This window comes from Cervus elaphus, chromosome 4 (assembly GCF_910594005.1).
Source record: "Cervus elaphus chromosome 4, mCerEla1.1, whole genome shotgun sequence".
NCBI lineage: Eukaryota > Metazoa > Chordata > Mammalia > Artiodactyla > Cervidae > Cervus > Cervus elaphus.
Genome location: NC_057818.1, coordinates 57492823 through 57550946, shown reverse-complemented (window position 1 = coordinate 57550946; position 58124 = coordinate 57492823). Strand labels below are relative to the sequence as shown.

Sequence of the window (58124 nt, the reverse complement as noted above, 5' to 3'; positions counted from 1 at the left end):
TTCAGCCCATAGGAAACATAGAGTTAAAAGCTACCTGGATGGAATTAACATCTGAAGGAAGATCAGAATATCCTTTAAAATAACCTGAAGCTGATTGTGATAGTCATAAATGTAAGGCAAGTGCAGAGAAAAAGAGAGTGAGCCAGGCAGTCAGGCAAGAAAAGGGACATTTATTAGAGGGAAACGAGAGGGTGAGTGGCTCCTAAGGAGAACCAGCATCCTCCCTTTCTGATGGAGTCCTTCTTATACCCCACCAATGAAAAATTCCCTGAAGGGATGGTCACGTAGCCAGAGGTCTGGAATCTGGTGGTCTCGCAGCTTTGAGACAATAGGCTCCAGTGAGATAACAGGATGCCATTTGGGCAATTTCAGTCTCACAGATCACTGTGCTTTATTTTTTGTTTGTGAGGTCAACATAATGAGCCATCTTATCAGTGAGACCCCATGTGGGCCCTGTCAATAAACAGGTTCATCAGATTTTTGTGTGCAAGCCTGAATTTTGTCCAATCAACGGGCTTTGGGAAAACCCTAGGAATCACATGAAGTGGCCCAGTGATTTCCCAAGCCTGACCACATATTAAATTAGCAGGCTGGCCTCCTCACAGTAATCCTAGAGACCTCTCAGGCTTTGCCCAATTAGTGGCTTTCACCCATTGGTGGAGTCACTGGCAAGCCTTCACTTATAAGCATATGAACTAACTGATGAGTGGGTGAAACCAGGGTGGTAAGTTAGGCTGACTGTATTGAAGGGTGTCCACTTAAAGCAAAACACAGGGCATCTAAGTCTTATTCAGGGTCTCCTTGAGGACTGTAGCCTGGGAGACAGCTCTGAGGAACTGCTCCAAAGAGGAAGGGGAGGAGCCAGCGTGTATTTGAATTTGGGGGTTGGGAGAGATGTGTCATCAAGCATACATCTTAGTAACTGATCATTGCTTATCACAAAGAACAGATATACCAAGTTCATGATTTTAGAGTTTTTTTTTTTCTTTTTTAGTATGACTGATGCTGGAGTCTGGGATCATTGAAATCCTTTCTGAGCTATGCATCTTGGGGCCTGATTATCCAAAGCACAGAGTACCTCATCCTGAATTCCTCTCAGGGTGCACTGTTGGTGGGAGCCTGCAGCAGGTAGTGACTGAAAACCCTTGAACAACTAGGTGATGAGTGACGCTGTTTGTTCTCCTTTTGGTCAAGGTGGTCCAATTCTGTTTTAAGAAAAGTAGGTTGGGATATCAAAAATTCCACAAAATGGTCACTGATATTTTAATTGCCACATGTCCAGGGTCCTTTCTTGTGGGTATCAAGTCCTAAAGATAATCGCCCACTCAGAAGAATGTCTCCTCCCCAGCCCCTCCCACCTTGCAGTACAGAGTCCATCCCTGAGCAGGAAGGGGATGGAGACCACAGCTCAGGGCCTGAGATGACGCAGGTCTATAACAGGACACAGGAAGCGGCCGGGTCCCTGGAGAGATCCCTCCAGCAGGAGGACCTGAGTGACTGATGGACCTTTCCAGACCCAGGTGCAGACTCTGGAGAAAACTAGTCCTCGTGGGTAAGAGAGTCGGGCTAGCGTGATGGGGGGCGGGGGGCATGGGGAGAAGGGAGGGACCCAGGGCCCTCAGTAGAACTTTCATGAACTCACACACCTGGGCACGGCTTGACCAAGACACACACACACACACACACACACACACACAGATAGCATTCACCTCTACCCACCACAAAGCGTGATGAAATTAAACCCCAGCACACAGCTCCCAGCAATCGCTTCCTCTGGATTCACCTCCTCCGCTCTGATCCCCTCCACCACCTCTCTGGCAGGACCCTTCCCAACCCCTCACTTTCCCCCAAACACTCTGCTTCCTCCTGATACTGACCACTCTTGTGTTTCCCTGGTGGCCATGTACACTGTCCTCCAAAACCTCTAGGGTCCACACCTGGATCTCTAGCGGGCGGGGTCTTTGCTGTCTTTGCCTCCTCCATGGGGGGAGGTTCCCAGAGCAGCAGACGCCTGCCAAGATAACAGATTCCCCAGCACCATTCATTTCATGCCACTGAACCTATATGGTAAATCAAAGACAGTGCAAATCCTCTTGGGGGAGTTTAATCCACCCAGATAACCATTCTCAGCCCTCCTGCTGGGTTCCACCCTGACCTCCAGGGAGCTGGGACACAGAAGTGGGTCAACAAGGAAGATGGACATGGGGAGGAGAGAGCTAGGGTGCCAGGGACATAGAAATGGGGAAGAGCATGTGCAAAAACCCAAGTCAGAAGACAGTGAAGTTGGTCAAGAGAGATCTGTATGTGTGACTGGGACACACAGTCTTCAGATGAATGAATGAATACATGAGTGAATGAATGAAGGTGGTAAAGTAGGGTAGATGTGACTCAAAAAGAGCCTACATTGGGTCCTAGAGACCAGTTCGCTCTCTAAGAGTGTGACGGCATTGGGGAGCCATGGAAGATACATAAGCAGAGGGAGAGCAGGGTCACCTGTGGGGCTTCATAAGGATCCCCAAAACTGACCTTTGAGGATGGACTGGAGGCTGAGTATCCAGGGAGGAGGCCAGCCTGGAAACGGATGATAAAAGAATGGACCAGGGCAGGGGCTGAGGTGATGGAGAGAAGGAGACAGGGTGGAGGGGGGCGGTCCTTCAGAGCTAGAAACCCATGGCCTGTTCACCAGTGTCTCTGTGGATCATCGCCTGTGGGTATAAACCTGTGTATGTGTGTCTTTTTCTGTTTGTCTTCCTCAGCCAGTCTGCTGGCCTGTGGGATCACCCAGGCCTCCAGCCAAATGTACATCAGCCCAGACCCATTCACAGGCTTCAAGGGATTCCGGAGCCTCCTGACTGTCAACAATGCCCCTAAAGATGTTCAGGAAATATAGCTGGCACCGGGGTGCAAATGACACTGAGGAAAATCTGATTATCAGCTACAATACCACATCTCACTCCCAGCAGAATGGGCCCATGTACAGTGGCCGGGAAACAGTGTCCCATACAGGTGCCCTGCTGATCAAGGATTCTCAATTAAATGACACGGGGAACTACACCGTGCTGGTGGCTGCCGTCAATGACACCCAGAGAGCAACTGTCTGGCTCAAGGTTCGAGGTGAGTGGGCAGCTGCCCCGCTGCCTGACTGCACTGAGTTGAATATGGAGGTTTGGGGAGTGGTGGTCCTTGGAGCTCACAGTGTCTAGTCTCCACCTGCCCTCAGATGACACTGGGAGTCTTGGTGCATGGTCGTCTAGCTTCTCCCCAGAGACAGGACCCTCACCATGTTCGAGGGCTCCAGGTCCCCTCTCAGTGTACTAGTTATCTCCTGCTGCATGACAAATAGGACCAATAACCTCAAGCTTAGTAGCTTAAAAGAACATTCATTTCTGTGAGTCAGAAGCCCTGGCGTGGCTCAGCCATTTCCAGTGCTGAGACTCACAAAGTGTCAGCCGGGGCTAGGTTCTTGTGGGTGGCTTTGTCCATAGGATTTCACATCATGGCTCTTTGTCTCTTCAAGGTCAAAAACAGTATCTCTCTCTAGACTGCTGAGAAGGAACCTTATATAACAATGGGTAAAGAATACACCTGCAATCCAGGAAACTCAGGAGATGTGGGTTCAATCCCTGGGTCAGGAACATGGATGAGGGCATGGCAACCTACTCCAGTATTCTTGCCTGGGAAGTCCCGTGGACAGAGGACCCTGGCGGGCTAGAGCCGGACACGATTCAGAGGCTGAGCACTCACAGACACACAATGATGGGAGTGACATCCCATCACCTTCGCCATCTTCTATAGGCTACAAGAAAGTCACAAGTTCTACCGGCATTGTGGGGATGGGATTATACAGGGCTTACACTAAGGAGTGGAGATCGTGGCGTCATCTTGGAATTCTGTATCCTCCCCTGAGCTCCAGGGGGTTCCACAGGGCTAGGGCAGGACAGTGTGGATTTTGAAGACTGAAAGACTTTTGTTTACCTCTGAATCTGTATATACCAAATCGCCTTAGTCTTCCCTCTCTGATCCTCTTGTCAGTAGAATCAGAGACAGTGTGGTCGGTTGTAAGGTTAGAGGAAGTATTTGTGAAGGGAAATGGAACTCAGATAGTAGGAGGAATTGTTATGGAGAGCACAGACCATTTCTCAGTCCATACAACCCGTGGTTCCATGGATGGAGGATCCAAATTTTATAGAAATAACCACATGACAACATGCCTATGGGAAGAACTCACCATTATTGCAATGAACCGCTAGAGGGATGGCTCGGCCCTTAAGACCACAAGCTCAGGGGATCGCCTGCATCTCGAATACCTCGTGCCCACTCCTTGCCTCCCTGTCTGCCTCAGCCCTAGATCCTAGATCCCATCTTACAATTCTGGGCTTCTTCCCAGCCTGCTCTGAAAGCCCCTATGGAGAGGAACAGAGCTTGGAGAGGCACATCCAACCCCTAATCTTCTCCTTCCTGCTTCACCCAGTGTTTGAAACCCCAGGCATCTCAGTCAACACCAGCTACGCAGTACTGAATGTGGACTCCGTGGCTGCCATCTGCCAGACCAATGACACAAATGTCCAGTGGTATGTAGGCTACACACAGGTGTCCAGCTACGAACGCATGACCATCTCTCCAGACACTAAGACCCTCATCATCAAAAGGGTCAGGAGCAGCGACTCACCCCTGCAGTGTGGGATCCAAGTCTTCTCAGAGATTATTAAGAAAAGCGAACCAGTCTATCTGACGGTGACCTGTGAGTGTCATGGGAGGGAAGGGTGGTCACTCACAGGTCAGATTCGGGAGGGTGATGTTCACTCACAGGGTGACCTGTGTGTCCCATGGGTCATGGGAGGGAAGCCAAGCTGGTCTCAGGGTCTCCCAGGGTCATCATGATAAAACAAGCAGAGAGTGTGGCATGAGACACCGTGAAGACAGCTGTCCTGGCTTCAGATCCCAGCTCTGTCTGTTTTAAGCTTTGGACTTCAGAATTATCCTCACTGCTCACAACCCCGGTCCACTCAGTTTAAACTGAGGGCCCTAATCCCTACTTCTCAGACAAGAAATATTATGAATGCATGCACATCTAGCTTTTGTGTAAAGAAGGGACTGAGTGCATGCTCAGTCACATCACATTCTTTGAGACCCCATGGAATCCATGGGATTCTCCAGGCAAGACTACTGGAGGGGGTTATCATTCCCTTCAGGGGATCTTCCCAACCCAGGGATCGAACCTGGGTCTCCTGCATTGCAGGTGGATTCTTTACATTCTGAACCACCAGAGAAGTCTGTCTGCTCCTACTCTACACCAATTTTATTGTGACATGAAGGGCAGACAGACTGCTGGCCTGTAGTAAGTCTCCATAACAGAAGACACTGTGATAACTCTCCTTGTTGTTGGCCCAGCTGCCTTCATTGGGTGGGTCTGATGATCCACTTGGGACAAAGAGTGGGGACACCCTTGGTAGGAGGGAGACTTCCTGTGAATTGAGAGGAGACAGGACCCCCAGCAGTCAGAAGCATAGTCCGGGTGGCCTGCCCTGTCTCTGCAGATGGACGCTCCTATGCAACAATCTTCAGCATGTCCATTAACTACCAGGGCATCCTGCCTGCTGAGATTGGCTCCCAAGTGAAGATGGAGTGTTTTTCTGATGGCAGACTGCAAGTCAAGTACCACTGGATCCACAACTTCTCTGTCCTGAGCTTCTCAGAGAAGAACATCACCCTCCCGAGTCTGACCTGGGACCAGATGGGCAGATACAGGTGCATCGCGGAGAACCCCGCCACCCACGAGGTCTTGTACGATGAAGTCCAGGTCCAGACCCACGTGCCCAGTGAGTGCAGCAGCTGCCCCTTGCTCTCTCCAAATCCCGCCACTCTTATGCCTCTGCCTAGGCAGTACTTGTCATCAGAAATGCCCTCTTCACTGTGTGTTGCCATCCTCACGATGGTCAGAAGTCCTCCCAGACTCCCAGGTCCAAGTCCAAACTGCCTCCTTTATGAAGCCCCTGGAGTCCTCAGGTCAGAGCTGGAGTGAATTCCAGGGATGCAGGATCAGCCAACACTGTCCGAGCACTTACTCTGTGCCAGCAGCCACCATTCTAACCTGGGTGACCCTCCAGTCTCCCTACAGAGTAAGTGACCTTTATCAGCATCACCTCCACTCTACAGGTGAGCAAATGGAGCCACAGAGAGTTTGGGTGCTTTGTTCAAGGCTCCAGTTCTAATGGGCAGAGGAGGCAAGATACGAACCCTGGCCATCTGACCTCATACCCTCTGCCCTCCACAGATCCTCGGGGCTGCTCTGAGATGAGGAAGAGCAAACATGCCAGGGGGAGGTGATGCAGGGGAGGTGGGGAGCTGTCCATGGTGTGGCCTCTGAAGCTGGTTAGGAAGGAGTCTGCACGTGGGGGAGGCACCTATTCAGGGACCCCACGTCTGATCCTCTACACCACGGAGAGAGATGGACGGGCTTGGGAGAGAGCAGTCATGCAGGGCCGTGAAGAGCAGGCACACTGGAGCCCAGTGACCTGAGATCAAATCCCAGCTCTGCCGCTGCCCCCTGCATGAACAGGGGCAGCAGCGTCACCTCTCTGAGCCCCAGTTTCCCCCTTTGCAGTTTGATAGTGAGGTTCTAGTTGATGGGGTTGCTGCATGAGGGACATCACACAGGGCACGAGAAGCTGTCAGCCTGGCTCATCCCAGAGAATCAGGTGAGCAGACACTGAATGGGGGCTGGAGACATTTCAGTCCCTCCACACTATTTACTAAGCAGTGAACAATACAATTTTTGTGTATGTATGATGCCTCATTTCATGCCATTTGACATCTTCTGCACTGTTAAAACTTCAGGAGGACAGAGGCTGGTCAAGTTCTTTGATCACCAATGTGTTTTTAACATGGTGCCGGGCATACAGTTGGAGCTCAGTGAATGAATCACCCTGGAAAGAGTTCATGACCCTGCGTATGCAGCACTCCCTACCCTGGCGCTTTCTCTCTCCCCTGATGTGGGTTGAAGCTTTTCCAAGGCAGTTATTGCTGCCTGTTGTGAATCTGGATGTCTCTATGTTTAATTCTCAACTGTCCACCAGTTAGAATTCCCAGCTAACTCCCAGCTAGAATGTCAGCCCCATAAGGGCGGGAAGTTTGTTTTGTTCACTGCTGAGCCCATAGTACCCGAAACACTATTGCACATAGTAAGTACTCATAAGTCTCCGAGGAATGGATGTGTGGGTGAATGGAGGGATGCTCGAATGGTGGTCCTGACCTCTGTGCCTCTTCTCCTAGGGCTTATCCAAGGGGTCAGCATCTCAGCACCCTTCCTGGCATTTCTCATCACGGGGTCAGTCGTGGGCAGCGTCATCATCTGTGGATATCTGCTTCTCAGCGTGATCAAATGTTACTCCACCAGGTACCAGAGGCCCCGAGTCTAGGCATTAGAATATTCCCCTGGGGGCCCAAACTGCACTGGTTTGAGGACCGCTGGAGTAGATGTTAAAAATGGCAGCATGATGGAGACAACAGTGATAGTGGTTATGACAGTGATAATGGTGGAAATTATAAGAACAATGGTGATAATGATGGTGATGGTGGTGCTGTGTGGTGATGATGGTGAAGATTTGAGAAGATATGTTCTTCATGTCATTTTTTATTATTTTTATATAAGCCTATTTGTGATCATGACAATGTCTCTATATCAAGAAGCGTACACTGCTGACCGTCGCTGACCACAGCGCACATGCGTGCCTGCTCAGTGGCTCAGGCGTGTCTGATTCTCTGCGACCCCATGGACTGTAGCCCGCCGGGCCCCTCTGTCCATGGAATTTTCCAGGCAAGAATCCTGGAGTGGGTTGCCATTTCCTATTCCAGGGGATCTTCCCAAACCAGGGGTCAAACCCGCATCACCTGCATCTCCTGTACTGGCAGATGGATTCTTTAACACTGAACCACCCGGGAAGCCCATGACAATAGCAAGTCAGCCCTTTTGTACCTAGGTTTGCCAGCCTCACAGGGATCTCTGCCAAGGTGGTAAAGTTAGCTAATCCTGGTGAAGGGTTTTGAACAAGGCTTGGCATATAGTAAGCACTCAACCCAACCTTGTCTATTATTATTAATATTGACCTTATTCAGTATACAGTTCCAAACTGGTTGTGATAAGCTCTAAGGAGTTTGAGTGTTTCCAGGAGGTCTGGGTCACGTCCTCGTCTACATGCTGGGAGAAGCCCTCTAACCAGTCATCACCTCACAGCCAGGAGTCAACCTGACATCTCCACTTCTCCATTCCCCTTAGAGGTACCAGGCGCTCCATAAAGAACTCCATGAGTTCTTTAGTCTGGCATGAGAGCAGGGAGCTGGGAATCAGTGAGGCTAGTTTTAGACTATTGGTTTATGTATCACCTTGCTGTGTGACTTTGGGCAAGTGACCTCACCTCTCTGAACTCCTGGTTCTTCAAGCACAAAGTAAGGTTAAGGTACCTACCTTGTGTAATTTCATCTTATTTTTTAGGAAGGGTTCAAGAGAATTTCTATAAATCATCTACCATACAGTGCCTGGCATTTAACAGATGTTTCCTTCATCATCATCAGTAATCAGGCCAGGTAGTGCCAATACCTTCCCCAGGAACACCCAGCCTCTTTCCCTCTCCCACCCGTGCCCCCACGGGCATCTTTCTCTCCTGACCTTAAGATCTTTAAAATACCAAACTATGGAGAATGTTGGAGACTCACTGTAAGGGGTAAGCACCCAGATTCATCAGCTCCCTTAGGAGTGTGGGGACTTGGAAAGAAGCAGTGTCCGCCCATCCACGCAGGACTCTCCTATGTTCTCACAGTTTCCTATAGATCCCAGATCTGACTTCTTCTATAATTTTCCCCCATAGGAAAAATCGGGCCACATGAGAGTCCACCTCAAACCTGGAGGACAAGACCAGATGGGCAAGGAGGTGAGGGGGGAGTGCGAGTCCCTGTAGAGACGGCCTATGCGGGAAGGGGTCCAAGGACTGCCTGGAGGGTACAGTCAAGCAAGAGACCCAGGCCAGTCGCCCTGGGATTGGGAGACGGAGGCTCCCGGAGAAAGTCTACAGGTTGCTCCTAGCACCAGCGGGTGTGACATCATGAGTATGTAGCCATTGGCTACTCCATCTGTCAATCAGAGCCGGCCAATGGGCTGCAGACTAGGGCGGGACATGCACAAAGCTCTCTGCTCAAATTCCGGCGCCTCTTCCCCATCAGTTAATAGGTTTCTGACTTCTCTGCTTCCTTAACCCGACACCCTGGGACCATCAGAGATGCTGCAATGTCACATCTCAGCATCGCCAGTGACAGAGAGACAGAACAACCTACACATGCCCAACTCCGGGAACTGCTTAAATGTTAGGGCACAGCACATGTCGAGTGAATTTGTCATCGGTAGAAACTTGGCTGGGAAAAGACTCACTGATGTGGGAAATGTGCACACATGCACACACACATGTATATACACATGTATGCATAGATGTGCACATATACCCTCCCTTGTCAAAAAAAAAATGTGGAAAATGTTAGCCATCAACAGTTCTATCTCAATTTCCTTTAGTGCACTTTAATGTATATTCTGTAGGGTTGGTTAAATCACAAAATGAGTAAATTGTTAATATAATTAGGAAAAAAAAAACCAATAAAGTTAAAACAGCTTGAAATTAGTTCAGCTCTCATAATGTCCTTTCTGGATCTTTTTTCTGAACTTTCTTCATGGATGTGCCCAAAAATACATAAGAAAATTTGTCCATCCCCATGGCGGTTAGAATGGGAGGAAGGAAGGAAGGAAAGTGAGAAGAAAGAAAGAAAGAGAGAGACTCTTTTCTGGCCAAATCTATGGAATTGTGGCCAAGCCCCTGCGGTCATCACTGTTCTCAGGAAGCACTTGACTGTTCCATTGTTCACGCAGCAATTAGGACTTTGTCTGAACACAAGGCAGCCCCTGGAGCCCAGGGTTACTACCCCCTGTGGTGCCCGGGTTCAACCTGGACCCTCTGCCTGCTGGCCTGGGTGGCGTGGAGCTGCTCACCCGGGCCCCCCCTGACCCAGGGATGGTGCTGATCCTCTCTAAACTCAACGTTAGAATTGGAGAATGCAGGATACGTGAGGATTTAATGCTCTGTGGGTGCTCAGTGAATGTATCCATTCCCTAGGGTTGCTGTCACAATATACCACACTCTGGGTGGCTTAAAACAGCAGAAATACATTCTCTCACAGTTGTGGAGGACAGAAGATGAAAATCAATGTTTGGGCAGGTCAATGCATCCTTGGGAGAGTTTAGGGTGGATTCCTCCTTTGCCTCTTGTAACTCCTGGTGGTTGTCAACAATCCATGGCATTTCTCCACTTGTGGCAGCATAGCTCAATTGTCTGCCTCCTCTGTCACACGGCCTTCCTCCCTACACGTTCCAAATGCCCCTGTTTGTATAAGGACACCACTCACTGGACTTGGCATCTCCTGATGTGTCCAACCTGATCTCATATTAACTTGACTACATCTGCAAAGACCCTTTCTCCAAATAAAGCTGTTGCAGGAAAGGGTACCCCTTCCAGGGCCCAAAACTGGGCTCTTGTCTAACACTCGGAAATGAATTGTCTGGGGAGACACATCCGCTGACAAAGCAAGAGATTTTATAGGGAAAGGGCGCCCGGGTGGAGAGCACTAGGGTAAGGGAACCCAGGAGAACTGCTCTGTCACATGGCTTGTAGTCTCGGGTTTTATGGTGATGGGGTTAGTTTCCAGGTTGTCCTTAGCCAATCATTCTGACTCAGAGTCCTTCCTGGTGGTACACGCCTTGTTCAGCCAAGATGGATGCCAGAGAGAAGGATTCTGGGAGGTGGTCAGACACATGGTGTCTCCTTTTGACCTTTCCCGAACTCTTCTGGTTGGTGGAGGCTTATTAGTTCCCTGTTCCTTACCAGGACCTCCTGTCGTAGAACAGCTCATGCAAATGCTTACTATGGTGCCTGGCCAGGGTGGGCGGTTTCAATCAGTGTGCTTCCCCTAACAGAACCACATTCACAGATATTAGGGGTGAGGACTTGAATATATCTTTTTTGTGGGGGAGACTCAATTCAACCCACAATAGCAAGTATTCATTACCAGGGCTATTGGACCTCCTGGTGTTTTCCACTGTGTATCTCCATCCCTACCTTCCTCCTGAGTTCCAGACCATCCATCTTTCTAATCTTTCTAATTGCCTGTCAGATGTTGGTCTCCTGGGGCAGGGGAGGTATCCCAGGGAACTTTGAGCTGCCAACATGTGGCTCTGACTTCACTGTCTCCATCTCGACTCTGCCTCCTAAAACTTGAGCGACCTGAAAATGTATCTCTATACCCAGCCTTGGACAAATATGTTCACAGCAGCTATGTTCATAATTGCCAAAACTTGGAAGCAAACATAATGTGCAGCCACAGAAAAATAGGTAAATAAACTGTAATTCCCTCTATCTTACTCAACAATCAAAAAGAATGACATATTGATACACACTACATGGACAAATCTCAAAGTGAGCCATAATGAGTGAAAAAAACATACAAAAGAGCATATTGCATGACTTCAGTTACATAAATCAATTATATATATTATGTTTATAGAATTTGTGTGTTATGTGATTTAAATTATCAATCATACTATTACTTAGCATTTTTAATTCTATCAATATTATCAAAAATGTATAGTTTATCATTTTGTATTATACACATTATGTGATTAATTCAAATATATTATTCATGAGATACCTTATATTAATAGTAATAAAAATCTAATGTATGTTATAATTGGTATAACTTTATTTTATTACCTGATCCACCAACTTACATAATTCCAATTATATAAATGGAAAATAATGTCTAGTGCTAGGATCACACAGTAGCAGCTCTTAAGTATGGACCTTGTCTGAGAAGGGGCACCTGGAACTTTCTGGGATGATGAGAAATTCTGTATCCTGAGGGGATGTTGGTCATGCAAGAGGACACGTTTGGCAGAGCTCATGCCATTGTACACTGAAAATCTCTATACTTCATTTTGGGTAAATTTAGCCTCAGTTTTTAAACCATTCGTAAAATAAGGGGGGAAACAAATAAAGGAATGTGCAGGGGTCCTATAGCCCAGCACTCCCCAACCTTTTTGGTAACAGGGACAGGTTGCATAAAAGACAATTTTTCCACAGTCTTCTGACTGTGTTTGGGGGGTGTTTGCGGGGGGTGGGGTAGGGTTGGATTTCCCCGCTGCTCACCTCCTGCTGTGTGTCCTGGTTCCTAAGAGGCCATGAACTGGTACCGGGGTTGCAGACCCCTGCTCTAGCCTTTATCACCTCATCTGTGTCTGTCTCATCCCCGAGTCACTGATTCATTTACCCCCTTCTTCAGTAAAAATCAAAAGGTCTCAGGGATGTTATTTGGTGCAAGGGGTCTGCTGGTTGCCTGACCCAACAACAGCCCATGAGGAAGAGATCCTCAGAAACCGGCAGGGGCGTGAGTCCCAACGCTGCCCTGAGAGGCTGGGTGACCCCGAGGCAGCCGCCTAAACTCTCTGAGCCTGATTCCTCATCTCCATAACCAGCGCGACATTTTGCATTCCTCAGGATCCTTTGGCATACGTGGCACAGAGCCTCACACCGGCCAGGTGCTTGGCAAAGGTCCCAGGAAGCCATATGTGTGTCTGATTGATTTTTAGAAGAAAGCTACTGTGAGACTCCACCGCCCAGCTGGGACCCAGCAAGGGCACAGGCGACCTCCCACACCCCGGTTCATTCCCCAGCCTGATTCAGAAGTGACAATGCCTCCAGGAAATTTGAATTAATCCCTGGTATCAACTGGGGGTGTGGGGGAGTTACAAATTCTGCTGCTCATCCTGGGTGGGGCTGGACAGTGGTCAAGCCACGCCACGTAAACAGGGACCTTTGTCTTGGAGGAGGGATGAGAATTTTCCAGGGAGTGCAGGGAACAGAGAAAGGAAAGAGTGGATGGGGCTTTCTGCCTGTCACTGCCTGGAGCCGCCCACCAAGGAGAGTCCATCCCAGGATTGCCCTGTGGAACCCAGGGGAAGCTGGGAGGGCTCTTACATAAGTGATTCTGAGAGAAGAAGGCAAGTCTAGTCCTTGTTCAGAGACAAGCCTTTGTGAGCTGCCTTGAGAAGTTCTTCCAGATGTAAATCATGAAGATTTGAGACTGGGATCTCCAGCCCCTGTCACGGGCTCCCAGCTTCCTCACCTGGCTTCCCTTTGAGTCATAGCAACGCCAGACTCATGTCTTTGACTGAGAGCTAGAAAAAGAGAACTGTGCTTCTGTGAATGTTTGCTAGGGTGTCCCAATGTAATTAATAGTTAATTTTCAACTGACGGTATACATAGAAATGTGTATACAGAGAGTGGATATTTGACCTGAATGTTACATTTGGGTTATTAGGAAACAGAGTGAGAACACAGGTTGGGGATTCAGTCTGCGTGGGTGAGGATCCCTGAGCTTTAATCAGGATTCTCCAGAGAAATGGAACCCGAGGGATCCGGAGAGTTTCGAAGCCACGAGGACCGTGACTGCAAATCCAGGATGAGGATAAAGATATACTGCCAGTGGGAATGGATGGCCATGATACATGAGGGTTGGGAATAACAGAGTGTCAGGGGATAACAATGTTGTCTGTTGCTTCAAGTTCCTGGACAAACCCACCCAATGGTGGATTTCCTGACAAGCATATGAACTAACCGATATAAGTTGGAGGTATCAGGGTGATAAATTTGAATGACTAAAGTGATATTAAAGGATGCTGACTGAAAGAAAAACACAGAGCATCTAAGTTTTATTTGGAGTCTTCCTGAGGACTATAGCCTAGGAGACATCTCTGAGGACCTGCTCCAAAAAGGAAGGTGAGGAGCCAGTGTATATTTGAATTTGGGGGCTGGGAAAGATGTGTCGTTAAGCATACATCTTGATAACTGATCATTGTTCATCACAAAGAACAGATATCTCAAGTTAATGATTTTAGTGCTTTTTTTGCATATGACTGATGCAAAAGTTTGGGGTCATTGAAATTCTCCCTGAGCTGTGCATCTAGGGGCCTGATTATTCAAAACATAAAGTGCCTTATCCTGTTTTTTCCTCCTGAATTCCTCTCAAGGTGCACTGTGATGAGAGACTGCAGCAGGTAGTGACTGAATCCTTGTACAACTAAGTGATGAGTGATGCTATTCATTTTTTTTTTTGAGCACAAGTGGTTTGATTTAATTTTAAGAAAAGTAAGTTGGGAAGATCAAACGTTTCCCACAATGGTCATTGATATTATACATTGCCACGTGTCCAAGGTCCTTCCATGTGGGCATGAAGTCCTAAAGATAATGACCCACTCAGATGAGTGTCTCCTCCCCAGCCCCTCCCACCATGCGGTTCAGAGTCCATCCCTAAGCAGGAAGCAGGTAGAGACCACAGCTCAGGGCCTGAGAGGACGCAGGTCTGTAAAAGGGCCCAGAAGACGGTCAGGTCCCTGGAGAGATCCCTCCAGCAGGAGGACTGGAGCAGCTCATGGACATTTCCGGCCCTAGGTGCAGATTCTGAAGGGAACTGATCCTTGTGGGTAAGAGAGCGGGGCAGCAGGACAGAGGAGGGGGGAGAAGGGAGTGACCCAGGACTATCAGCAGGACTTTCATGAACTCACACACATGACCACAGTGCGCCCAAATCACAAACACATGCACACGCACACACACATAGCATTCATTTCTACCCACCCCATGAAGTGTTGCACTTAGACCTCAATGCCCACCACCCCAATCACCTCCTCTGAGTTTCCCAACTACCCTTATCCTTTCTGCTACCTCATGAGCTCCACCCCTTTCAAATTCCTCACTTTCACCAGGACTCTATGCTTCCTTCTCTCTCGTATGCTCCTATGGACAGAGGAGCTTGGTGGGCTACAGTCCACTGGATCTCAAAGAGTCTGACACGACTGAGCGACTAACGCTGACATGTTTCCCTGGTGGCCATATATACCGTCCTCCAACACCTCTGGGGTCTGCACCTGGAGCCCTGGAGCAGGGAGTCTCAGCTGTCTTTGCCTCCTCCATGGAACCAAGGCTTACGGTTCCCAGAGCAGCAGACACTCTGGAAAGAAAACACATTCTCACCTCCATTCATGTTCACTCCACTGAACTTAGATGCTAGATAAAAGGCAGGCGTAGAGTCTTGGGGGAGATTCATCTGCTCAGATAACCATGCCCAGCCCCTGTGCTGGGTTCCACCCTGTGCTCAGGGCGGCTGGGGAGGCACTGGTGACTAATGCAGCCAGGCTCAGTCTCGTGAAGGATGGAGATCTGCCATTAGACTCTGATAACCCTGCATGTCGGGGGAGGAAATAAGAGGGTTCAGAGTCTAGGGGAGCAGAGAGGGGCTGCCTGATCCAGGCTGCAGAGGAGCAGACATCAAAGTTGAAGCCTGAAAGATGAAAGGATGTGAGTTAAACAGGAAGATGCAGATGGGGAGGGAAGACAAGGGATCAGGGTACCAGAAATGGGGAAGAGCAAGTGCAGAAGCCTGAAGTCAGGAGAGAGTGTGGTGGGTCAAGAGAGAGCTATATGTGTGATTGGGACACACAGCCTGGATGCAGCATCTCCTGAGAAGTGAATACACAAATGAATGAATGTAAGGGAGTGCCTGGGGTGATGTGGTAGGGTAGATGGGATCCAAAAAGGGGTTAGTTGGGTTCTCAACACTCGTTCTCACAAAGAGTGTCTCAAAAGCCATGCTAAGGGTTTGAACTTTATCCTGAGAGCACTGGGGAGCCATGGAAGATACTGGAGCGAGGCGGGGGGCGGGGGCAGTGGGAAGCAGGGTCACCAGTAGAACTTTATAAGGATCCACAAAACTTTCCCTTGAAGACGTTAGAGGCTGAGTGTCCAGGGAGGAGGCCAGCATGGAAAAGGATCAGAAAAGAATGGGTCGAGGCAGGGGCTGAGGGGATGGGGAGGAGGGGACAGACTGATGAGTCCTTCAGGAGCTAGAAGCTCTTGACCTGTTCATGAGTATCTCTGCAGATCATTGCCTACAGCTGTAAATCCACGTGCGTGTGTCTTTTTCTTGTTGGCTTCCTCAGCCGGTCTGCTGGCCTGTGGGATCTGCCAGGGCTCAGCTCAGATGGATATCACCTCACTCACAGGAGTGGTAGGACAACAGAGCCTGCTGGTCATCGAGAACACCCCTGAAGATGTTCAGGAATACAGCTGGCACCGGGGTGCAAATGACACTGAGGAAAATCTGATTATCAGTTACAATGCCACATCTCATTCCCAGCAGAAGGGGCCCATGTACAGTGGCCAGGAAAGCATGATTTCTACTGGTGCCCTGCTGATCAAAGAGTCTCGACTAAATGACACGGGGAACTACACCGTGCGGGCGGCTGCCATCAGTGATACCCAGAGAGCAACTGGCTGGCTCGAGGTTCAAGGTGAGTGGGCAGCTGCCCCCTGTCTAACTGTGCTGAGTTGGACTGGAGGTTTGGGGAGGGATGCTCTTTGGACCTCACACTGTCCAGTCTCCACCTGCCTCCAGATGACACTGGGAGCCTTAGCGGATGGTCATCTAGCTTCTCCTCGGAGACGGGACCCTCAGTACTTTCAAGGGCTCCAGGTTCCCTCTCAGTGTATTAGTTATCTCCTGCTGCATGACCAATAGCCTCCAACTTAGTAGCTTAAAAGGACACCCACTTCTGTGAGTCACAAGTCTGAGCGTGGCTCATTTACTGAGCTGAGACTCACAAAGTGTCAGCTAGAGCTGTGTTCTCATGGGTAACTCTGTCCACAGGATTTCACATCATGGCTCTTTGCCTCATCAAGGTTAAAAACAGTATCTGTCTCTAGACTGCTGAAAAGGAGTCTTATAGGACAATGGCTACTGGGGCTTCCCAGGTGTCTCAGTGGGTAAAGAACTTGCCTGCCGATGCAGGAGCCCCAGGAGATGCAGTTTAGATCCCTGGGTCGGGAAGATCCCCTGGAGGAGGAAATGGCTACCGACTCCAGTATTCTTGCCTGGAGAATTCCATGGACAGAAGAGCCTGGAAGGCTAATATAGTTCATGGGGCCACAAACAGTCAGACATGAACAAGCGACTGAGCACACACAGTCAGACAATGATGGGAGGGACAGCCCATCACCTTCACCATCTTCTATAGGCTACAAGAAAGTCACAGGGCCCACTGGCATTGAGGGGGTGGGGTTACACAGGGGTTATACCAGGCAGCAGAGATCATGGAGTCATCTTGGAATTCTGTCTACTCCAGTGCGTTCCCAGGGGCTCCACAGAGCTAGGGCTGGACTGTGTGGATTTTGAAGACTGGGAGAACTTTGCTTACCTCTGACTCTATGTATACCAAATCACTTTTGTCTTCCCTCTCTGGTCCTCAGTATTCTCATCTATAGAATGGGGGCAGGTTCTACCCCCATTGTGGTCTGTTGTAAGGTTGGAGGAAGTATTTGTAAAGGGAATGGGACTCAGATCATGGGAGGAATAGTTATGGAGAGCAAAGACCACCCCTCACTCTGAATTCAACCTGTGGCTCCTTGGATGGCAGTTTTCTGTTTGAAGGTTCAGAAAGAACCATATGGCTACACACCTGTGGGAAGAACTAACCGTCATTGAAAGAGAGCCATAGAGATGGCTCAGAGCATTGGATGATGGGCTCGGGTGATTGCCTGCATCTTGACTGCCTCTTGCCCACTCCCTGCTCCTCTGACCCTCTTAGCCCCAGGATACCTCCTGCCAGGATTCTAGATCCTATCTGACAAGTCTTGCCTTCTCCCCCAAGATACCCTGAAACTCCCTACGGAGAGGAGCAGAGCTTGGAGAGTCAGATCCAACGCTTAATCTTCTCTTTCCTCTTTCACCCAGAGTTTGAAACCCTGGACATCTCAGTCAACGCCAGCATCGTGCTAGAGGATGTGGACTCCATGGCTGCCATCTGCCACACCAACAACACTGAGGTCCAGTGGTATGTGGCCCACACACTGGTGTCCAGCTCTGAACGCACGGCCATCTCCCCAGACACAAAGACCCTCATCATCACAAGGGTCAAGAACTATGACTCGCCGCTGCAGTGTGGGGTCAAAATCGTCTTAGGGACTGTCATTCAGAGAAGTGAACTGATCTATCTGACGATGGCCTGTGAGTGTTCTGGGGTCACGAGAGGGAAGCCAAGGGTGGCATCAGGGTTTTCAAAGGACGTGGCCACAAGACAGGCAGAACTGGTGAGAGTGGCATGAGATGCTCTGCAGACAGCTGTCCTGGGTTCAAATCCCAGGTCTGGCTGTTTAAATCTTTGCACTTCAGAACTATCCTTACTGCTCAGACCCCTGGTTCACTCATCCTAAAATGGGGCCCCTCATCTCTACTTCTCAGATTAGAAATATGATTTTTGTGGACCTCTGTCTTTTGTGTAAAGATGTACTGGCCTACAACCAATTGTCTCTTACATTGGCTTTCCAGTTCTTAAGTTTTCAAAACCCAGCTTTCCCTGAGCCTTCCAAATCAGCTCATAGATCATTTTACTGAGTTCTTCATAGAAAGCAAAATTATCTTCACTCCTTTTAATGGGATGGAATTGAGTACACTCACTTAAAGAGTTCAATTTTAAAACTAAGGTGTAGGCATATGTAAAATAGAGAGCCAGAGAGAGTTTGATGTATGACACAGGGAACCCAAAGACGATGCTCTGTGACAACCTAGAGGGATGGCGTGGGTTCTACCCACGGAGGTGGGGGGATCAAGAGGAGGGGACACACGGCCGATGCATGGCATATGCATAAAATGTATAATATGCATAATATGACATAAAAATCATCACAAGTAACTATCCTTCAGTTTTAAAATAAATTTAAAAAATATAAGGTAGGCATTGCATAGATGCTCTGTTTTTATAACCTCTCTGCTGCCCAACCATGCAAGTTGGCAAGCCTGCAAGACCTACTCAAATTCTCAAACAGGTCTTGCAAATCAAAGACACTGAACTCAGAATTGCAATGAAACTCAGAGTCTTTGAAATGTCTCAAGGTTGTCCAGATTGATTCAGTTCTTGCATCTCTTTTAACCCAGGTCTAGAATCATTTCCAATTGAAATCTGCAACTGCATTTGCAGGCTCTCAGATTTCCTTACCTGTGGGTTGTGGCCACAGTGCCAAGAAAGCTGTCGCAGAGGTGACAGTCTCTGACCTTCCAACACGGCTCACTGGTCAGAGGTGTGGAACCAAACTCAAGGACCAGGGGCTGCAGATGTTCAGGAAAATTCCTCCCAGTTCATAGGGGTACTTGCCTGGTCCTTTTGTAGGTCAGCAGGGGATTCGGGAATCCCTAAACCTCTCCTCTGAGCCTCGTTATCGCCATCTATGAAATGGATCAAGAGTGGCTGTGGTCACGTGGGTCGTGTGGGAACTAACTGAGTGTGTGAAGGTGTAAAGTGTGCAGAACAGCACCCGGCGTGCAGTGGGCAGGACGCCCACTTCTATTCTACACCTATATTATTATGACACAAAGGACAGCCAGGCAGCTGGCTTGTAGTAAGTCTCCACAACAGAAGATGCTATGATCATTGTCACTGTTGTTGGCCCAGCTGCCCTGGTCTGCTTGTGGTGCAGAGTGGGGCAACTCCAGGCTGGAGGAAGACTTCATATGATTGAGGGAAGGAAGGAGATGGGAACCCCAGAGGTCAGAAGCATAATACAGGTGTCCTGCCCTGCCTCTGCAGATGGACCCTCTTATGTAATGATCCTCAGCGAGGCCAGTAACGACAACAGCATCCTGCCTGCTGAGATCGGTTCCCAAGTGGAGATGGTGTGTGTTTTCAATGGCGCGCCAGAATCCAAGTACCGCTGGATCCACAGTGGCTCCCTCCTGAGCTTCCCAGAAAAGAACATCACCCTCCCGAGTCTGACCTGGGACCAGATGGGCAGACACAGGTGCATCGTGGAGAACAACCTCACCCAGCTGACCTTGTACGAGGAAGTCCAGGTCCAGCGCCCCCGTGAGTGCAGCAGCGGCCTCTTGCCCTCTCCAAATCTCCCCACTTCTGTGCCTCTGCCTAGGCAGCGCCTGTCATCAGGAATGCCTTCTCTGCCTTGTGTTGCCATGCTCACAATTGTCGGGTGAAATCTCCCTACCTGTCAAGGTCTGAATCCAAACTGTCCCTTGTATGAAGCCCCCAGAGTTCTCAGATCAGAGCTGGAGTGAATTCCAGGGATGCAGGATCAGCCAACACTGACTGAGCACTTGCTCTGTGCCAGCAGCCACCATTCAAACCTGGGTGACCCTCCGGTCTCCCTATAGAGTAAGTGACCTTTATCAGCATCACCTCCGCTCTACGGGTGAGCAAATGGAGCCACAGAGAGTTTGGGCGCTTTGTTCAAGGCTCCAGTTCTAATGGGCAGAGGACACAGGATTCAAACCCTGGCTATCTGACCTCACAGTCTCTGCCCTCCACAGATCCGCGGGGCTGCTCTGAGATGAGGAAGTGGGAACACACCAGAGGAGGCAGTGCAGGGAAGATGGGGAGTTGTCCATGGTGTGGCCTCTGAAGTTGGTTAGGAAGGAGTCTGCATGTGGGGGAGGCACCTATTCAGGGACCCCACGCCCGATCCTCTACACCACAGAAAGAGATCGGCAGGCTTGGGAGAGAGCAGGCATGCAGGGCAGTGAAGAGCAGGCGCACTGGAGCCCAGTGACCTGAGATCAAATCCCAGCTCTGCCGCTGCCCCCTGCGTGAACAAGGGCAGCAGTGTCACCCCTCTGAGCCCCAGTTTCCCCCTTTGCAGTTTGGGGGTTCTCTTTGATGGGGTTTCTGCATGAGGGACATCAGACAGGGCACTAGAAGCCATCAGCCTGGCTCAGAATGAGGGGAGCGGACACTGAATGGGGGCTGGATACATTTATTTCAGTCCCTCCGCACTATTTACTAAGCATCGAATGACACAATTTTTGTGTATGTATGATGTCGCATTTCATGCCATTTGACACCCACTGGACTGTAAAACTTCAAGGGAACAGAGGCTGCAAGTCCTTAAATCTCTATTTTTCCCCAGTGCTTAACATGGCGCCGGGCACACAGGTGGAGCTCAGTGAGTGAATCCCCGTGGAACAAGTTCATGGCCCTGTGTAACCAGCGCACCCTATACCTTGCTGCTCTCTGCCCCCAGCTCATGCTTTTCTGGAGGACTTACTTCTACCCTCCATGACGTTGGACATCTTTTTCCTTTGTACTCCACTGTGCACTTCCCAGCTAGAATGTCAGCCCCATTAGGGCAGGAAGTTTGTTCTCTTCACTGCTGAGCCCCTAGTACCCGAAACAGTGCCTGCATGCGGTAGGGGCTCATGAGTCTCTGAGGAACAGATGTGTGGGTGAATGGAGGGATGAGCGAATGTTGGTCCTGACCTCCATGCCTCTTCTCCTTCTAGGGTTTAGCCAAAGCGTCACCATGTCAACATTCCTCCTGGACTTCCTCATGGCGTGGTCAATCTTGGGCTATGTCCTCCTCTTTACTCTCATCCTTTTGGGCCTCATCAGATGTTACTCCACCAGGTACCGATCGCTCTGGGCCCAGGGTGGGACACCAGCTGGGGACTGGGACTCTAAGACCAGCACACCCTTGAGAAGGGGAAGCAGAACCAGATGGGGAAGGGATCAGCCAGCAACAGGGCTGTCAGGGGTCATCTGGGCAAACAAATAGGTCTCAAGGACCAGAGGCTTGTAGGGGAGAATAAGGGTCTGGGGTCAGCCATGCCTCTAAATAGCAGTGAGGTTTCCTCCAGTGACATCTTTTCAGCCCAGTTTGTTTGCACTTACAGTGTAGATATTGAAGGTCAACCTAGAAGGGCAGGTGTGAGAATAACAGGGGTGCATGTCAAGCATCCTGCATGTGTCTGGTACATGGTAGTCACCAGTTACCAAGAGAAGTTGGGAAAATGGGTGGCAGAGGTCAGTTGTGCAGGAGGAAGAGATTGGGTGGGGAGATGATTAAAATCTAGGTTCAAAACTCAGCTTTGCCACCAGCTGGATGGGTGCCCTTGAGCAGATCATTCCTCCTCTCACGTCCTCCCAGCCCCCTTGGAGGATGTGAAGAGTCACACTGCCCTGGAGGGTGATGTGGGGATTAGACACACACTGTGGAGGAGGAAGGGACTGGTGTTACTTATAAGAACAGAGTGGGACAAAGATTTCCATTCTCAGCACCATAAGCATTTGCGGTCAGACAGTCATCTCAGTGGGGCTTCCCTGGTGTTCAGCAGTAAAGAATCTGCCTGGCAATGCAGGAGACTCAGGTTCGATCCTTGGGTTGGGAAGATCCCCTGGAGAAGGCAATGGCAACCCATTGCCTGGGAAGTCCCAAGGATGGAGGAGCCTGGCACTCTACAGTCCATAGTGTTGCAAAGAGTCAGATACGACTAAAGCAGCTTAGCATGGGTTCTGCAGCAAGCGTAGGCAGGTCAATGATGTGAGTTGGCTGTAGGTGAATCGGGCACTGATTGGGCAGGGGATCGACTGAGGGCAAGAGAACAGCCATTTTTGGTGGCCTGGCTGTACAATCCACCATCCCACGACCCATGGCATCTTTCCTCCAAGAACTTAAGACCTCAGATATATTAAAAGTATGGAGGGAAAGCTAGCTAATCACAAAGGCAAAAATATCAATAAAAGTGTGGGGACTTTTGGTGTAGAAGTCAAGCCTCTAGATTCATCACCTCCTACTCCTGGGGTTCCTTCAGGATGTGGGGGCTTGGAGAGAAGCAGTGACCTCTCATCTACCCAGGACTCTCCTACATTCTTACAGTTTCCTGTGGATCCCAGATTTGACTTCTTCCCTAATTCCTCTCCATAGGGCAAATCGGTCTGTATGACTGTCCGCCTCAGACCTGGAGGACAAGACCTGATGGGCAAGGAGGTGAGGGGTGAGTGAGAGATCCCAGAGAGACGAGCTATGCTGGAAGGGGCCCAAGGACTGGCTAGAGGGGACAGTCAAGCAAGGGACTCGGGCCAGTCACTCTGGGACTGGAGGTGGAGGCTCCCAGAGAACATCTCCAGTCTGCTCCTAGGACCGGGGTGGGGGTGGGGGGCTGCGGAGTGGGGCGGGGGGAACCCTAGGAGCACTGGCTACTGACCACTCCATCTGCCAGTTAGAACCAGCCAATGGGATGCATACTGGGGCACAGCATGCGCGGAGCTCAGAGTTCTAATTCCCACACCTCTTCCCCAACAATAAATAGGATTCCAACTTCTCCACTTCCTTTAGCAGACCCTGTGGGACCATCAGAGAGGCTGCAAAGATGCCCCAACTCAGCATCGCCAGTGAAAGAGAGACGGAACCACCTACACATGTCCAACTACCGGGACTTGCTTAAATGGGGCACAGCGCATGTCGGGTGAATCTGTCATGGTTAGAAACTTCGCTGGGCAACGAGACTCACCGGTGTGCAAAAAGTTCAAACTTGACGCTGAGTTAGAAACGCACAATACAGACCATGTTGTGAAAAGCATAGATTAGCTAGTGGATATGGATAAAATTTTACAGTTTGTATGTCTGTCTCCACAGTTTTACATCCGTATGTATGCATGATGTACATATAGTAAATATACAGATCTGTGCAAAAATTGTGGAAAATGCTAACTATCAGCAGTTCTGTCTCAGTTTCCTTCTCTGCACTTTACTGTATATTCTGAGTGTGGGTTTTTTTTTTTTTTTGTTCCATCACAAAGTGTATAATTTGTCATCGCAGCACTATTTATAATAGCCAGGACATGGAAGCAACCTAGGTGCCCATCAGCAGACGAATGGATAAGGAAGCTGTGGTACATATACACCATGGAATATTACTCAGCCATTAAAAAGAATTCATTTGAATCAGTTCTAATGAGATGGATGAAACTGGAGCCCATTATACAGAGTGAAGTAAGCCAGCAAATAAAGACCAATACAGTATACTAACGCATATATATGGAATTTAGAAAGATGGTAATGATAACCCTATATGCAAAACAGAAAAAGAGACACAGATGTACAGAAAAGAATTTTGGACTCTGTGGGAGAAGGCGAGGGTGGGATGTTTCGAGAGAACAGCATCAAAACATGTATATTATCTAGGGTGAAACAGATCACCAGCCCAGGCTGGATGCATGAGACAAGTGCTCGGGCCTGGTGCACTAGGAAGACCCAGAGGAATCGGGTGGAGAGGGAGGTGGGAGGGGGGGTCGGGATGGGGAATACATGTAAATCCATGGCTGATTCATGTCAATGTATGGCAAAAACCACTACAATATTGTAAAGTAATTAGCCTCCAACTAATAAAAATAAAGGGAAAAAAATAAAGTATAAAATTAAGTAAAAAAAAAAGTGTATAGTTTGTTTTCATAGTTAGAAAAGACAACCCAATACTTTGGCAGAAACCAACACAATTCTGCAAAGCAATTATCCTTCAGCTTAAAAAAATAATTTAAAAAAAAATCTGAAAAAAAAAAAAGGAAATACAACCCAATAAATTTAAAACATCATGAAGTTAGTTCAGACCCCACAATGTCATTTCGGAAACTTTTTTCTGAACTTTCTTGATGGGTGTGTCCAAAAATATATAAGCAAGCTTGTTCATCACCATGGCAGTTAGAATGGAAGGAAGAAAAGAGGAAACAGGGAGGGAGGAAGAAAGAGATTAGCTAAATCTCCAACAGAATTTCCTAGCGCATCCTGGTTCTTCTTATGAGACAGAGAGGTTCCAGTTCAGCCTATTAACAACCATAGAGTTACAAGCTACCTGGTTGGAACCAACATTTGAAGGAAGATCAGAATATTCTTTCAAATCTGAGGCTGATTGTGATAGTCCTGAATAGGTTCATCAGGTTTTTCTGTGCAAGCCTGAATTTTGTCCAATCAACAGGCTTTGGAAAAACCCTAGGAATCACATGATAAAGTCATCTAGTGATTGCCCAACCCTGATTGTACAATAAATCAGTTGACTGGTCTCTGGGTTCCTAGAGACCTCTCAGGCATTTCCCAGTTAGTGGCTTTCACCTTGGTGCTGGAGTCACTGGCAAGTCTTCACTTATAAGCATATGAACTAACTGATAAGTTGGAGAAACCAGGGTGATAAGTTAGGCTGACTCTATTAAAGCGTGTCCACTCAAAGCAAAACACAGAGCATCTAAGTTTTATTCAGGGTCTTCCTGAGGACTATAGTCTGGGAGACAGCTCTGAGGAACTGCTCCAGAAAGGAAGGGGAGGAGCCAGTGTATATTTGAATTTGGGGGCTGGGAAAAATGTGTCATCGAGCATACATCTTGGTAACTGATCACAGCTCATCACAAAGAACAGATATACCAAGTTAATGATTTTAGTGCTTTTTTTTTTGCATGTGACTGATACAGAAGTCATCAGTCAGAATTTATGAAATTCATCACCAGAAGAATTCATGAGATTCTTCCTGAGTCATGCATATAGGGGCCCGGTTATCCAAATCACAGAGTGCTTCATCCTGTTTTTTCATCCGGAAATCCTCTCAGGGTTCACTGTTGCTGCGAGACAGCAACAGGTAGTGACTGAAGCCTTGTACGACTAGGTGATGAGTGATGCTGTTTGTTCTCTTTTTGTCCTCAGGTGGCCCAATTCAGTTTTAAGAACAGTCAGTTTGGGATAGCAAAAATTCCTCATAATGATTATTGACATTCTAAGTTGCCATGGGTCCAAGGTCCTTCCTTGAGGTATCAAGTCCTAAAGATAATCACCCACTCAGCAGAGTGTCTCTTCCCCAGCCACTCCCACCTTGCAGTTCAGAGTCCATCCCTGAGCAGGAAGTGGGTGGAGACCACACCTGGGGCCTGAGAGGACGCGGGTCTGTAAAAGGGCACAGGAGGTGGCTGGGTCCCTGGAGAGACGCCTCCAGCAGGAGGACTGGAGGGGCTCATGGACCTTTCTAGACCCAGGTGCAGACTCTGGAGGGAACTGGTCCTTGTGGGTAAGACAGTGGGGCTAGCAGGATGGAGGTGGAGGAGAAGGGAGTGACCCAGGACCCTCAGCAGAACTTTCATGAACTCACACACCTGGGCATGGCTTGCCCAAGACACACACACACACACACACACACACACACACACAGAAGTAACATTCATCTCTACCCACCACAAGGCATGATGATATTGAACCCCAACTCACAATTCCCAGCAATCACTTCCTCTGGGTTCACCTCCTCTGCCCTGATGCCCTCCACTGCCTCTGTGGCAGGACCCCTCCCAACCCCTCACTTTCCCCCCAAACACTCTGCTTCCTCCTGATACTGACCACTCTCGTGTTTCCCTAGTGGCCGCATACACTGTCCTCCAAAACCTCTAGGGTCCACACCTGGATCCCTGGAGCAGGGGGTCTCAGCTGTCTTTGCCTCCTCCATGGAGGCAAGGCTTAGGGTTCCCAGAGCAGCAGACACCTGCCCCCCCTCCATTTAGGAGATAACAGATACACACCCCCATTGGTGTTTGTGCCACTGAACCTAGATGATAAATCAAAGACAGTGTAAATCCTCTTGGGGGAGTTTAATCCCCCTAGATAACCATTCTGAGCCCTCCTGCTGGGCTCCACCCTGATCTCCGGGGAGCTGGGGACACAGAAGTGAATCAAGAAGGAAGATGGACATGGGGAGGAGGGAGCAGGGATCCGGGTGCTAGAAGTGGGGAAGAGTATGTGTGACAGGTCAAGAAGAGCTGTGTGTGTGGCTGGGGCACACAGTTAGGATGCTGTGTCTTCTGGTGAATGAATGAAGATGGTAAAGTAGGGTAGGTGTGACTCTAAAAGAGCCTGCATTAGGTCCTAGAGACCAGTTCTCTCTACATGTCTCACAAGCTATGCTAAGGGTTTGAACTTGTTGTGAGAACACTGGGGAGCCATGGAAGATACGTGAGCAGAGGGAGAGCAGGGTCACCTGTGAGGCTACATAAGGATCCACAAAACTGACCTGTGAGGATGGACTGGAGTTCAGGGAGGAGGCCAGCCTGGAACAGGATGATAAAAGAATGCACCAGGGCAGGGACTGAGGTGATGGAGAGCAGGGGAACAGACTGCCAAGTCCTTCAGGAGCTAGAAGCCCTTGACCCATTTTCCAAGGTCTCTGTGGATCACGGTCTGCATGTGTAAACCTGTGTGCATGTATGTATGTGTGTGTGTCTTTTTCTGTTTGTCTTCCTCAGCCAGTCTGCTGGCATGCGTGATCCGCCAGGCCTCCAGCCAAATCTACATCGCCCCGGATTCACTCATCGGAGTGGAAAGATATATGAGCTCACTGGCCATTGAGAACGCCCCTGAAGATGTTCAGGAATACAGCTGGCACCGGGGTGCAAATGACACTGAGGAAAATCTGATTATCAGCTACAACACCACATCTCATTCCAGGCGGGATGGGCCCATGTACAGCGGCCGGGAAAGTGTGTCCATTAGAGGTACCCTGAGGATCAGGAGGTCACAGTTAAATGACACGGGGAACTACACAGTGAGGGTGGACACCATCAATGACACCCAGAGAGCAACTGGCTGGCTCGAGATTCTAGGTGAGTTGGCAGCTGCCCCACCACCCAACTGCAGCTGAATTGGACTGGAGGTTTAGGGGATGGTGTCCCTTGGAACTCACACCGTCCAGCCTCCACCCACCTCCAGATGACACTGGGAGCCTTGGTGGATGGTAGCCCAGCTTCTCCCCAGAAATGGGATCCTCACTACCTTCAAGGGCTTCAGGTTCCCTCTCAGTGTATTAGTTATCTCCTGCTGTGTGACAAATAGCCTCAAACTTAGTAGCTTAAAAGAACACCCACTTCTGTGAGTCAGAAGTTCTGATGTGGCTCAGCCATTTCCAGCACTGAGACTCACAGGGTGTTGGCCAGGGCCGTGTTCTCACGTGTGACTCTGTCCACAGGATTTCACACCCTGGCTCTTTGCCTCTTCAAGGCTAACAAAAATCTCTCTGTCTAGAGAGGAGTCTAATACAACAAAGCTAATGATGACAGTGAGAGACAGCCCATCACCTTAGCCACATTCAATACGCTACAAGAAAGTCAGGAGCTCCACTCGCATTGAGGGGATGGGATTATAGAGGAGTTATACCAGGGAGTGGAGATCATGGGGCCATCTTGGAATTCTGTCTACTCCAATGAGCTCTTGGTGTTCCACAGGGCTAAGGCAGGACAGTATGGATTTTGAAGGCTGGAAGAACTTAGTTCACCTCTGACTCTTTATATACCATGTCACCTTTTGAGTCTCAGTTTTCTCATCTGTAAAATGGCAGTATTATCCATCGCTGTGGTCTGCCTTAAGGTTAGAGGCAGAAATTTGTAAAGAGAATGGGAACAGTTAATGGGAGGAATTGTTATGGAGAAACAATGAGCTCTTGGTGTTCCACAGGGCTAAGGCAGGACAGTATGGATTTTGAAGGCTGGAAGAACTTAGTTCACCTCTGACTCTTTATATACCATGTCACCTTTTGAGTCTCAGTTTTCTCATCTGTAAAATGGCAGTATTATCCATCGCTGTGGTCTGCCTTAAGGTTAGAGGCAGAAATTTGTAAAGAGAATGGGAACAGTTAATGGGAGGAATTGTTATCTCTCACTTTGAGTTCTATCTGCACTTCCTTTGATGGGGATGTCCTGGTTTGGGGGTTCAGAAGCAACCATCAGGCCACTGGACTATAGTAAGAACTCACGGTTATTATAATGGAGCCATAGAGATGGCTCAGAGCATTGGAAGACAGGCTCAATAGAGAACCCCCATCTCGACTGCCTCATGCCCATCCCTGCTTCTCTGTCCCTCTCAGCCCTAGGGATGCTCTCTTGCCAGGATCCTAGGTCCTATCTTATAATTCTGGGCTTCTCCCCCAACATACCCTGAAATCCCCACTGGAGAGGAGCAGAGTGTAGGGAGACAGATCCAACCCCTAACCTTCTCCTCCCTGGTTCACCCAGAGTTGGAAATCCCACAAATCTCAGTCAACACCACCTCCGTCGTAGATGGTGAGGATGCGGTTGCTGCCACTTGCTACACCAGTGACAGCCACGTCCAGTGGTATGTGAATTATGTACCGGTGTCCGGCAATTACCGGATGACCATCTCCCCGGACAACAAGACCCTCGTCATCCGAATGTTCGGCCGCTTCGACTCACCACTTCAGTGCGGGATAGAAATTCTCCCAGAGCTCATTCAGAAAAGTGACCTCGTCTATGTGACAGTGGCCTGTGAGTGTTCTGGGGTTGTGAGAGTGAAGCCGGGGGTGGGGCTCAGGGTTTTCCCAGGGTGTAGCAGTAAGACCGGCAGAACTGGAGAGAGTGGCATGAGCCTCCTTGCAGACAGCTGCCCTGGGTTTGAGTCCCAGGTTTGACTATTTAACCCTTAGGCTTCAGAACCCTACTCACTGCTCAGAACCCTGGTCTCCACTCTGCTTAAAATGGGGGCCCTAATCCCTACCTCTTAGATTAGAAATAGTGTGAATTTGTGACACCTGTCTCTAGTCTTAATTTTTCAAAACCCAACTGTGCACAGGTCTTCAAATTCAGCTCCCTGATCATTTTATTCAGTTCTTCTAAATTTAGTAAAAATCATATTCACTTTTGCTGTTACTGGGATGGGATTGATTATACTCCCCTAAAGAGTTTGGTTTTCAAGCTAAGTTATGTGTTTTATAGACACTCTGTTGAAGTCCTCCGCTGCCCATCAACACAAATTGGCAACCCATTCAGACCTGCTCAAATTCTCTTGTAAATCCAAGGCACTAAACTTAGAAATGCAGTGAAACTCAGATTCTTTGAAACATTCCAGGACTGTTCACACTGACCAACTCTTTCACCTCTTTCAACTGGGAAACACATCAAGTCTAGCCTCGTTATCACATTTAAATCTGGAATGACTCTTACAGTGTCTCAGATTTCCTAACCCGAGAGCTGTGGACAAAGGGCTCATCATTTCTGACCTCCCGCGCTGCTCACTGGCCAGAGGTTCGGAACCAAAGCCAAAGACACCGGGGCTGCAAGCATTCAGGGAAATTCCTCCCAGGTCATAAGGGTACTTGCCTGGTCCTTTTGTAGGTCAACAGGGGGACTCGTGAATCCCTAAACCTCTCCTCTGAGCCTCGTTATCCTCAGGCATGAAATGGATCAAGAGTGGCTGTGATCACGTGGGTCGTGTGGGAATTGAGTGAGTGTGTGAATGTGTGACATGTTTAAAACATGCCCGGAGTGCAGTAGGTGTGATGCCTGCTTCTACTCTATGCCTATTTTATGTGAAGGGCAGCCAGGGAGCTGGGCTGTAGTACCTCTTGGTAACAGAAGATGCTACGGTTACTGTCATTGTCGTTGGCTCAGCTGCCCTAGCTGGGATAGATCTGGGAGTTTGCTTGGGGTACAGAGTGGGGGTATCTCAGGACTGGGGGAGGACTTCATGTGGACTGAGGGAAGGAGTCGGGACTCCCAGGTGTCAGAAGCATGGTTCCGGGGGTCCTGCCCTGTCTCTGCAGATGGGCCCTACAGTCTGCTGCTCAGCAGTAGTCCCACTGACTTCAACGGCATCCTGTCTGCTGAGATCGGCTCCCAGGTGGAGATGAAGTGCATCTCCTATTCCAGACCAGAATCCAAGTACCGCTGGATCCACAATGGCTCCCTCCTGAGCTTCTCGGAGAAGAACTTCACCCTCCCGAGTCTGACCTGGGACCAGATGGGCAGATACAGGTACATCGCGGAGAACTCCGCCACCCAGGTCACCTTGTATGAAGAAGTCCATGTCCAGGCACCCTGTGAGTGCAGCAGAGGGCCGTCGCTCTCCCCAAGTCTCCCCACTTCTATGCCTCTGCCTGGGGGGTGCCTGTCATCAGAAATGTCCTCTTCAGCGTGTGTTGCCATGCTCACATTAGTCAGATGAAGTCCCCTTAACCTCCCAAGTCCAAACTGTCTCCTTTATGAAGCCCCCAGAATTCTCAGGTCAGAGTTGGAGCGAATTCCAGGGATGCAGGATCAGCCAACACTGACTGAGCACTTACTCTGTGCCAGCAGCCACCATTCTAACCTGGGTGACCCTCCAGCCTCCCTACAGAGTAAGTGACCTTTATCAGCACCACCTCCACTCTACGGGTGACCAAATGGAGCCACAGAGAGTTTGGGTGCTTTGTTCAAGGCTCCAGTTCTAATGGGCAGAGGAGGCAAGATACGAACCCTGGCCGTCTGACCTCATACCCTCTGCCCTCCACGATCCTCGGGGCTGCCCTGAGATGAGGAAGAGCAAACATGCCAGGGGCAGGTGATGCAGGGGAGGTGGGGAGCTGTCCATGGTGTGGCCTCTGAAGCTGTTTAGGAAGGAGTCTGCACGTGGGGGAGGCACCTATTCAGGGACCCCACGCCCGATCCTCTACACCACGGAGAGAGATGGACGGGCTTGGGAGAGAGCAGTCATGCAGGGCCATGAAGAGCAGGCGCACTGGAGCCCAGTGACCTGAGATCAAATACCAGCTCTGCCGCTGCCCCCTGCATGAACAGGGGCAGCAGCGTCACCTCTCTGAGCCCCAGTTTCCCCCTTTGCAGTTTGATAGTGAGGGTTCTAGTCGATGGGGTTGCTGCATGAGGGACATCAGACAGGGCACGAGAAGCTGTCAGCCTGGCTCAGAATGACGTGAGTGGACACTGAATGGGGGCTGGAGACATTTATTTCAGTCCCTCCACACTATTTGCTAAGCATCGAACAGATACAATTTTTGTGTATGAATGATGCTTCAATTTACGCCATTTGACACCCACTGGACTATTAAACTTCAGGAGGACAGAGAGAGGTTAGGCAAGCACTTTGACCATCATTTGGCCCCAGTTTTTAACACGGTCCTGGCACACAGTTGGAGCCCAGTGAAGGAATCTCTGTGGAACGAGTTCATGACCCTGTGTATCCAGCACAGCCTGCCCTGCCGCCCTCTCTCCCCTCACTTGGGCTCATGCTTTTCCAGAGCACTTCTTGCTACCTGTGATGAAGTGGGATGTTTCTTTGCTTAATTGCTGACCTGCTCCATGTCCCAGCTAGAGAGTCTGCCCCATCAAGTCAAGAAGTTTCTTTTGTTCACTGCTGAGCCCCTAGCACTCAGAACAGAGCTTCACACATAGAAGAAGGTGCTGAGAAATCGTCAAAGAGCAGATGTGTGAGCATACGAAGGGATGAGCGAATGATGCTCTTGACCTCTCTGCGTCTTCTCCTCCTAGGGCACCGGCCTGTTGTCAGCAGAAGTTTCACCATCTCAGGATCCTTGTTGGTGCTTCTCATCATATTCATAGTTCTGGGCTTCACCCACTTCCTTGTGGTCCTGATCCGTGCCCTGTTCAGACATTACTCTACCAGGTACCTATTGCATTGGGCCCAGGGTGGGGCACTGGCTGGAGGCTCGAACTCAAGGGACAGCACATCCTTGAGAGGGTAGGCAGAGCCAGAATGGGGAAGGGACCAGCCAGGAACTGAGTATTCAGGGATCATCTGGGCAAACTATTAGATAACAAGGACACGAGGCTCCATTTCCTCACCTGTAAAGTGGAGGTGATGAAAGGACTGATGCTGAAGCTGAAGCTCCAATACTTTGGTCACCTGAGGCGAAGAGCCGATACATTGAAAAAGACCCTGATGCTGGGGAAGATTGAGGGCAGGAGGAGAAGGGGGAGGCAGAGGATGAGGTGGTTTCATAGCATCACCAACTAGATGGACATGAGTTTGAGTAAACTCCAGGATATAGTGAGGGACAGGGGGGCCTGGCATGCTGCAGTCCATGGGGTTGCAAAGAGTCAGACACAATGAAGCAACTAAACAACAACAATAGCAGCAAAGTGGAGGTGATGCTGATAACAATCACTTACTCTGTACAGAGACTGGTAGTGTCACGCAGGTTACAGTGGTGGCTGCTGGCATGGAGGAAGTGCTCAGAAAATGTTGGCTCTCCTTATCTCCCTGGAATTTACCCCAACTCTGATCTTGGGACTCTAGGGACTTCATAGACTTGAACCTAGGAAGTTGTGTGACTTTGGGCAAGTGACTGCCCAAGCACCTCACTAAACTCCTATTCTTTCAGCCACAAAATATATCTTGTGTATCTGTTCAAGAAAATTTCTATAAATGATCTACCATAGTGCCTGGCATAAAACAGGTGTTAAATTCATCACTGTCAATTATCAGGCCAGGTAGTACCAATACCTTTTCCAGAACACCCAATCTGTTTTCCCTCTCCCCCGCCCCACAGCATTGCTCTATAGCGACCTTAAGACCTCAGAAATATTAAACTGTGCAGATGTTGGAGACACTCATTGTAAGGGGTAAGCTCCCAGATTCATAATCTCTCTTAGGAGTACAGGGGCTTGGAAAGAAGAAGCTGACCCCTCATCTACCCAGGACTCACAGTTTCCTATGGATCCCAGGTCTGACTTCTTCCCTAATTTCTCTCCATAGGGCAAATCGGTCTATATAACTGTCCGCCTCGGACCTGGAGGATAAAACCGGACAGGCAAGGAGGTGAGGCGGGAGTCTGAGTCCCCAGAGAGACGAGCTAGGCTGGAAGGGGCTCAGGGACTGGCTGGAGGGGACAGTCAAGCAAGGGACTCGGGCCAGTCACGCTGGGACTGGAGGTGGAGGCTCCCAGAGAACGTCTCCAGTCTGCCCCTAGGACCAGGGGGTGGTGGGAGGGTGGGGAACCCCAGGAGCGCATGGCTACTGACCACTCCATCTGCCAATCAGAACCAGCCAATGGGATGCAGACTGGGGCGGGGCTCTAATTCCCACGCCTCTTCCCCACCAGTAAATAGAATTCCAACTTCTCTACTTCCTTATCCAGACCCTGTGGGACCATCAGAGAGGCTGCAAAGATGCCCCATTGCAGCATCGCCAGTGACAGAGAGATGGAACCACAGCGCATGTCGGGTGAATGTCATGGTTAGAAACTTTGCTGGGCAACGATACTCACTAGCGTGCCAAATGTTCACAACTTGATGCCTAGTTAGAAACGCACAATACAGACCTGCGTCTGATAGGACCATGTTGTGAAAAGTATAGATTAGTTAATTGATGTAGGTACAATATTACAGTATGTGTACACACACACACATATGCTATATATATCCAGTGAGATGGTTGGATGGCATCGTGGACTCAATGGACATGAGTTTGCACAAACTCTGAGAGATAGTGAAAGACAGGCGAGCCTGGCGTGCTGCAGTCCATGGCACAAAGAGTGGAACACAACTTAGCAAGTGAACAACAATGATATCCACAACAACAATATCCACATATAGATATACCATATATATCTCCATATATGTAAATATCTGTGCACAAATTGTAGAAGCTGTTAACTCTTAACGGTGCTATCTAAATTTTCTTTTTGCACTTTACTGTCTGCTCTGAAGTGTTTTTTTTTTTTTCTTCTCAAAGTGTATACGTTGTTTTCATATTTAGTATAAGAACCAATAAAATTAAAACAACATACGGTTTATTGAGACCTCATAATGCCGTGTCTGGAACGTTTCCTTGAGCTCTCTTCATGCATGTATCCAAAAATATCTCAGTCAATTTGCTCATCCCCATAACAGAATAGAAATAAGGGAGAGAGGGAGAAAGAAAAAGATAGAGAGACTCTCTCCTGGCGAGATCTATGGGCGTGTGGAGGCCCAGCTGATCCCCTGTGGTTGTCGCCTGCTCTCAGGAAATACCTGACTGTTTGAAGTTTCAGGAAGCAGTTAGTGCCGTTTCTGGGCACAATGCAGTCTCCTCGGCCCATTGCCTCAGACCTCTTCTTCCGTCTTGGGGTCCTCTAACCTTCATCTCATCTGTATCTGCCTGTCTCCGAGTCACTAGGTCATTCACTGCCGTTTCTTCAAGAAAAATCAAAAGTCGTCATGGGAGGTTATTTCGTGCAAACACATGGCCAAGGGGTCTGCTGGTTGCCTGACCCAACAACAGCCCATGAGGAAGAGACCCTCAGAAACCGGCAGGGGTGTGAGTCCCAACGCTGCCCCGAGAGGCTGTGTGACCCCCGAGGCAGCCGCCTAACCTCTCGGAGCCTGGTTCCTCATCTCCATAACCTGCGCGACACTTTGCATTCCTCGGGATCCTTCAGCACACCTGGCGCAGAGCCTCACACTGGCCAGGTGCTTGGCAAAGGTCCCAGGAAGCCATACGTGTGTCTGATTGATTTTTAGAAGAAAGCTACTGTGAGACTTCACCGCCCAGCTGGGACCCAGCAAGGGCACAGGCGACCTCCCACACCCCGGTTCATTCCCCAGCCTGATTCAGAAGTGAGAACGCCTCCGGGACCTTTGAATTAATCCCTGGTATCAACTGGGGAGTGTGGGGAAGTTATTAATTCTCCTGTTCAAACCCGGAAGGCGTCCTGGGTGGGGCTGGCAATGGCCAAGCCTCGTCATGTAAACAGGGACCTTCCTCTGGGAGGAGCGATGAGGTTTTTTATTTCATGGTGAGCGCCGGAAGGGAGAAGGAAAAGAGTGGGCAGGGCTTTCTGCCTGTCACTGCCTGGGTCCGCCCACCGAGCACGGGTCATCCCAGGACTGCAGCTGAGGGGTTCAGAAAAAGCTGGGAGGGTTGTTACGAATAGCGATTCAGGTGGAGGAGGCAACAGGGATCCCAGTCCTTGTTAGGAGAGAATCGGGACTGTGAGCTGCCGTGAGAAATTCTTCTGGATGTGAATTGTCAAGATTTGAGACGGGAACTGTCTGGCCCTGTCCCAGGCTGCCAGCTCCCTCCCCTGTGGAGTCAGATTGGAAAGAAGTGCCTGTTATTGCATCTTGGTGCCGCGTCTATATGTTCTCCCTACACATCCCAACCCCCTTTTCGTGGTCTCTGTGCTCCATTATTTAACCACTATTGTTGTTGTTTAGTCACTAAGTCGTGTCCAACAATTTTGCACACCCATGGACTGCAGCATGTCATATCTATGCATTAAGATGCATTAGATTCACATATATTTCCAAAATCACCTGATGTGAATAATAAAAAACTAAACACATCCCTCATAGGCTTCCCTCAAAGCTCAGTCGGTAAAGAATCCGCCTGCTTGCAATGCAGGAGACTCTGGTTCGATTCCTGGGTTGGGAAGATCCGCTGGAGAAGGGAAAGGCTACCCACTTCAGTATTCTGGCCTGGAGAATTCCATGGACTATACAGTCCGTGCGAAGAAGGCAATGGCACCCCACTCCAGCACTCTTGCCTGGAAAATCCCATGGATGGAGGAGCCTGGTAGGTTGCAGTCCATGGGGTCGCTAAGAGTTGGACACGACTGAGCGGCTTCACTTTCACTTTTCACTTTCATGCATCGGAGACGGAAATGGCAACCCACTCCACTGTTCTTGCCTGGAGAATCCCAGGGACAGCGGAGCCTGGTGGGCTGCCATCTATGGGGTCGCACAGAGTCAGACACAACTGAGCGACTTTCACTGTCACTATACAGACTTCCCTGTAGCTCAGACGGTAAAGAATCTGCCTGCAATGCAGGAGACCGGGATTTGTTCCCTGGGTTGGCAAGTTCCTCTGGAGAAGGGAATGGCAATCCACTCCAGTATTCTTCCAGCTACAGAGTCTGTGGGAGTCGCAAAAGTTGGACACAACTGAGCGACTAACACACACAAACACATCCCAAGTTAACCACTGCGTATTCCCATTGACAGAGATGGGCACGTATTCTACGTTTATATCTAAACCTGTATCTCCGTTAAAAAAGTCAAATCACTCTCTTGCACACGTGAAACTAATGTAATATCGTAAGTCAATTGTGTGTGCTCAGTAGTGTCTGACTCTGCAGTCCCATGGACAGTAGTCCACCAGGCTCCTCTGTCCATGGAATTTTCCAGGCAAGAATACTGTAGAGCGTTGGCATTTCCTTCTCCAATGGATCATGTTTTGTCAGAACTCTTCACTATGACTCGTCTGTCTTGGGTGGCCCTGAGCTACAGCTCATAGTTTCATTGAGTTATGCAAGCCCCCTCACCAGAACAAGGCTGTGATCCATGAAGGAGGAATTTCTGATACTACACATTAATTTTACCTATTCCTGAGCTTCATAGCAATGAGATTATAAGGTATGTTTTCTTCTGAATCTGGTTTCTTTCACTCAACATGTATTCAAAATTCATTCTCGTTACAGGTGCCATTGTTCTTTTTTTCTTTTTCTTTTTTTTTTTGAGGACTAGTATTCCATTGTATGGATATACCATACTTTGGTCATCCATCCTCTTTTAGTATTTGGTTTATTTCCACATTTTGGCCATTATAAATAATGCTGCTGTAAACAGTCACATATAAGTGTTTGTGTGGATATTTGCTTTTATTCTCCCCGAGTAAATATCTAGGAGTAGAATTGCTGGGTCATAGAGTGGATGTATTATACTTAACTGTACACAAAACTGCCATATCATCTTCCAAAGCAGTTGTACTATTTACATTCCCCCCAAGAAATCTGTGGCTTCCCAGGTGGTTCAAGAATCCGCCTGCCACGGCAGGAGATGCAAGTTCAATCCCTGGTTTGGGAAGATCACAGGAGTAAGCAATGGCAACCTACTCCAATATTCTTGCACGGAAAATTCCATGGCCAGAGGAACCTCGTGGGCTACAGTACATGGGGTCACAGAGAGTCTGACACGACTGAGCGTCTGAGCACACACAGAAATGTATAAGAGTTCCAGTTCCTCCATGTCCCCTCCAACATTTGGTATGCTTAGGCTTTAAAATTTTAGCTACTGTAACAGATGTGATAGGACATCTATTGTGATTCTAATTTTCATTTCTCTGGCATCTTTTGAGCACCTTTTCATGTGCCATTTGGATCTCTTCTCTTACAAAAATATATAAACAAGACCTTTTTCCCAATTTAAAAATTAGGTTGTCATTGGTGTAAAAAGGCAAAATTCAACCGAGTGGATTTAAGTATCTAGTTAGATATTTGCTTATTCACGAATCAGGCAACATCTCACTTAACAAGTAGAAAGATGTACAAAATGGAAGGCTTTTATATCAGAAGGATGCAGGGACCAGGATAAAAATGAATTACCTCATCTTTCTTTGGGAGATACAGATCTATATGGGATATCATCCACTAGTGCTGACCAGGAAATTCCCAACTGACTGGTTAAAGGTCACACCCTTGGGAGGCTGAAACTGCAATTAGGTTAGGTAATAAGTGCTGTTTGCTGATGTGGGGCTTAGCACGTATGACTCCATTTGGGGCCCAACTTCTTTTTTGAAAACATTGGTTTATCAACTAGTAAGAATTCTTTATATTTAAGTTCAACCTGTCTTTCAGGGATCTCTTGATAGATAGAAGATATAGATAGATAGATATGATTTTCTCCCACTTTATAGTTTCCCTTTTATATTCTTAATTCTGTCTTTGATGAACAGAAGTGTTTAATGAAGCCTAATTTATGTATTTTTATGCTTAGTATTTTGGATGTCCTTTAAGAATTCTTTGCACATCCATAGATATTCTTCTAAGTTTTCTTCTAGAGTAATGCTGTCCAAAAGAAATAGAATGCAAGCCATGTATGTAATGTTAAAAGTCTTAATAGCCACCATAGAACAACAACTTAGTGAAATTACTTTTAAATTTTATTTATTTATGTATTTTTGGCTGCACTGGGTCATCCTTGCAGCATACGGGCTTTTTCTAGTTGAGGTGAGTGGGGGCTACTCTTCTCTGCTGTGTGTAGGATTCTCATTGTGACAGCTTCTCTTGTTGCAAAGCATGGCTTCTAGGGCGCTGGGGCTTCCATAGTTGTGGCTTGAGGGCTGTAGAGACTCAGGAGTTGTGGTGCATGGGTTTAGTTGCCCCATGGCATGTGGGATCTTAGTTCCCCTGGCCAGGGATCAAACCCACGTCCCCAGCATTGGCAGGAGGATTCTTAACCACTGGACCACCAGGGAAGTCTGAAATTACTTTTAATTGTATTATATTTAACCCACCATATCAACAATATTTAAACATGGAATTGGCAACTGAAAAAAATTCACAATGTGAGAGTTGTGAGTTAAGCTTTATTCAGGGTAAAATGAGGACTATAGCCCCGGAGACAGCCTTTCTAGGTCTAAGAAACTACTCCAAAGAGATAGGGCAAAAGGTCAGTATATATGAGACTTAGGAATATGCAAGCAAGCACATTTTTTTTTGCCACTTCATTTATGTTTTTAATTAATCACATATTTTTTTTGAAGAAGGTTTCTGCTCTCCTTGTGAAGGTTACTGCTAGTCACGAGGAGCAGACGTCACCAGGAAGGAATTGAGTGCTCTAGACACAAGGAGATGCATGAATTGGGCTCATAAAATCATCTCCTGAAAATATCTAACTGTCTGAAGACATGTCCTGCCAGTTTTTCCCACAACACAGATACCTCATTCCTGATCTCCACCCTGAACTCTTTTCAGGGGGTAACGAAGGTCAGCAGCCACAGCGGCTCAGGATTTGATCTTTGTTGAGGTAGATGGCAAGTGCCAATTGGTAGGTGACAGAATCAATACTAAAATTTATGAATGAGACTCTCCTTCAGAAATGGGTGTTGGGGTAAAGTAGAACGGGTCCCCAAGGGAGGCAATGGACCAAAGTCTGAGGTTGTCTGGAGGTTACACCTTGAACCCCCCTTTTAATCCATCTCCCCCTCTCCTCACCAGCCCTAAACCACACACCCCACATCCTTGTTTCTGGGACCCTGGAGCCTGGCTGCTCTGGAAACCTGACCTGCTCTGTGCCCTGGGCCTGTGAGGTGGGCATCAGTTGCTGCCACCTCCCTGGGCCCCGGACCCCCCTCTCGTTGGTGCTCACCCCATGGCACCAAACTCCCCTGTCGGGTGACCTCGCCTAAAGCTGAAGTGAGCACAGAGAGGCTTGTCCACCTCAACGTGTCCTGTGAGAGCTGGGCCAGGATGCCCGAGCCCCTGACAGGGTCCGGAGGGCAGCGGGGGTACCCGGGAACCATTACCCATAACCGGGGGTTATGGGCCTCGAACATCGGGTCACAGAATTTGGCCTGGGAGGGGGTCAGGAGGATCCCTGCCCCATCCTTTCCCCATTTCTGCAGCTCCTGGGGACACAGGGCCCATGTTCACTGAGGCCTCACTACTGACATGGATCCGCCATGTCTCTCTGTCACAGACTTTCCACTGAACTTGAACTTGACCATGACCGTCGTCCAAGGAAACAGCACAGGTAAGAAGGAAGCCCTTCTCAGGCTGCAGGAAAGGGCTGCTTCCAGCCCAGGGCCCCGTCTAATCCTGGCCCCACCTCAGTGATCCAAGACCCTCTTGTGGATGAACCCAGCAGTCCCTCCCCCTTCTCAGCCCCCATGACCACTGTGCCACCCAAGAAACAGGATGCTGCAGCCCCTCAGGATCGCCTTGTTCCTCCTCCCCATTGCACACCCCCTTCCCTCAATAAGTCCCTAGTGAAAAAAAAGGGAGAGTGTTAGCTCAGCTGTGTCCAACTCTTTGCGACCACATGGACTGTAGCCCACCAGGCTCCTCTGGGATTCTCCAGGTGAGAATACTGGAGTGGGCTGCCATGCCCTTTTCCAAGGGTTCTTCCTGACCCAGGGATCGAACCCACATCTTCTGCATTGCAGGCAGATTCTTTACCTGATTTCTGAGCCACTAGGAAAGCCCCAATAAGCCCCTAGCCTCACTTTAATGCCAACTGGTTCCTTGATTTTCTCTGACATTTTATCACCTGAGCATGCTGCCTTTGGTACTATAGCTTTGCAATTGTTTTCCTTAAGACTTGGTATAAAGAGAAAAAAAAAATCCATTTGTTTTCTTCCATTCAGCTCCATGCATCTGCCCATCTTATACCCCACACCCCTCTCCTGGAACCGTTACCCATAACCTGGGGTAGGGTCGGTGCTGTGACCGCTGAGAAGGGAAGGTGCAAGGGATAAGCGTACAAGGGCATGCCCACACCATCATCAGCTCTTGCATTTTCAGCTGATATCTCATCTTGCACCCCATCCCACTCTTGGGCCCCCTCTGTCCTGACCGACTCACTGTCTCCTAGCAGGGGCACTTATAGTATCTAGGTGCTCAGAAGGGTTGTTTCCCATGGTCCCTAATTTGCAAACAAAAAACAGAAGAATCAGAGAAGAGACAGAGGGAAGTCACAGAGAATTTAACAGTGGGTGAAAGAGGAACTTTTGACCACAGCCATCAGAGTTTAGGAGGACTTTTAACCCCACTTATTCAATTTGCAGAAGACTCTGAGGTCCAGAGTAGGCAAGTGAATTGCACAGGAAGTCAGTTCATCAGTTGACAGTTTAGGGTTCATTGGGCTGGGTGATAGGAAGTGTATGTTAATATGAGGGGGAAGAGTTGTCAACTCTTACCATGAGGTGAGGGAAGAAATTTCATTCATTCATCAACCATCTACACTGTACCTTTAGGTTTTTAGTAAAGATTCAACCCTTGCCCTTGAGAAAAGCAACATCTGGTTGGGAGACAGATCATCTGACAATTCCAATGAGACAGGGAAAGTTGCCGGGGTCCAGCCTCGGCAGGATCCAGGGGTACCCTCAGGATGAATGGCGTCGGCGAGAGAGAGACGTGAGACCAGCCTTGATAGGGCCAAGTCTGCGAGGGAGAGAGAGAGAAAGAGAGAGAGAGAGAGAATGAGAGAATGACCAGACGGGGGTGTTTGCAGGGTCTGGCAGAGTCTGGCAAATCTTTATTTTTTACTGTAGCTTTTATATTCTAAGTTAGTACATTTTTAGGGGAAGAAAGTTTAACATTACACCATCTTGTCCCTCAGGAAACGAGGGTGTTTCCAGTAACTTCTTTGTGAGTGTCTTATACATTATCTTCTGGCCTTGGGGCCTATTGACATTTTATGACCTAGGTGAATGCAAAGCTGTTTTCCTGTAATCTATTCTTTAATGAACACAAAGGTTAGTCCTTTTGCAGAAGTTATTAGTTGAATTTATCTAAAAGGTTTACAACACAAAGACTCTGCAGCTCTGGTGAGGCAGCCCCTGTTTAGCATTCCTGGTTAAAATGAACAATTCTAACCACTTTTAAAATAATATTTTTGTGTTACATTAACACGCATTTGCCAAGCAGGCTAGAATGCCAGCAAAGGGGTCTAAATTGAAACACTCCTTTCATCCTGGATAATCTTATAGGATACCGCCATCCGGGGGACATGTTGATTAAAGTTCTAAGTTGATTCTGTTTGGAGAGAAATCGGGGAAGGCCTTCTACCTGTGTCACAGAAATTAAGGAGTAGTCTAATATAGCAAGCATCAGAAAGACAGATCATCTTTAAGGTGAGCGCTGGGGCAGCTTTTCGAAATTCCTGAAGTCCTGATCTGCCTTGCTTGTCAGGCCTTCTCCTCATGACCTTGTCATGGGTGGGATCTCGTGTGCTGGCTCCCAGCAGAAAGTGCCTGTGGTGGGGAAACAAAGGCATGTGATGGGTGGGGCTCTTGCTTCTCTGACTAAAGGGTGAGTTCTCAGAGAGGAATAGGCCAAGCAGACATAGTGGAGACTTTCAGGCTCTCACAAGCGGTGTGAGTTCTGCAGATGACCCTGGACTCTCAGGTACAATGTTCCCAATCCCACTCATTCTCCCACTGTGCTGGGGATCCTCCACCAGCTACCAAGTTCTGGGCTCTGTCTCTCTGTCCGGTTTCTGGGGATCCCTAGTCAAAGGTGATGCCGCTATCCGTGGTGCTGATTCGGAGTTGACTGTTGACTCAGAATGTCTTGTAGCCTTGGGGAAGGGGGAAGGGAGGTTGACCACAAAGAACAAGGACCCTCGGTCTGGATTCAGGAGGGTCAACAATGTGTCAGACGTGCCAGGAAGGGCCCAGGTCTACCTGGGAGGAGGGACTCCAGGGAAAGGAAGATCTCTATTCGTCTTCCTTGACCTTCTGGCCACCCTCAGGAATGTTCTGTGGACAATGCTAGGCTGTTGACATACTGGTCCAAGCACTGGGTAAGGTGAAAGCTTTGTTCTACCCCTTAATATATATGACCCCATTTCATTTTCTGAACATGCCTGACAGAAAGGGGTAATCCCCCTCATCAAATAGAGGGAGCAGCTGACAGATAAATGAGTAGCTGTAGGTACTAGTCCCAGAGCTGCAAACAATCCCACCACTTCCTTAAGGCAAAATAGTAATAAACTTCATTTATTACACAATGAAATTATTACGTCTTCCTCTTGAATCCGGATTGAGCTCATTACTGCTTTTACCAATAAAATGTGGAGGACGAGATTCACACGGCTGCGACCCAAACTCAAAGGGCAAAAATAATGTGCTCTATGAAATAAAGTTAAAGTGAAGTCGCTCAGTCGTGTCCGACTCTTTGCGACCCCATGGACTGTAGCCTACCAGGCTCCTCCGTCCATGGAATTTTCCAGGCAAGAATACTGGAGTGGGTTGCCATTTCCTTCTCCAGGGGCTCTTCCCCACCCAGGGATTGAAACCGGGTCTCCTGCATTGTAGGCAGACGCTTTATTGTCGGAGCCACCAGGGAAGTCCAATGTGCTCTACAATCCTTCTAAAAGCCTATCGTGATCCCACAAAAGCAGATAACCAGAATGTAGCCACTTCGCCTCTTAAGCGTCCGGCACGGAGACACCTTACTGTTAATCTTAGTTAACAGTACACCGCCGCGTCCCTTCCATGCGCAGGCGCAGAAGGAAACAGCGCAGTGGATTTTGGGAGTAGTAGGCCGATTGCAATAACGGGCCGCAGGGACTGCTGGGAGTTGTAGGCCGAGGGCCTCAGTAACCACCTCTGCTTCAGGTGGAGCCGTCGCGTGGGGCTCTGGGAGCCGTAGGCAAGACAGTTCCCAAAGCCTTGTGGGAGTCGTAGTCTCAGAGCCACTTCCGTACAGGAGTTCCGCGTGTTAGGCAGTTTGGACGATCCAGCACCGCGTTCTACTCAGGTGAGTTATTTTCTCCCGGAACTGGTCGGCCCCTGAGCGCCCGCTCTTTGTCGCGGTGCCGTGTGAAGGTTGAGGAACTCTCCGGAAGTGATAACTTTCGCCTCTGACTGCCCAATGCTTGTATCCCAGAGGCCTACTGACCGGAATCCTCACTGTGGGCTCTGCGGTCCAGCCTGTCTCTGGGCCGCCCACCCCTCTCCCCTGGGCGGGCTCGGGGAAATTTGACTATTTCCCTGCTCTCACCTCCAACTGGATACTTCCGGGAGGTCCCTACGCTGTCCTGAAACCTCTGTCTTGATAGAATGATGTTACACACTACCCATAATTCTGACAAAGCTGCGATCCGGAGGCACACTTGGGGTCTGGGCCCCGCCTTCTGGGAGCACTTATTCCCTCAGCCTACAGATTTTTACTGAGCCCCGATCCTTTGCCAAATCCCTTGCAAGGCAGGGGGAGTCACTGGTGGCTGAGGCAGACCCTGTCCTTCCCTACCTGTAGTGAGCTCACGGGACACGGGAAGGGAGACAGGCCTGTCACCATGAAGGGTAGCATCGTGATCCAGTTGGAATGGAGGCATACAAGGGGCTCTGCGACCCCAGAGGGGGCGCCTGAGCCAACCTGGGGTCTATAAAATCTTCGAGAGGAAGATGCTTAACACACGTTTCAAATCTGACGTGTCCAAATGGAATTCTAGTCAGCCTCCTCCACAACTAAATGTTCTCATCATCCTCCCCGGTGCTCAGGCCCAAGCCTTCAAATCATTCTTCATTCCTCTCTTTTCTCATGACCCCACCCTCCATCCCAATCCAAGTCTTGTGCAAGCCCTACTGACCCTACCTTCAAAATAGATCCAAAAGCCCACCTTTTCTTGTCATCGCCACTGCCAGCACCCCAGTCCAGGCCAACATCATCTCACTGACTACTGCCCTGGCCTCCTCCCTGGCCTCCCTGCCTGCCACAGTCTGTTCCCCACACAGCAGCCAAAGGGAAACTTAAAACCTAAATCAGATCATATGCTTGCTTTGCACAGAACCCTCCCATGGTTCCAATCTCTCTCTTAATTAAAATTAAAGCTGTATCGTGGCCTATGAGCCTCTGAAAATCTGCACTTATTTCCTGGCAGAGTCTTCCTCATTCAGGAGGCAGGTTCCTGGGACCTAGTGACCGTAGATTTAGGGGGAGAAGAGAGATGAGTCCAGAGTGACTTTATGCCCTGTCCTACGGAGTAGCTGGGTGGAGAGGTGGTACTCAGCAAGCAGGGAACAGCTGGGCAAGAACAGGTTTCTCCGTGGGGAGCAGGGGACTGGTCAGTTTGGGTACCTAGAATTCTAGAGAACCAGTGGGTATCTTCAATGGGACATTTAAAGGACAAGCCCGATGAACATCGTGATTCAGTTACCCACAAGGAAAATGAGCTGGGCAGGAACCATGAAAGTGCCTCTCCTAAAGAGGCTGAGCCGGAGGTAAACCAGGAGAGAGAGAGAGAATCAAGCCAGAGGGAGGGGTGAGGTGAGATGCATGGGAGGATGTAGAGAAGACCCTGGGCAGGATCTCACTGGCTGTTTTGTGGACAATTGCATGTGCAGAGCAGGGAAGGGGAGGGCAGGGAGGTGGAGGAGGAGCCTCCTGCGGTAACCAGGAGAGAGACATGGCTCAGACCAGGGTTGCAGCTGTGTAGATGCTAAGGCGTGCTGGGCTTCTGGGTCTGTTTTAAAGCTACAAACAGGAATTTCTCCGTTCTGGTTGGATGTATGGGGTTTGAGGTTTGAGGACATGCCCCAGTGCATTCTCAGTGGGGCATTTGGAGGAAAGGTTGGGACCTAACATTGCAATTTGGAATCACCTACAGGGAGAGTTAAGAGGGATGGAGAAAGCAGTCCAGTGTCCTGGGACACAAAGCTCCTGCCCTGAGTAGCTGGAGGGACAGAGCTGCCCTTTAAAAGAGAAGCAGGTTTGGGAAGGGGAATCAGGAATCTGGGTTCTGCGGTGCCTGTCATAGACAGCTGAGCTGCACTAGCCCCTAACTGGTGTTACAGGCAGTAAGCACGTGAGTCACATAAAATGATTCCACACTTTATGGGAAATCCTGGAAACAGGGTGAACTGCTTAGAAGCTAGCTACTGCACTATGATAGTCCAGCCCCGAGATGATGGTGCCTTGGAGGGGAGGGACTCAGTCTGGTGGGTTCCCCCGGCAGGTGGGTCCAAGGGAATCTTGGCTGGGTGGGGAGGAGTGAGGTGGGGGGGAACAGAAGGAGTCAAAGATGGGCTGATCCACCTCTTGATAAGGCCACAGAAGCTTGCGGGAGATTCTGAGATGACTGCCCTGCCTTTCAGAGGATACAATCGGAACCCATTCGTAGAGAGAGCATCCCACCCCACCAAAGTGAAAGTCCAGTTGGTCTTTCCTGTTTATCCCCCTTCCCCTAACAGAACTGCCGGCAGTCCCCTTGCCTCCTTCTTTTCTTAGATCACTGACCCTTCCCAAGCTCTCTGAGCAGCCCTGGAAGCCCAGGTCAGCGACCTGTCCTTATGATCAGGGTTGTAAGAGGTGTGGCTTCCCTGGAGACTGTGAAACGTGTCCTTAATATGCACCTCCATCCCTCCAAACAGAATCCGACCTAACTTGCCTATCTCTACCTCTCCCCTCCACCCCTCACCTCCAACCAGCTACTTCTCTCTCCTTGGTGTGTAATGGGTGTAATCCAAGAAGCCTTCCTGGAGGCACTAGCCTCCTTAAACCTCCTCAAACCTTCAAGTGTCAAACAGTTGACCCTTGAACAACATGAGTTTGAACTGCTCCACTGAGACTCAGATTTTTTTTTCCCCAATAAATACATACAATACTACACCATCCGCAGTTTGGTTGAATCCTTGGACTTGGAACAGGGAAGATATGGAAGGCCGACCGCAAAGTTAATGTGGAATTTGGTTGTACTCCCAATCCTCGCGCTGTTCAAGGGTCAACTGTATACATATAACCCTCCCTTACTCTGGAAGATGGAGAAGGAAATGGCAACCCACTCCAGTATTCTTGCCCGGAGAATCCCATGGACAGAGGAGCCTGGCAGGCTACTGTCCAAGGGGTCGCAAGAGTCGGACACGACTTATCGACTAAACTACTCATTACTGCAACTACTCGGGAAGAAGCCTACCTGGTCCCCACTATTCTCGGCAGGGACACTACCCTCTGTAAGCAAGGACCCGCAACCCGGAATCCACGTGTAACCTGCCTCCCCTCTCCACCCATCCAGGAGAACCGACCCCTCCCGCCTCTCCAGGACCCCACGATGCCCGCCCCGCAGTGCGCCTCTTGCAACAAGGCGCGCGCCGCCCTCCGCCGTCCGCGCTCGGGCCAGGCTCTGTGTGGCGCCTGCTTCTGCGCCGCCTTCGAGGCCGAGGTGCTGCACACGGTGGTCGCGGGCCGCCTGCTGCCACCCGGCGCCGTGGTGGCCGTGGGCGCCTCGGGCGGCAAGGACTCCACGGTGCTGGCACACGTGCTGCGCGAGCTGGCCCCGCGCCTAGACATCTCGCTGCACCTTGTGGCGGTGGACGAGGGCATCGGCGGCTACCGGGACGCGGCGCTGGCGGCCGTGCGGCGACAGGCGGCGCGCTGGGAGCTCCCGCTCACCGTCGTGGCCTACGCGGACCTCTTCGGGGGCTGGACGATGGACGCCGTGGCCCGCAGCACGGCCGGCTCCGGCCGCAGCCGCTCCTGTTGCACCTTCTGCGGGGTGCTGCGGCGCCGCGCGCTGGAGGAAGGGGCGCGCCTCGTGGGAGCCACGCACGTCGTGACCGGTGAGCGCCGGCGCGGCCCAGAGGGGACGTGGTGGGCGGGGCGCATGCGCGGGAGAGCTTCGGGCGCCGTATGGGGGGTGGAGTGCGTGCCCAAGGCATAATGGAGACTATGAATGGCCTAGAGGAAAGAACCGAACACGGAAAAGGGGATGTGCGCATGCTCCAGCATGGGGCCCGGCCGTACAGAAGGTTCCTGCCAGGGTGGTGGGGGCGGAGGGAAACAGGATGGGCTGGGCATCACGAAGACTTCGAGTCTTGGCCGCTGTCTTGGTCGACGCAGCTTGGAAGGGAGGGTGGGCGGTGGGAGAAGCGAGTGGCAGGGGTTAGTCTCTGGGGCTTAGGTCTTTGAGTCTTATCTTTAATCGTCTCTAATAATCTCGGTCTCATGCCCCCAGCTGTCTCTCTTCAGAATTCATCTCTGTCTCTGGACAGTATCTCTGCCTCGTAACTTCTTTTTCTTGTTGCCATCTCTTCTTTTCCATAACTCTCTTTTCTTCTCTCGCTCTCATCCATTCCTTCAACAAACAACCACTGGGCTTCTACTAAATGCCAGATCCAAGCTGTTATTAATATATAGAGTACGTATCACACACATTTGTATTATATATGCTCACATCATCCTCATCGGGCTATGGCTGAGAATACAGCGATGCCTAAGACTGACCCAAGCCCGTACCTTTGCACAGTTCAAATATAAAATGATAAATGATCATAAATGTTACTGGAAAAAATTATGTGGTGCAAAAGAGGACCTTATGGTGTGGAGAGAGGGGATGAGGAAGGGCTTTTGAGATCCGAGGGCTCTGGGTGAGGGGGTGAAGAGGAGTGGTGTTTGAGGTGGGTGGAGGTTGTTCCAGGCAGAGGGAACCATCTGTGCCGAGGCCAGTTTGAGGGGCCCCGGGAAGACCAGAGCAGTGGGCGGAGCTCGGATCCACTTTCCCCTTTTGATGGTGAGGCGTTAACATCTGATCCTTTGAGCAATGGGGAAATGGGTGGGCTTGACAAAGGCTCTGAAAAGTATACTAGGGCAGGGGTGAGGAGCCTGGGTTGGAGAGGCAAGGGCGAAGCAAAGAGCCGGGAGGGTGGCAGCTGCGGGTGGTCCAGGCGAGAGATGATGGTTGATAGAATCAGTGCATTTTTTTTTTTAATGCTGTGTAAATATTTCATTACTTTCCCCCTGGTCTCTCTAAACAAAAATAACACAAAAACATTGCAGTCTGTGCCATCAAAGGCACTTGTGTCAACAACTATGAGTTTTCTATGGCTGCTGTAACAAATTACCACAAATTGAGTGGCTTAAAACAACATAAATAAGAAAAAACAACAACACAAATGTATCAGGTTGCAGTTCTGGAGGTTAAGGTTCAGGCAGAAGTCTCACTGGTCGGCATTCCTCTGAAGAATCTACTGGAAAGTCCATTTTCTTGCCTCTTCCAATTTTTAGAGGCTACCTCTTGGAGGCCACCTTCCTCCAGCTTCAAAGCCAGCAGCTGAGTCCTTCTCATCTTGCATCGTCTGACCTTGCTTGTGTTCCCACATCTTGCATCCTAACTCTTTGACTTTAAGGACCCCTGTCATTACCCTGGGCCTCCCATGTGGCGCTAGTGGTAAAGAACCGCCTGCCAATGCAGGAGACATAAAGAGAGGTGGGTTCAATCCCTGGGTCGTGAAGATCCCCTGGAGGAGGGCATGGCAACCCACTCCAGTATTCTTGCCTGAAGAATCCCATGGACAGAGGAGCCTGGTGGGCTACAGTCCTCGGGGTCGCAGAGTCGGGCACCACTGAAGCGACTTAGCACGTCATTACCCTGGGGCCCACCTTGGCTCAGCTAGGCCGCTCTCCCTGTATTAAGATCAGCTGATTAGTAACCCTCATTCTGTATGCGGTCTTGATCTCTTTTGCCATGGGACCCAATATATTTTCAGGTTGAGGGGGTGGGGGATTCTGCTTACCACAACAGCCTTCTTTCCAATTTCCATTAAATGACTTCCGGGTAGTCTTAAGTACATTTTCCTTTGGGGGGGGGGGGGGTGTCTTTTTGGCTTGTGGGATCTTGGTTCTCCAACTAAGGATTGAACCTGGGCCCTCAGCATCCAAAGCACAGAATCCTAACTACTGGACCGCCAGGGAATTCTCTGAAGTACACTTTTAACTGAGACTGAAATGACAGTCTTCCCGACCCAGGGGTCAAACCCAGGTCTCCCGCACTGCATGCAGATTCTTTACCTTCTGTGCAACCAGGGAGGCTCTGAAATGATGGTTGTAGTCTAAAGGACTTTCACTCGCTAGCAGAGGGCCTGGTCTGCGATAAGTGGGGGGTAAGTGAGGCACCCCGGGCTGCTCCACGGGAGCCTGGGTGCGTCGCCCTCTCGTTTCTCGCCGGGTCCCCCCACAGCCGCCCCCCGGCCACCCCGCGGTGCCCCGGGATCTCCTCCCCCGGCCCCCTCCTCACGGCTCCCGTCTCCCCTCCCCCAGGACACAACGCGGACGACATGGCGGAGACGGTGCTCATGAACTTCCTGCGGGGCGACGCGGGCCGGCTGGCGCGGGGCGGGGGCCTGGGCTCCCCGGGCGAGGGGGGCGCCCTGCCGCGCTGCCGCCCGCTGCAGCTGGCGTCGCAGAAGGAGGTGGTGCTGTACGCGCACTTCCGCCGCCTGGACTACTTCTCCGAGGAGTGCGTGTACGCGCCCGAGGCCTTCCGCGGCCACGCGCGCGACCTGCTCAAGATGCTGGAGGCGGCGCGGCCGTCGGCGGTGCTGGACCTGGTACACTCGGCCGAGCGCCTGGCGCTGGCCCCTGCCGCGCGGCCCCTGCCGCCCGGCGCCTGCTCCCGCTGCGGGGCGCTGGCCAGCCGCGCGCTCTGCCAGGCCTGCGCGCTCCTGGACGGCCTGAACCGCGGCCGGCCCCGCCTGGCCATCGGCAAGGGCCGCCGGGGGCTGGACGAGGAGGGGCCGCCGCGGGAGCCGCAGCCATCCCAACCGCCGACTTCCCAGCCGGTCCCCGACTTCTAGAGACTCCAGTTCCCTGCCAGGATCTGGCGCCGAGGGGGCGCTGGGCCGCCTGTAAATGCCACGGAATTACCTGAGCCTGGGCTTCGTGTGCAGCTGGGAGAGAGACGGAACCTGTTACCTGAGGTCCTGCAGACGCTCTGGGCTCCTGGGGCTGGGGGCCGGGGACTCCTGGGTCTCAGAGAGGAGAGCACTAAACGACCTTCCATTCCTGAGCGAGTGGGAATTAGGGGGCTGCTTGCCTGTACCTCTGTGGGATCTGGGCGTGCTCAGATGGTCCTAACCCTTCTCGATCGCCTACTGCCTGCCTGGTGTTCGTGTTTGCCTGCAGTAGGATAAGCACAACCACGCACCTGGATGGACATGTCAGTTACAGCACTCGTGTTTCTGTGTGAGCGCTGTGTGTACTGCAGGCGCTGGGCCATCACATTTCACCCGCACCATGATCTCATTGGCTGTAGCCCGAGGCCCGTAACTGGCCCGAGGTCACCTCCCTGGAGCCCCACCTGGGGGCTCTCACCCAGGTCCTCCTGGGGTTCTTCAAGACTGTGGAATTAGTCCTTATCCCCACTACCACCTGAATCTCTGATGGATGAAGAGCAACTGGGGCGGCTCTCCAGACTTCAGATTCCAGAGGCAGAGCTGGGTGAGCTTGGGTCAGTGACTCAACCTCTCGGATCTTCCATTTGCTCGCTGAAAATGGAATCAAGGCCTCCCACCAAAGCACTGTTTTGAATGTTTGATAAAGCGCTCAATAAATGTGTCCGACTTGGCTGTTCACACTAAGATTTGGCCACCAGGGGGCGCTCGATTTCGGGGTTGCTGTCCTGCCGATCCAGACAGGCGTGAGGCTCAGAAACTGCCTGACTCCTGGGCAGTCTTGGCGTCCTCAGTCCCACCTCCAAGTTTTGCTGGGCTGCTCCTTTGTTAGAAACGCCCTCCTTTCCCATCTTCCCGCTCAACATCCTCCAGGGGCCTCCTGGAAGCGTCCCTGAATCTCTCCCACCCTGCCCAGCCCAGGACATTGGGACTCTCCCAATCCCCAGACGCTGGGTCCTGTCCTCTGGCCATCCACACTCTGGGTCTCTCTTTTCCTATTTAGATTGGGCTGGAGGGCTGGGAACAGATGCTCTCGGAGCCCCCTGTGAATTAATCGAGCATTCGGTTAATTATTCCTTCAACAAACACTTATTGAGCACCTCATCTGTGGCCCATGTGCCAAAGGCTAGGAATACCGCAGTGAGCAAAAGACAACAGCCCCAGCCGCCATGAGGTTCACAGTCTGGGAGAAACAGACAATAAGTCAATGAATATATAATGTCAGGTAGTGATTAACACAACCAATAAAAATAAAGCAGGATTAGAGAGGGAGATAGTGAGCACCAGTGTCCATGGTGGTCAGGGCATTGCCTCTCTGAGGAGGTCGCATTTGAGCAGAGACCTGAGTGAAGCAAAGGAGTGGATCATAAAGCTATCGGGACTTTCCTGGTGGCCCAGTGGTTAAGAATCTGCCTTGCAATGCAGGAGACACGGGTTCGATCCCTGGTGTGGGAACGAAGATCTCACATGTCAGGGGGCAACTAAGTCCCCCCCCACCCCACCCTCACCGCAACACTGCACCCACCCACCACAACTAGAGAGTCTTGGGGCTGCAACAAAAGATCCTGAGTTAACTAAGACTAAAGGCAGCCAAAAAAAAGTCATACAGCCACCTTGGGGAAGACCTTTCCAGGCAGAAGGAAGTGCTGACGCAAAAGCCCAAGGGTGGGAATAAAGTTGGTAAGTCCAGGAAACGACAGGCAGGTGGTGTGGCCAAAGCAGAGGGCAGGGGGGAGAAGAGCAAGAGTCGAGATGCGGTGGTTGCCAGGGCGGGTCGTGCAAGGTCTCGCTTAGGCGGGAGCCCATGTCCAGTCCTAGTTTGCCAGGCCTTTGCAGAGCACTCCTTCCTTGCGTTAAGCTCAGCGATAGGATAAACTGTGTTTTGATCCCCAGTTTTACAAATAGTAAATTTTTGGCTGAGAGATGTGAAGTGACTTCCCCAAGGTCACACAGCAGTAAATCAGTGAAGAAGCTGGGGCTATTCACCCTTTTCACTGTGCTGCCTGCTGGAAGCCAGGGGACTTGGGCCCTTGTTGCATGTCAGCCACTGATTCACCTTGTGGTTTTGGGCAAGGGGCTTTTCTTAATCAAGTTGCTCCCTTCCCATCAGGAGGCGGGTGGTTGATTAGATTTCTGTTGTAGTTTACAGCAACACTAACCACCAGAAATATATTCATAATATGAGCCATATATGTAATTTAAAGATTTCATATGGCCATATTTTTAAAGAGGGGAGGAAACAGGTGAAATGTTATTAATATATTTTATTACGGTGTGTTAAAAAGTAGAGACATCACTTTGCTGACAAAGGTCCATAGAGTCAAAGCTGTGGTTTTTCCAGTGGTCATGTACAGATGTGAGAGTTGGACCATAAAGAAGGCGGAACACTGAACTGTGCTATGCTGTTTTGAACTGTGGTGTTGGAGAAGACTCTTGAGAGTCCCTTGGACTGCAGGGAGATCAAACCAGTGCATCCCAAAGGAGATCAGTCCTGAATATTCATTGGAAGGTCTGGTGCTGAAGCTGAAGCTCCAATACTTTGGCCACCTGATGAGCTGACTCATTGGAAAAGACCCTGATGCTAGAAAAGATTGAGGGCAAGAGAAGGTGGGCAACAGAGTATGAGATGGTTGGATGGCATCACCGACTCAATGGACATGAGACAGAGTAAACCCTGGGAGATGGTGATGGACAGGGAGGCCTGGTGTGCTGCAGTCCATGCAGTCACAAAGAGACACAACTTAGCAACTGAACAACAACAAATATCCAAAATATTACTATTTTAATGTGTCAGTCAGTTCAGTCACTCAGTCGTGTCCGACTCCTTGCGACCCCATGGACTGCAGCATGCCAGACCTTCCTGTCCATCACCAGCTCCAGGAGTCAGTGATGCCATCCAACTATCTCATCCTCTGTCGTCTCGTTCTCCTCCCGGCATCAGGGTCTTTTCAAATGAGTCAGTTCTTCACATCAGGTGGCCAAAGTATTGAAGTTTCAGCTTCAGCATCAGTCCTTCCAATGAAGGGAAGGACTGTCCAAGGGACTCTCGAGATTCTTCTCCAACACCACAGTTTCAAAGCATTAATTCTTCGGTGCTCAGCTTTCTTATGGTCCAACTCTCACATCCATACACGACCACTGGAAAAACCACAGCTTTGACTTGACGGACCTTTGTTGACAAAGGAATGTCTCTGCTTTTTAATATGCTGTCTAGGTTGGTCATAACTTTCCTTCCAAGGAGCAAGCGTCTTTTAATTTCATGGCTGCAGTTACCATCTGCAGTGATTTTGGAGCCCCAAAAAATAAAGTCTGACACTGTTTCCCCATCCATTTGCCATAAAGTGATGGGACCAGATGCCATGATCTTAGTTTTTTGAATGTTGAGTTTTAATCCAACTTTTGCACTCTCTTCTTTCACTTTCATCAAGAGGCTCTTTAGTTCTTCACTTTCTGCCATAAGGGTGGTGTTACCTGCATATCTGAGGTTATTGATATTTCTCCTGGCAATCTTGACTCCAGCTTTTGCTTCATCCAGCCCAGCGTTTGTCATGATGTACTCTGCATATAAATTAAATAAGCAGGGTGACAGTATACAGCCTTGACGTACTCCTTTCCCTGTTTGGAACCAGTCTGTTGTTCCATGTGCAGTTCTAACTGTTGCTTCCTGACCTGCATACAGATTTCTCAGGAGGCAGATCAGGTGATCTGTTATTCCCATCTCTTTCAGAATTTTCCAGTTTGTTGTGATCCACACAGTCAAAGGCTTTGGCCATAGTCAATAAAGCAGAAGTAGATGTTTTTCTGGAACTCTCTTGCTTTTTCGATGATCCAATGGATGTTGGCAATTTGATCTTTGGTTCCTCTGTCTTTTGTAAATCCAGCTTGAACATCTGGAAATTCACAGTTCACATACTGTTGAGGCCTGGCTTGGAGAATTTTGAGCATTACTTTACTAGTGTGTGAGATGAGTGCAATTGTGCAGTAGTTTGAGCATTCTTTGGTATAGCCTTTCTTTGAGATTTTAATGAAAACTGACCTTTTCCAGTCCTGTGGCCACAGTTGAGTTTTCCAAATTTGCTGGCATATTGAGTGCAGCACTTTCACAGCATCATCTTTCAGGATTTGAAATAGCTCAACTGGAATTCCATCACCTCCACTAGCTTTGTCCATAGTGATGCTTCCTAAGGCCCACTTGACTTCACATTCCAGGATGTCTGGCTCTAGGTTAGTGATCACGCCATCATGATTATCTGGGTCATGAAGATGTTTTTTGTATAGTTGTGTGTATTCTTGCCACCTCTTCTTAATATCTTCTGCTTCTGTTAGGTCCATACCATTTCTGTCCTTTATTGTGCCCATCTTTGCATGAAATGTTCCCTTGGTATCTCCAATTTTCTTGAAGAGCTCTCTAGTCTTTCCCATTCTATTGTTTTCCTCTATTGCTTTGCATTGATCATTGGAGGAGGCTTTCTTATCTCTCCTAGCTATTCTTGGGAACTCTGCATTCAAATGGGTATATCTTTCCTTTTCTCCTTTGCCTTTAGCTCCTCTTCTTTTCACAGCTATTTGTAAGGCCTCCTCAGACAGCCATTTTCCTGTTTCACATTTCTTTTCCTTGGGGATGGTGTTGATCCCTGCCTCCTGTACAATGTCATGAACCTCCGTCCATAGTTCTTCAGGCACTCTGTCTATCAAATCTAATCTCTAAACCTTGAGAAATTTAACCTTTTTTTTTTTAATAGTAAGTATTCAAAATTCTGTGTGTATATTACACTTACAGTCCATCTCCTTTGAGACTCAACCACAGTTCTGTCGCGAATGGGACCAAAGGGCCTCGAGAAGCTGAGGAAGACGCTGTTCTCAGCTCCAGCCACAAGAGGGCAGTGTGGTCACACCGTGCACCCGCTGGCCGGCTCCTTAAAACAGGTCTGTTTCCTAACGCGCGGCCTTGGTGAACTCCGCTGTCTCCTCCTCCCTCTCCCCGCCTGCCCCCCACCCCCCAAAACCGGTCCCTCTGGCCCCAGCCAGCCTGGATCCAAGGGCGAGAGACACAGTCTGGCAGGAACCTGAAGGTCCCATATGAACACTGGAAAAATTCCATGACCCGAAGATTCCAAGACCCGAAGACAGACATGTGTCTGTCCATCCATCCATTCATTCTGCAAATATTTATGGAGCACTTAATTTGTGACAGCAATGAACAAAACAAAAGCCCGCTCTCACGGGAGAGGCCCAAAAAGGAGGAAAATAAGTAGAATAGCTAGTATTTCAAATGGTGATAAATTGATCGATCATGTCAAATTGATCAATCATGTCAAACATTTAAGTAGGGTGGACACGGGGGAAGACCTCTTTGCTGGCTGCGAAACCGCACGTGCAAACTCCAAGGGAGGCAGAGGAGTGACGGAGGTGGGCGAGTGGAGGAGAGATGAAAGAGGGGCCAGGTCGCAGGGGCGGGAAGCCACGGAGATTTGGGAGCAGAGGAGCGATAAGGATCATCCTTTATTCAGGAGACAAACATTTGCCCAGGCACCTCCCAGGAGCCAGGCCCTGCAGGGGGTTCGTGGGGTAACAGAGCTGAGTCAGCCCCAATCCCTGCCCTCAACGGGCTCCCTGTCTGATGGCGGGAGGCGGTGCGCACCGACTCTGGCAAATCAAGACCCAGAGGGATGGGCGTTAAGGCATAGATCAGTAAGGGCAGAGGGGAGCCCGGAGGTGGGGCGGCTAACTCAGCGTGGGGCGTCTCGGAATGCTTTCTGAAAGAGGTAGTGTTTAAACCAGGATCCAGATGAGTAAGAATGAGCACGGGAAAGGGGTGGGAGGGGAACGACTGCACCTGTGGCAGAGAAAACAGCCGGTGGAAAGGCCTGCCGGCCAGGGCGCACCTCGAACCCCTGAGCCCGGCGGAGGAACGGTTGCTTCTGGTGCCGGACGCCCGGAGAGGGGCCGGAGCGGATGGGTGGTGACCCGCACCCGCTAGGGTCAGAATGCCCTCGCACAAGGCAGAGGGCTTAGAGCTGACAAGGCTTGTTCAAAAAGTGTCCAAAAGAGCCTTCTGGGGACTTCCCTGGCGGTCCAGTGGGTTAAGACTCGGTGCTTCCTCGGCAGAGGGGCACAGGTTCGTTCCCTGGTCGGGGAACCAGGATCCCACATGCCTCAGGCCAGGGCCAAAACCTAAAAAAAAAAAAAAAAAAAAAAAAAACCTTTTTAAGCCTTCTGTGACTGCCTCTAGGAGGACTGTGGGGGAAGGAGGGTACTTAAAAGCAAGGAGGCCAGGAAGAAGCCAAAGCCATAAGCAGTTGGGGATGGTGGGAACAGATATGAGGGCTATGTAAGAAGCCTGGAAATCCTGCTCAAGTCTAAGGTATTGTTTTATAAGTGTAACAGCTCCTGCATAACCCCTCCACACACACCCCCCACCAAAAAAACACAAAACAAAACCCTGTAAATACAAGAGAAGCTTCTCCTAAACGGAAATAAAGATGTCTGCCACTTAGGCAGATGGCAGTGGTGATCACAGGAGAGTCTTGCTGAGAGAGAAAGAGTGGTAAACATGGAGGGTGGGGCAGGGTGTTGCTGAGGCAAGAAGCCCTGGTCATCATGGAGCGGGGTTTTCCTGAGGCCCGTGGCCTTGGAGAAGGCTGTGCTGTGTGCTACCACCCCATGCGCTGTAGCCCGCCAGGCTCCTCTGTCCATGGGATTCTCCTGGCAAGAATACTGCAGTGGGCTGCCATGCCCTCCTCCAGGGGCTCTTCCCAACCCAGGGATCGAACCCAGGTCTCCCACACTGCAGGTGGATTCCCTACAGTCTGAGCCACCAGGGAAGCCCAAGAATACTGGAGTGGGTAGCCTAACCCTTCTTCAGGGGATCTTCCCGACCCGGGAATCAAACTGGGGTCTCCTGCACTGCAGGCGGATTCTTTACCAGCTGACCTACCAGGGAAGACCCTGGAGAAGGCAGCTCCTACATAAACGTAAGGGGTCCTTTATGCTTGTTGAATGTCTGGGAAAGGACCCAAGTTGATGAGCCAGAAATCCCCATGCCCTAGGGTACCACCACCTGGAGTCAGAAGCATTCTTTCCTGCAAGGATGGGGCCCAATCTCAGAAAGATGGGCTTCCCCATCTTCCCCCCTGTGTGTGCTCTCCCAGGGCTGGGTAACCAGAGACTACTGTCAGGTCTGAAGATGTAGAGGCATTAGGTGCAGAGATTCTGGGGAGAAGTCTCTCGATACCCTTAATCTCATCCAGTCTGTTTTCACAGAGGCACTTCACATGTCAGGGACCA

General features: G+C 49.9%; 4 protein-coding genes and 1 long non-coding RNA gene across 5 annotated transcripts; all 5 read left to right on the top strand.

The window, feature by feature from the left end:
• Nucleotides 1–2972: 2972 nt before the first annotated feature.
• Nucleotides 2973–7418, top strand: LOC122692798 (carcinoembryonic antigen-related cell adhesion molecule 18-like). Its single transcript, XM_043900624.1, has 4 exons — nt 2973–3114; nt 4472–4741; nt 5538–5819; nt 7273–7418. The coding sequence occupies exons 1-4, from the start codon at nt 2973–2975 to the stop codon at nt 7416–7418; spliced, it is 840 nt and encodes a 279-aa protein (XP_043756559.1).
• Nucleotides 7419–16128: 8710 nt separating this feature from the next.
• On the top strand, nt 16129–25575 carry LOC122692797 (carcinoembryonic antigen-related cell adhesion molecule 18-like). Its single transcript, XM_043900623.1, has 6 exons — nt 16129–16438; nt 17878–18150; nt 19727–20002; nt 21430–21553; nt 22883–22920; nt 25520–25575. The coding sequence occupies exons 1-6, from the start codon at nt 16129–16131 to the stop codon at nt 25573–25575; spliced, it is 1077 nt and encodes a 358-aa protein (XP_043756558.1).
• A 268-nt stretch (nt 25576–25843) lies between these two features.
• On the top strand, nt 25844–31560 carry LOC122692796 (carcinoembryonic antigen-related cell adhesion molecule 18-like). Its single transcript, XM_043900622.1, has 5 exons — nt 25844–25971; nt 27194–27550; nt 28955–29224; nt 30499–30774; nt 31556–31560. Exons 1-5 carry the CDS (start codon nt 25920–25922, stop codon nt 31558–31560), a joined length of 960 nt encoding a protein of 319 aa, XP_043756557.1. The 5' UTR covers nt 25844–25919.
• Nucleotides 31561–32225: 665 nt separating this feature from the next.
• LOC122692414 lies at nt 32226–34152 on the top strand. Its single transcript, XR_006340647.1, has 3 exons — nt 32226–32354; nt 33447–33509; nt 33829–34152. It is a non-coding gene; the product is annotated as an uncharacterized LOC122692414 (long non-coding RNA).
• Nucleotides 34153–43799: 9647 nt separating this feature from the next.
• CTU1 (cytosolic thiouridylase subunit 1) lies at nt 43800–51518 on the top strand. Its single transcript, XM_043899925.1, has 3 exons — nt 43800–43932; nt 47186–47729; nt 50206–51518. The coding sequence occupies exons 2-3, from the start codon at nt 47222–47224 to the stop codon at nt 50739–50741; spliced, it is 1044 nt and encodes a 347-aa protein (XP_043755860.1). The 5' UTR covers nt 43800–43932; nt 47186–47221; the 3' UTR covers nt 50742–51518.
• Nucleotides 51519–58124: the final 6606 nt, after the last annotated feature.

Bases quoted from the DNA above. Each gene is read 5' to 3' on its own strand.
- LOC122692798 (XM_043900624.1), top strand. From the start codon at position 2,973: ATGTACAGTGGCCGGGAAACAGTGTCCCATACAGGTGCCCTGCTGATC. The intron at 4,742-5,537 runs GTGAGTGTCATG...CTGTCTCTGCAG, and splicing joins AGTCTATCTGACGGTGACCT to ATGGACGCTCCTATGCAACA. The intron at 5,820-7,272 runs GTGAGTGCAGCA...CTCTTCTCCTAG, and splicing joins GGTCCAGACCCACGTGCCCA to GGCTTATCCAAGGGGTCAGC.
- LOC122692797 (XM_043900623.1), top strand. From the start codon at position 16,129: ATGGATATCACCTCACTCACAGGAGTGGTAGGACAACAGAGCCTGCTG. The intron at 16,439-17,877 runs GTGAGTGGGCAG...TCTTTCACCCAG, and splicing joins TGGCTGGCTCGAGGTTCAAG to AGTTTGAAACCCTGGACATC. The intron at 20,003-21,429 runs GTGAGTGCAGCA...TTCTCCTTCTAG, and splicing joins AGTCCAGGTCCAGCGCCCCC to GGTTTAGCCAAAGCGTCACC.
- LOC122692796 (XM_043900622.1), top strand. From the start codon at position 25,920: ATGGACCTTTCTAGACCCAGGTGCAGACTCTGGAGGGAACTGGTCCTT. The intron at 25,972-27,193 runs GTAAGACAGTGG...TGTCTTCCTCAG, and splicing joins GAGGGAACTGGTCCTTGTGG to CCAGTCTGCTGGCATGCGTG. The intron at 29,225-30,498 runs GTGAGTGTTCTG...CTGTCTCTGCAG, and splicing joins CGTCTATGTGACAGTGGCCT to ATGGGCCCTACAGTCTGCTG.
- CTU1 (XM_043899925.1), top strand. From the start codon at position 47,222: ATGCCCGCCCCGCAGTGCGCCTCTTGCAACAAGGCGCGCGCCGCCCTC. The intron at 47,730-50,205 runs GTGAGCGCCGGC...CCCCTCCCCCAG, and splicing joins AGCCACGCACGTCGTGACCG to GACACAACGCGGACGACATG.